Genomic DNA, 72,089 nt, shown 5'->3' with positions numbered 1-72,089 from the left:
AATGAAGCCTCTCTGAAAATTTTAACAAATACCTATTAATCATATTTGATTTAACTACATCTTTTGTACATGTAAAATTTGAAGTTATTCTATATACTTCCTAATTGAGTCACTCTGTCATTTTATGAATAGGCCCTCATAGGCCACAGCTCATTATGCCTTATTTTTTTTATTTCTCTATGATAAAATTTTATAGAGAATAATTCATCCATATTTATTGCTGAGTATTTTTTTTACTAGCTCTATAATTTCTGCTGAATTCCAAATAAATAAATTTATGGACTTTCATTTATTATTCTTCTAAAAGCATTTTCATGAATATGCAAACTATTTCTAAGCATGAAATAAAAATGATTTTAAATTTTTGTGTTTCTGAAACCTGTAAAGTGGATTGTTAAATATATTTTCAACCATGGTGTTAAGTAAATAACTAAGATTCTTTTCAGATCATGTTCAATTTCAAGAGGTAACTGCATCTCCCACATTTCCAAAATGTTTGGTCATCCTATATGCTTATCTAAAAAGTATTGCAGAACCACACCTGACACTGTTAACAGAGCCAGAGACTTAGGGGGTAATCGAATACAATTATTCTGCTAAACAGACAGTGTTAAATCTCTTCCTAATGACTTATTGCAACACCATAGAGCAGCACTTTTCTCAACCCCCATTAAGGAAGTGTCTTTTTGCGGTAGATGGAAATTAACATAGCAGAGAGACTCAACTAGTCAGTTTGCAAAGAATAAGACATTGTGGAATGTTCAACCCTAGTTGGGGCATCTATATCACACACCTCTTCCCAAGACTTCAGTGAAAAGAGTAGGAAGTCTGTAAGAACTAGAGGTGATAGAAGACTACAAGTGAACAGTGTCTTCTGTCTGGACACAGCAGAGCAGTTGCACATATGAACTACAGAAGGCAGAAAGCACAAGGCCTACACAAGATCAAACCAGACAAAAACCCAGCAGGAAAGGAAGGAAGTGGGGATGAAATTCCAGCACTAGCTCAAGATCTATTGGTGTTTGATAGATGCTAGGAGAGAGAGTTCCATTTTGGTGTTTTGTTTGTTTACTTGCTTGCTTTGTTTGTTTTTAATGGTGTGACCACTGGTATGTCAACCACATTCAAGGGACACAGACTCAAAGCTAAACACACTCTCAAGAGTGGTTGGGTCACACAAAATGGACTTAAAGAATTTGAGGGAAAAAAAGAAAGAAGGAAGAAAACTCAAAATGGATGGGTATGGAGGAAAAATGCATAAATCAGGTACAAATAATACAAACACCAGCAAACCAGGTACAAGTACTATATGCAAATATCAGCATAGGTGGATGATCAGAAAGCTAGATATTGATCTAATGCTTCTCTGTGGTAGCACATTTGGTTATGCACTTACGGTGAGCTGACAAGACTGTGGGTATTACCACAACTAGAAACAAGTAAGTCTGACGACTGTCAACTTAGATAATTTCCTGTATATGCCATCTCCATGTGAGCAAATGATTTACTTCAAAAGTACCAAACAATACTACTTATCTTTCTGATGATCCTATGTAGTTTGGTAGTTGTCAGCCCAGATCAGTAACTGCTGAATAGCAATGAATGCAGTTTGAATGTATTCCTTCAATTTTACTGTTACTGAAACTTTAAATCAAAGTCAAATAATTAAACTGTTGCAGTGATTGACAGTCCAGATGTTAACCTTTTCCATCTGTAAGCAAAGAATCCTTACAAGATGTAGTATACAGATTTTGTACAAAATGAATGAAAAATAACTAAATTAATTTAACATTGAGGAAATCAAATTAATGTATGAATAACACGTAATTGAAAAACTTGCCTGAAATACAGTTAATGCTCATTCAATATCAATATTACTGAAAAATTTCTCTCCTGAACTTCCTTCTCATTTATTTTCCCATTTTTATCATTGAATGGAAACTGGCATGCCTTTCATGCATATAACTATGTTCACACTTTATTATTATACTGCTACCAGTAAATATTTATAACCTATCAATCACAATAAATAATATTTAATGGGAATGATAAAGCAAGTAACTTCTCTTTAATAATATCTAATATTAGAAAAAATTTCTCAAACATACACAGTAATCTTTGTTATAATTTAAAGGTGTTTATCCCCAATTCAAATCATCATTGTGTTCAATAAACTTACAATTCTTCAAAATGTTTGGATTACATCACTAACTAAATTCTTCCCTAAACACATGTGCTACAGATTTATAGATTTTCTTCTAAACAATTGTTTGTAATTTGTTAATCAAGTCTAAAAATAAAAACAATGGTGAAGTTATAAGTAGCATAACACCATTAATTCCATCCTTTATGTAGTAATGAGTGACTGGAATGTACACACTTCTAAGCTGTGCAACATGACTGAGTACATCATCTCTTTCAAGGTCATATTTACATATTTACAAGTAAGAATATAAGTTAAATGCAAAATCGGTAACTGAGAGTCACTGACTGTTCTACTCTCAATAAATCCTGGACAAGAAGCATTTAGTTTCCCAAGAATTGGTTCAGTTTCCAAGAACTGGTTCAGTGTAAACATGATTCTTTTTATACATCTTAGGAAGTAACTCTAGTTAGACTACTTGAACAGGTGTCTTGAACCTTCAGACATGTGTTCTTTTCTCTTCATGACCCTGGGAAATGTTTGATCTTCAGTCACGTAAAGGCATGCCAACTTAATTGCCATCTTCCTTAAGAGAACTAGACCATGTTCATACTCCCAATGAGATGGCATAAGGGCACCAATGAACTGTAAACCAGGGTAAATCAAGGCTTCTACCTCAATTTTATTTTTGAATTATGGATCATTCTGCAGCTGAAAATATATAATAAGTATCAATAATGTGGAATATTTCAAACAAGGTAATTAAAAATTTTATTTTAATAACCTGAGGTAAATTATAAAATCGAAACAATAGTAATTATTCTCATAATACTTATACATGGTTTTATAGAGGCATGAGAATGTTTCATTCCTCTTTTATCAGTGAAGAAATGATGTACACTTTGGTGCCCACACATTTATTTGTATATAACAACCAAACAACTGATATGATCAGGAGAGGGATAGTGAATGTCAAGATATCTATGTTTTGGAAAATCTTTAGTTTAATTCCTTTTTAATGTTTTGTGAGAGAATACTATTAGCTATAACAGGTTTTTCTGAAACATGTTATCCTCTTATATAAACTTCAAAAATGCTTGGATTGCAGGCATTAGCCAATCTGCCCATCCTGTATCAATTCATTTTTAAAATCTGTTAATCAAAATATGAAGAAACAATGAAAATAATAAAATGTCAATGACAAAATTTACATATCATATGGATACCTACGATTATAGAAGCTTTCTAAAATGTTTGCATACACAAATGTGAAAAGAGTTTAAATGGAGTTACCATATAACAGAGTGGCAATGCCCCTATTAAGATAACACTGACTAACAAATAAAAAAATCCCAATCCAAGGAATGTGTTACCTCTTTTGGAGTTGTTGACCAGATATGTCCCATAGATGTCCAAACATTAAAGCCTACTGCCAATGCTCTTGGTTTCCCTCCAGAACTAACAGTGGTACTATATTGTTATAGACACCACATACCTGGGTCACAGAACATGGAGAAAACAAGCTGGTACTGACCTAGAACCTTTATAACCCTACTGGCCAGCTTTCATCATCCAGGAACGTGCCCTGCACTCTACTGGAGGAGAAAAGTAATCCATCTTACAAGCTGTGAACCACAAAGTCTACAATAATGACTGGCCATGAAAGACCTTCATACTGGTGCAACAGTCACTCAAATGTCATGAGGAACAATTTTCTGATTGGATTAAAAGCCTGTTCTACAAGATGGAACCCCTACCTTATAACATTATCAGGGCCAAGAACCTGCTTCTAGACTGGTCATAGGCCCACGAGGAGAACTTACTATTATTCTACTAAACAGACATAGTATTAAACTGATTTCTAAAGACTTATTACTAAACCTATAGAGTAGTATATCTGTCAACCCTCATCAAAGAATCACCTCCTTTTGATAGATGATAATAACACAGATAACTTCAACTAGTCTTCAAGCAGAGAATGAATGAGACTGAGGAACATTCAGCTCTAAATGGGCCATCTACATACATTCCCAAGACTCAGAGATCTTCATGGTAGAGGGGACAGAAAGACAGAAAGAGCAGAAATGATGAATGGCAACAAGGAAACAGTGTCATAAAGACTGGACAGCTGAACATATGAACTCACAGTAGTGTGACAACATGCATAAAACCAATACCAACTCACAACAGACAAAATCCCAGCATGGAGAGTGGAAGTGGGCATTAAATCCCACCACTGAGAAAACTATTGGCAACCAATATGTACTTGGAGATGAATAGTCAGTCTTCATTAATGGTTTGGCCCCTGATAGGTCCTTCACACCCATGTGGAAAAGACCCACACATCTGGGGGTATATGGACAATAGAAATTGGGCTTGATGAGTTAAAAAATGAAAATCACAAGGGTACAAAGTTGATGGGTAGAAAAGGGGAGTGGATATATGGAAAGTTGGGGAAGGATATGACCAAAATATATACTATGAAATACTCAAGGAACTAATAAAAATTTGTATATTAAGTAAATTAAATGAAAATTAACATTTAAAAAAAATATTACTCATACACATTCAGCCTGTAAATCTTAGTAATGTAGTGTGATGGAAAATATTCAGAATAATTTATGAAGGTGAAAAGGGCATAAAAAGATTTGGAATGTTTAGTATGCAGCTTTTGTTTCTTACCAGAAATAAGAAGAGTCTTGAGTTTACAAGTGTAATAGACTTCTCTTTCCTTTTCTTTTCTGGTCCCATAAGCTACAGGAGAGACTCTGGAGGGACACTCTAAAACATAATTATTTAAGCAACACCAGCATCTACAGCAGTACCATCTGCATCAATGACTGTAGCTGATGCCACTCTTCAGGAAATTGCAAAATATGCAAGTGTTTTCAAGGTCATGCTCTCATTAAAGCAAAGGAATTACACAAAATAAAAGAATTCCTTGAAATCTAACTAGCATATCACAAGGGTCACTGTCTGGCTAACTCCAAATTGCAAGACAATAGATGAGGGATAATCCAAGTTCAGGAAGAAAATGAAGAAACAATAATTGCCTCAAGAGAATCTATTCAGGGCCCTTGATCCTTCCCATTAACTTTGGAATTGAATTTTTCTTTTTTGTATTTATTTTTTTCATTTTACATACCAACCACAGATCCCACTCTCATCCCTCTTCCTGCTCCCCCTCAACCTCCTTCCACCTGCCATGACACACACCTCATTCCCACCTCCAAAAGGGCAAGGGTTCCCATGGGGAGTCAGCAAAAGCTGATACATTCAGTGGAGACAGAACCAAGCCCCTCCCCACTGCATCAAGGATGAGCAAGGTGTCTGATCATAGGTAATGGGCTCCAGAAAGCCAGTCCATGTACCAGGAATAGATCCTGATCATACTCTCAGGGCCCCTCAAACAGACCAAGCTACACAACTGTCTCCCACAAGAAGAGGGCCTAGTCTGGTTACATGCAGGCTCCACATCTGTTAACCCAAAGTTCATGAGTTCCTACGAGCTTAGTCCAGTTGTCTCTATAGATTTCTTTATCATGTTCTTAACCTCCCTCCCCCTACTTGCTCATTTAATCCTGTAGCTGGAGAATTTCTCTCCAGCTCCCGCCAAGTCTCGCCAGTCCCGGAGTCCACTTATAAAATAAACACAGACTCTTACATTATTTAAACTGCTTGGTCATTATTAGCTCAGGCCTATCATTGTCTAGCTCTTACTCATATTTAGCCCATTTTTATAAATCTATCCTTTGCCACGTGGTTCGTGGCTTACTGGTACCTTACATTTTTCTTGTCCTGGCGGCGGCTCCAGGCAGTCTCTCCTTCCCATTCCTGTTCCCTCAATTCTCCTCTCTGTTAGTCCTGCCTATACTTCCTGTCTGGCTACTGGCCAATCAGTATTTATTTACACAGAGCAATATCCACAGCATAATCCCTCTTCCTTCTCTTCGACTGGACTGGCAGAGCTCAGCCTGGTGCTTGGGGATTTCTGCATCTGCTTCCATCAATTACTGGATGAAGGCTCTATGATGACAAGATATTCACCAATCTGATTACTGGGGTAGGCTAATTTAGACACCCTTTCCACTATTGCTAGTAGTTTAATCTGGGCTTATCTTTGTGGATTCCTAGGAATTTCCCTAGCACCAGGTTTCTCCCTTATGGGGTAAGAGAATTGAAATTTTCTTTTTTTTTTTAATTTAATTTTTTTATTTTATAATTTAATTTAATTTTACATATCTCCTGTCCTCTCCCCTCTCCTCCCTCCCGCCTTCTCCCTAAATATAATGCAGTGTCTCAGAAGGATGGGGAGGAAATCACAGCATCCACAGTACCAAATCAAAGACAGTAAGAACACAGCTTCTTCTAGTGAGAGCAAGACTGATTCTGAGTTGAGTTAGCACATGCTGCTAGTGCTTTGAGGCACAAGGATATTCTGCTTCAGTTTCACCTTTTTATTTTACATTGAAATATAGAGGAAACTTAAAAACTGTGTGAAATCTGATGTTGAGACCATGCTCAGTAGATTACTTTCCAGAAGAAATGAAGACTTGAGTACAGATGTTCAGCACTAAAGTACAGCTAAACTTAAAGACTGATGCCTCTAGGCCAAGATTAAGGAGTAGGGTGGAGAAAAGTCGATCACTTGAGCTCACTGGCCAGTCTGTGGAGCAGAATCAATATGTGCCAGGCTCAAGAGGCCATCTTGAGGCAGTAAGGCTGAAGGCAGAAGAAACAGCATATGTTTGGGTCTTTTTCTGCACCTTAATACAAGGAATTCAGTAAGTCTTGGGTTCATTTCAAACAATATATTACACAAATTTGGAACTGCAATCTATGTATTTTTTATAATAATATCTACTTGCTTTGTTCATTCCCTAATAAAAATAAATCCTTCTACTGTTCTGGGATCCTCTATTTGAGCAGTGATATCATCATCAACAGAATATTAGGTTAGTAATTTCAAAAAGCTTTTGAGTATTTTTATCAGCTAAGAGTAGTTGGTTTCTTAAGATTCAATGTTACTGGTTTCCTCAGAATCTTAGAATAGTTTAATAATTAAAAAGGACAAACTAATCTGGATCAATGAAATATATTATTGATAGAATTGCTTTACAAACCTAAAAATATTCTAGAAAATTCAACAAAAATATACTAACTTTTGAGTTTACATATATTTTATACTGAAAATGGCATCATCTCCTTACAAAAATACTTTCTCAATGGCAGTGGTTTTAGGGGTATGAGTTATGTATTGGATTGCATTTGTCTTTCAAAACACTATCTATTATTCAACTACACACAAGAAGGGTAATAGGAGGTCACACTTCTTATTTATCATATTAATTTTTCTATACAAGCTTGAAATGTGACCTGAATATTGTTTATGATACTCAACTAAGTTGGGAATATCATTTGGTTAATCTTCATTGCCATCTTGATAGAATCTAAATCACCTAGGAGATTGGGGCACAACACTATGTTTCTGTGAAGGCATTTCAAAGATGGTTAATTATGGAGTAAGACTCCACTTTGAGCATGAGTGGCAACTTCCCAGGGACTAGACACCTTAGTAGAACATGAAGGAGAAAAGAAGACAGGGTGCTGAGGTCCAGAGATCATTACTCTTTAATTTTAGTTTTGGAAGATATGAACAAGCAGCCTTTTCCTCATGCTCCAGTTTTAAGTTGATCTGGCTTCCATCCTTTCCCTAACATGGTAGACTCTGCCTTGTCAAACCATGAGCAAAAACAACTGCTTCATCCCTTATACTGCTTCCTTTCAAATATTGATTCACTTTTCTTAGCAAATAACATACATAAATTGAAGTGACATTTCATTCTTGGTGGATGTCTTAGTTAGAATTTTATTGCTGTGAAGAGACACTATGACCATGGCAACTCTTATAAATGAAAGCATTTAATTGAGGCTGGCTTACAGTTTCAGAGGTTCAGTCCATTATTGTCATGGTGGGAAGCATAGTGGCATGCAGGCAGACATAGTGCTGGAGAAGGAGCTGAGAGTTCCACATCTAGATTCTCAGAAATCAGGAAGAGAGAAAAAACTATCAGGCCTGGATTGAACTTCAGAAGCCTCAAAGCCCACCTCCTGTGGCACACTCCCTCCAATAAGGTGATAACTACTCCAACAAGGCCACACTTCAAATAATGCCACAAGTATGAGTCTAGGGGTCCATTTTCATTCAAAACACCATAGTGGATTTTGCAATTTGTCTATGAAGAACAATAGAAAAATTCTATCATATTTAATAGCAGTTTATAGATTGCAGGCAGTTTTCCTGTCCCAGCTGTGCTCCCAAATAAATACACAGAGGCTTAATATTAATTATAAATGTTTGGCCAATAGCTCAGGCTTATTAATAGCTAGCTCTTACAACTTATATGTAAAATATCTGCAGAATTCTTAAGATGGGTACAAAATATTATGTCAGTTAAAAGCTTATTTTAAATTACAATGTGTTAAACTTGGTTTAAATAATACCTGGAAAGGAAGAATGTCCTTACAAAAGTAAATTAGAAACATCTCAAAAATACATAATTCTTCTGCTAACACTGCAGGTGAAGTTATAGGGAGGACTGCATTAAGTCCTCTGACTTGTTCTGATTTGACCCATAGTTCTCTCAGCCAAGAAATTCTGGACAGTGTTTTTGTTCTCAATCTAAAATATTGGAAGTTCATTTATACACCATGGGATTGGTAGAACACAAAACAAGTTTCTGCATCCCCATTCTGGGGTTTTTAAAACTACAGGTACACTGAACAAATCAAAAAATGATAGGCCTATAAGTACTCATTTTTCTGGTATTTTGTTGGAAATTTGAGCAAAAGATTTGTTAGAGAGTTCATGTTGTGCATCTATGACCTACTATAGATCTATGGGTATGACCTATTCAGTAAATGCATTTATTGATCTGAAATTCAGGATCAGTGTTATAGATGAAAATATAGATCCTGTATCAACAGATAGGCATGGGAGGTAGTGTGGAAGGGTAGAGACCAAAATAGAAGAATCTTGAAAGTCAGCAACTGAAAATGTATATGAAATTCTGTGGAATAGAAACATTTGGAAAGCATATGCATTATTTTACTTTAGTACAGCTTTTTGATTTTCATAACTGTAGATGCAATGAAGGGAGAATAAGAAAAAGGAAGTGAGAGGGAAAAAAAGGAAGTACAAAATAGCTATGTACTAACAGTGTATAAAAAAGCAATGACCAAATTTTCAAATTAGACCACTTGAAGAATGAGAGAGAAATAAATAAAAAAAAAAACAGAGACACTCTTGAATGTGGAAATGAATCTGAGAAAAGGAAACATTATAAGGTAATAACTAGCAAAGTAACTGAGGTCAAGGGAGCTCAAGGTAGGAAAGAGAGCACGTGTTTAGTAGTCACCAAACAGCACATTTTTAGGTAGAAGAGTGAAGAAAACATAACAGAAAATATGGCATAGCAGAAAATATGCTCCAAAGTAAATTGGAGAGATGCAGCCTTTCTTCATGAAAAGGAAAACATACCTTTTCCCAGGATATAAGCAGAGAGACAAGGATAAGAGAATAACAAGGTGCTAGTAAGTTTAAGACAACATGAGATGGGTAAAGAAAGCCGTGTACAGGGGGATGGATGCTGAATGTATCAACCTAAGGCCTGAGAGGAGGTGGTAGGCTTGGGAATGGGGAAATTTTAGAAATGATTCTGAGGTAACAAAGAACATTAGGGAGACAGCATCTTTCAGTAACACTGAGAACACAGAAGTCAAGCTGGTGCCCAAATGGAGCCTTCACCGCTATATTCTAGTCTCTTTGGCACAGGAAGGTACTCTGGAGGCTATAGAAAGAAGAACCTGGACACCTTTCTAGCCACAAAACCCTTGACCTACAATCTATCCTTCCTGCAAATGTGCTGGGGCAGTGGTAGCGCAGAACTTGTGGGAGTGGCCAACAAATGTCTGGTTTAAATTGAGGCCCGTGCCACAAGAGAGAGCCCATGCCCTCCACTGTCTGGATGGCAGGACCCAGAAGCTGAACATCACAGAGACCTAGAGTAAAACCAACATAACTGACAAAAAGTAAAAAAAAAAAATCAGTGAACTGATTCCAGAAGATATTCTGCTATACTCATAGATCAGTGCCTTGTCCAGTCATCATCAGAGAGGCTTCTTCTTGCAGAAGACATAAGCAGGTGCAAAGACCCACAGCCAGACATTATGCAGACAGTATAGACTGGAGGTCCCCATAGGGGGTGATCCTTCCCCTTGCAAATTTGAGAACCCCACAAAAGAAGGGCATGGAAGATGTGAGAGTCAGAGGGTATGGAGAGCACCAGGAGAACACTTCCCATTGAATCAACTAAGCAAGACTCACATGGGCTCACAGACTACAGCAGCAAGCACAGATTCTAAAAGGGTTTTCATCACGTACTCTATTCTAGCTGTCAGCTTGGTGTTTTTGTAGAACTCCTAAAAGTGGGAATAGATGTGTCTCTAACTCTTGCCTGCTCTTGGGACACTTTCCCTCCTATCGGGTTGCTTTGTCCAGCCTCAGTATGGGGAGGCTTTCGCCTTGTCTTAGTGTATCTTGTTTTGTTGTGTTTGGTTGTTGTCTCTCGAGGACGTGCTCTTTTTTGAAGGGAAATAATAGAGGTAGAAATTGGGAGCAGATGGGGAGTTGGGGGAGATGAGATAAGGGGAGATGGGAGGAGTGGAAGAAGGGGAAAGTATTGTCAGGATGTCTTGTATGAGAGAAGAATCTATCTTAAATAAATAAATATAGAAGAGAGAGATACTGTTCATGAGGAGTGTGAACCTTAAAGCCCTGGGTCATTGCTGAAAGGCCTAGGGAGGGCTGTTGCTTCCATCTCTTTCCAATAATGAGACCCTGAGAGCATTCCTTACCATTGTTTCCTCGCCACTACAACTGTGATGTCTATGCCCATCTGAAAGTGGGCTCGCCCAGAAGAACAAAATTTGCCTGCCCAGCCAAACACAATGTCCTTTTTCTTATTTTGAAATATTCACAGATCATGTAGCAAAGTCATGGATATGTTAAGAAGCTACCGATTTTTTTTAAGAAGAAGGAGTTATAGCTTCTTTCTTACATATTTTAAATGCACAATACAATTTCCCTTGTACTTTGCTGTGTAGTGAATCGATGAAGTTCAATAGTAGTGCAAAAATATATGTGTATGCATTTGTATATATGTGTGTGTACATATGTACGTGTGTGTGTGTGTGTGTGTGTGTGTGTGTGTGTTTATGGGTGTGTGTCTATCTGTCTGTCAGTAACAAAGAGTACCCAAGGGGGAGATGCATAAATCTCTCTGGGAAGGGGAAATAGAAGAGATCTCCTGGGTGCACTGGGATGGGTGGGGATGGTCTTAAAAAGTAATGTGATAAAATGATTCCTAATGATATTCTGCTATATTCAGACCAGTGCCTTATTCAACCACCATCAGAGAGGTTTCCTCGCACAGTAGATGTGAAAAAATCCAGAGCCCTGTGGCCAGACATTTGAGAAAGACAGAGAGAAACTTTGGAACACACAGCACAAAATGGGATGTCTCCATCAAATACCTCCCCACAGAGCTCAGGGAACTTCAAGGAAGGAAAGGCAGAAGTGTGAGAGCCAGAAAGGATGGAGGACACCAAGAGAACAAACCCTTCTAAGTCAGCTGAGCAAAGTTCATATGAACTCACAGAGCCTGAAGCAGCAAGCTCAGGACCTGTGTGAGTCTACTACAGTTCCTCTTCATATATATCATTGCTTTTAGTTTAGTATTTTTATGGGACTCCTGAGTGTGTGAATGAATGAGGGGTCTCTGATTCTTTTGCCTTCTCTTGGGCTTTTTTCTTTCTGTTGGGTTCCCCTGCCCAACTTTGATGTGATGGTTATGTTTTATTTTGTTCTATTTTTTGTTGTTTTGTTATCTCTTAGAAGCCTGCTCTTTTCTAATGAGAGACAGAAAGAGAGTGGATCTGGATGTGAAGAGAGGTGGGGAGGACCCCGGAAGACTGGAGGGAGGGGCAACCATAATTAGGATATAATGTATGAGAAAAGAATCTATTTTTAATAAAGGAGAAAATAAAATACAATTACAGTCTAAAACTCAATTGAGTTTCATTTCTACCCACCAACTAAAAACTATGCTTTATTTTACTTATTTATATAATAGTTATAATAACAGTGACTCCCTCAAAGTGAAGTACTTTATGAAATACAACATGACAAAGCACAATAGTGATCTGATAAACTTTTCATTGCTGAATGACACCATAAAGATCCTTTCATTTAAGTAATTATCTCATTATAAGGTTAAATTTTATAAATACAGCTTTGCATCGTCATCTTCTTCTGATCCTATCAAATAATTAGTGATAACTCTATATATGTTAATTTAAATTCAGTTATCATTCCAGATTTTACTGAATTATATTTTACATCACACACTCTTCACTTTTCATAGTAAAGTACTGTCTTATTAATTTCAGTACCATAATGTACTGCTTTGTTTTAATTTCAAAGTTAAAGCAAATGAGTCTCAAGAGAAATTAAGTAAATGAAGATCTAACTGGCTTTAAAGCTGTGTGCTTCAAACTTTGTGTTATTTATAGTTTGAGTGCATTGTGGCTGAGTACTAAACTTTCCCTCACCATGATGTCGGCTCTGTGAATTTGGTTCTATGACATTACTTTAAAATTTATTTCTCTCAGGAACCATCTGATGGGTTTTAATTCTGTTTTGACGATAGCAAAATACTTATCCTGTAAAATTCAAGTAGAATTTAATTAATCACTAACATGATACTTTTTATGATACCTATGCCTATACTATATATATATTACAGGCATCATAATATAATTCTGTTTTGCATTTGAAGAAGAAAAAGTCAAATTCAACTATTACCACTAGGTTTTTATAATACACCCACATTCTCGAGGAGATGAAATCTGAGGATATATGATCTAATCAAAGAAGCTAAATGAAGCAGTTTCTGGTAAATGAAGTAGTTTTCTGGTGTGGGACATACTCATCCACATTTTCCTCTTTTATTCAGTGCACAGAGTAAGATATTGGAAATTAGTGAGTCAAGATAGCTCAGCAAACTTTGGACTCTGAGAAGAAAATGCATCATGAGAACTCTGCTGTCACTTCTGTACCACAGAACTCTGAATCTTCCTGATCTATTAGACTTGATTGTGTCTTCGCTGATCATACATTGTCTGTTCCTGTCTCTCTGAACATACCTGTTGTCACGGTCATCAATAAAACTTCCAAACAGAAGCATAGTAAAAATGAAACAAAGAATATTTTTGCTGTACACTTGAGTTCAAAATCTTGTACTGAAATTAAAAAAAAAAAAATACAAAATCCACCAACTTAAACCTGAAGATAAATAACAGCAGAACAAATGTCAAGTGTGGCCTGACAGCCCCTTCGGGTCTTTGAAACATGTCACGGAGTGTGCATCAACAGCACACTTCTTTAAAGCAAACCCTGCTCTGCTTGTGAATTATAGTACGGCTTTCCAGAAGGCTGTGGATGGTATATTTTAACAGACTAATATAAGATTAGATAGAAGAGTCTATAAAGAAATACAGAATATAATCTGAGAAAATGGGGAAAAATACCAATATCATAACATTTTCCTATTTTTATAAGATATGTTTTATTTTAGATAAAATAGATCACATATTAACTTGCAATAGAATCAATATCATTGGGTTAAATGTTAACAACTAATATTGATAAAACTGATAAATTTCACCCACATTCCAAAGCTCATTAGAGTTCTCAATAACAGTAAGAATGTACAGTTTCTGAGAATAGAAATTTTGAGAATGACCCGAAAGGTAGAAGTCATTAAAACAGTAAAAGAACTAAATATACATTAAAATTTGAAATGTAATTGATATATTCATGTAAGTTTTAAGAGATTCGAGGCTAGGTTTTCACAGACATGCCAAATATATGCAAACTACTTAACAATTCCTAGAGTTTTCCTTTTAGACAGTACTATTTCTATTATTCTGATGATAATACACAGTCATTATTTTCATATTTACATGCTTAGTAAGAATTATATCTCCCTCTGTTTTGTATATATTCAGTAATTATATTAGTGATTAGCTGAATGAACATTAATTTAATCAATTGCCTGTAGCTAGGGGTGGGGACTTGTGAGATTTCCTCCATCCTTGATAGCATCTCAACTCATGTTTTCATTGTGCAAATCTTCTTTAGGTGACCTTATTGTTAAGATTTCAAGATTGCAGCTTCCCTGTCATACATAGAAGATAATATCATTTCATTAGTGGTCCTGGCCTCTGACTCCTATGGTCTTTCTACTTCCTGTTCTGTGATGTTCCATAAGCCATAGGTGTAATGCTCCTTGTGGTAGGTATATCATTTGGGGATAGGCGTTCTACAGTTCAGTTGTATTTTGACCATCTGTAGATTTCTATAGCTTTCTCCATCTGCTGAAAGAAGAACCTTCTTTGATGATGGATAAGAACTTCACTTATCTGCAGATATAAAAACAGCTATTTAGAATATAATTAGGAATTATAGTGGTTTAAGAAAGTGGCAATAGTAGGGTCTACTTTAGGGTCTGTGACCTCAGCAGCCATGGGTATGTGGCTGGGTTTACAGCACCAGATCTGAATCCCCTTCTATTGAACATCTCTTAAGTCCTCAAGAGTTTTTTTATTAAAGAAAATTAAAATCTACACTATCAGTTGAGCTTTAGATAAGAAAAGAAACTGAGTCCTTATCCAAATTGCAGAATAAAGCCAACAAATCCACAAATGCAATTAAGGTTAGTTAAACTTAAAATTTGCAAATCCATGTAATTATATAATCAGGAGAAATGTCTGTATTCCTTGAAGCAAATATTTGTTGTATCCTTGTGTATCCTGTGTCCAGGCTTCTATCCATCCATGGGCTATATCACGAAGGGAAGAGATAAAGCTTAGCTGAAAAAAGTAGGTCATTGGAAGCACATCTGTGGAGGGGAGAGCTTGTGTCGCCCCTGTGCTTCCTAGACATCATCAGGTGAGCAGCTTTACCTAACCATGGATTCTCTGTGGCACCATAATCCAAAAACACCAAAGCCAACTATCCATGGCCTAAAACTTCTAGAATTATGAGCCAAAATAAGCTTCTCTTCCTTAAAATTGATATCTGTGAGTACTTTGTCATAACAGCAGAAAGCTCAATGCCACAAACAATATTACATAGTAAATTTTATTTAAAGATGTGTGTGTTACATTCTTATGATAGCAACTCTGAATTCCAACAGAAAAGTACAGTGTTGAAAATTCTTTCTCCAAGGAGGGAATATGGGGAGAGACCACTAAAATTAAGGACCAAATGAGGGGTAGTATGGAAACCTAATATACTAGAAGCTTCCTAGATTTTACAAATATATAGGAAGATAATCTAAATGAAATCACAAAATAATGGGGGCTGCAGAGCCTCAACAGGCCATCTCTTGTCACCAAATGAAGCTCCCAGTCCCAGGATTATGTTACATTTAACTGAGTCATTAGCCAAGAGGGTCCCATGGGAACCACCAAACAACACAGGCTGTTGCCAAGACTATAGGTTGCTCTTTGCTCTTCATGAACTGAAAGCAAAGCCCTAATGCATAATACAGTACCTAGACAACTAATTGAACATGAAGAAGTTGAGTTGGTAGCTACATAGAGCCTTCTTCCTACATTCTAGTGGTTTTGGTACAGAAAAGTATTGTGCCCTCTAGCAAAAGAAAAACATAAACACCAACCCAGCCACAAAACCTTTGATCTCCAATTGTTTCTTGCCTGGAAGATACACTAGGGCAATGGTGGCACAAAGCTTGTGGGAATAACCAACCAATATTTGATTTTACTTAAGGCTCACACTATGAGATGGAACCCATAAATGGCACTGCTTAGGTAACCAAGAACCTGCTCCTAGATAACCCAGGGACCCAGGGTAAAACAAAAAACTACTGCTCTAAAATAATGATGATGATAATGATGATGATGATGATGATGATGATGATGATGATGATGATGATAAATAGTAATAAAATGACTCCTAATGACCTTCTTTTACATTACTAGATCAGTGCTTTCTTTGCTCAGCCACAGTCAGAGAAGCATGCAGCAGATGGAATCAAATACAGAGAGACCCACAGCCAAATATTTTGCAGAGAGTAAGAGACCTTTGAATACTCAGCCCTAAATGGGAAGTCTCCTTCAAATCCTTCCTCTTAGAGCTCAGGAAACCCTGCAGAAGAGAAAGAAGATGTAAAGAGTACAAGAGGCACAGAGCATGGAGAACACTAAGAAAAGAAGGCCCCCTAAATCAACAAGATAGATGTACATTTGAATTCACAGAGATTGAGGCAGCACGCACAGGGTCTGCATAGGTCCTAGAGGTCAAAAGAGAAGTGGGCATATGGCCCCAAACATAACTCAGAAGCAATCTACAATTGATAACTACTTTCAAATGAAAATTTAGTTTTTTTCAAGGGACCTTTACTGGGGAAATGAACAACTCTTAAAGGTAGGCTGCATGCCCAGCAGTAGATGGCCAACAGAAAATGAACCCAATGAAATTTTTGGAAGTTCCTTGACTCATAATGTTGTCAGAACATTTTAAACACCTTTATCTTATTTTTAATTTACCTTTTTAAAACATCTTATAAATTATGTCTTCCAGTTTAGTGTTTGTATGGGATTGCAGAGTGTGGGAACGAGTGAGTCTTTGTATCTATATCTGTTTCCAGTGCCTTTTCTTGGGCTCTTTTCTTTGTGTTTCTTTGTTTTGTCATATTCTGTTGTGTTAGTTTTTTGTTTGTCTTACTATGTTGTCTTTTATTTTATTATTATCTCTTGGAAGCATGTTTGTTCTCCAAGGAGAGAAAAAGAAGTTGAATCTGGATGAAAGGGGAGGTGAGCAGGAGCTGAGAGGAGAAGTGAGAGGGGAAACTTTAATCAGGATATATTACGTGAGAAAAAAATTCTCTCTCTTGAGTACTCATATAACCATTGGAACACAACACTGTTACCCAGGGAACTACAGGGTTAAAAAGAGTATTTTTCCCTAATCTTAAGACCTGTGCCTCTACAGCAAAACCATAACTAGTGTGTATGTGTTTTAGTTAGGACTTCTATTGATGTGAAGAGACACCATGACCAATGGCAACTTTTTTAAAGTAAAGCATTTAACTGCGGTGTCAGCTTACAGTTTCAGAGGTTTTGTCCATTATCATTATGGCAGGGAGCATGATAGCATGCAAGTAGACACGGTGCTGGGGGAGGAGTTGAGAGTTCTATATGTAGATGAAATTCTAAATAGTCTTAGTTAATAAGAAACACAGAGCCAAATACAGAGGTAAATAGCCAAAGAGAAGAGAGAGTCACGACTACCTTATTACTTCCCCAGAGGAGAGTTTCTTTTGCCTGACTTGTCTTTTTATTGCCTTTCTGTTCTGCCTTCTCATTGGCTCTAAACCCAACCACATGACTTCATCATCACTGCCTGTCTATACCTCCAGGTCTCTATGGTTGGTACTGGAATTAAAGGCTCGGGTCACCACACTTGGCTGTGTCCTTGACCACACAGATACTCTGCCTGCCATATGATCAGATTAAGGGCATGGACCACCACCGCCTGACTGCTGTTCCTGGCTTGCTATGACCTCTGATCTTCAGGCAAACTTTATTTATTAACATACAAATAAAATCACATTTCAGCACAAATAAAAAAATCACCATATCTATATCCTGCTCAGGTAACAGAAAGTGATCTGAACACTGGGCTTGAGCATATATGAGACCTCAAAGCTTGTCTGCACAGTGACACACTCCCTCCAACAAAGCCTCACCTCCTGTTACTACTACTCCCTTTGGGGGCCCTTTTCTTTCAAACCACCATAGTATGAAACTGAAGAAAATTGGGTAATCAATCTGAGTAAAGCATTTCTAGCTGAGTGCAGAAGGAACAACTCAAACCTAATGTCTTTTCCCTCTAACACCAACATCAATCAGTGTACAGAGTTAAAGTTAGATACCTAGAAGATCCCATTTTCTGATTGTGTCTACACCTGGAGCTAGTTTAGCATAGATAGGCCCATCTTCCTTGATTTCAGAATATGTTTCAGGATATGTTCAATGGAAGTGGAAATTATTAAGAAGCTGTTAAAAGGAATAACTTACTTGCACTGTTTAAAGCAGGTACATGCAGCCTGACACAGGGGAAGGTCTTGGGTGTCTATACCCATTGTTAGGAGAAGAGTGCATGCATATAACATGCAGATAAAGGTTATAAGTTTTCAAGAGCACTGTTAGGGGAGTAATATGTATATAGCCTAAGCCCAATGATGTCCTAAATTGATAAGCTATTTCATGTGGTTTTCTGCCTCAATGGCTTTACAAACATGAAAGAAGGTCATGCATGATGATAACTACCTCTGATCCCAACACTTGGGAGGGCACAGCAAGGGTATCATCATGAGTTCTTTCCAAACCTAGGATATATAGTGAGTTTCATGCCTGCCTGAGCTACACAGCAAGACCTTGCCTCAGAATAAAATAATAAGTAAAATGAAAAATGAAAAAAAATACATATGGAAGGCTAGCCACATTAAATTGTAATAGGATTTATAATATATTTATAATAAGTATTTATAATGAAATTATAAATTATGAATTAGTAAATGAATAAATTATGAATTAGTAAAACATATTCTATATGTCACATGGCAACCAAAGCTTTTACTAACATAATTCATGGGTAACAGAAATGTGGCTGTGGTATATAATGCACTAAGAGGTTTTAATTTGATTGAGGTGATGTAATTTATTATTTTAAGCAAATCCTCAATAAAGTTGGCATTCCTAATCTACAGTTATAGCTAACTGCTAAACACTTCATATAAAATTGGGAAATTATACTCTAAATATCACAGATGTTTCAGTATAATCATAAGTGCTCCTGAGAGATGACAAAGACAGAAACACCACTGTCACATAAGAATGATGTCACTCTGTGCCAGCAAGATGTCTCAGCTCACACAACACTTCTTATAGCCTGGCAACTTGAGTTCAATCCCAGGAACCCATATAAAGGTGGAATGGGAGAAGCAACTTCACAAGCTTGTCCTCTGTCTCCATGCATGTGTCATGGCACACTCATGTTCACATATATACATCAGGCACATACAACAAAAGTAAGTAGATACATTTTTAAATCAATAAAAAAGGAAGTCCCCCAAAAAAAACATTCTGATCTTTCAAGAGGAAGAGAGACCATAAGTAATTCAAAAAACCTCTAAAATCTGGAAAAATAGGAAGCAACCATCAATAATCAATTCTCCACTACATACCCTAGAAAGCAGGGGAGTCTTGTAAGCACTTTGTTTTAGCCTAGAAAGATGTCTTTCAGACCTCTTATCTAAGCAACTGTAAGATAATAAATTTGTGTTGTTTCACGTCACTGGTTGTAGTCATTTTTTCTAGCAATGACAAGGAACCACTATGTCCAACATATGACCCAAGAGTCATTAACAATTGAATAGCCTCTCATTCCCAACCTCAGGAAGTTAGATAAAAACCAAATACTTGTGTTTTAGAAAGATAGCAAAATATAAATAATACTATGACTGAACTAAATAAGTCATATCGTTGGCATTTGGCACATAAACAGCACTTAGGGACTGTTGTATGTTTATCATTAGTACATATATTAACATTCATTTATAAATTTGACAATAAGGGAGATAATTTGGTAGCCTGGGTCCCTTGATGAGGTTTCCTGATTACACCTACTATCAGTGGAGGTCTTTAACACTCAAGAGAGTAGTCTAAGGTCACAAGAATTTAGGGTGAAGGCCAAGAGAAGATAAACAAAGGGCCTTGTCCTAGTTTGCAGCTGGAAACTGGTGCGAGTCTCCTGAGATTTTCTCTTATTCTGGCAATGACACATGACCCTCAATTCAAAAATAAAGTTTAGCTGGGAGAGCTCATCAGCTGCTCTTGTGAAACAAGAAAACAATGTATCTGACCCCTTCTTTTCCCAGGATGTTTCCCATGGGCTGCTAGCTGCCTTGCACTTGGATTTAAACCTTTTTTCTTTCTACTCAAAAACAAGAGAAGAGCAGGATATGCAGAAACCAGTGCTTTACTGTTCCTACTTTTTTCTTTTACTGTATGGCTATTTTGATGACTTTGCTGTTTCCTATTTGGAGGGGGGGGGGCATTTATCAAGGTCCGCCATCATTTCCAAATTAATTTGTCTCCATCACTTTTAGAACCTTTACCAAATTCTTGAATATTTTTAGGTTTAAAGAAAAATATGTTTACACAGTACAAAGAGATCCCATGTACTGTGCCCAGTAATTCCTTTTACTAACAATTACTATGATATATTTGTTTAACATTAATGATTTGGCTAACTGCCATTTAATGGTTTAAGGTCTTAAGACAATCATCATGTTTTATCAGTTTCTGCCTCCCGACATAGATGTTAAATTCATTGATGAAAGTATGAATGTTTTTCCCTTCTAACTTATAAATTTGTGATATTTCATGTATATTACTAAAAATTAATTCTGACTTGAGGTCCACACATCATTTTTCTTACTTTTTATTTAATGTCCCCAAATACTACACAAGAAATAACATTATCCCACTATATCTACTATATAGATCTCTTTAGTTATCTCTTACTAGAGACATTTTCTCTAACTTTTAAAGAAGTCAGTACTTTTAGTTTTCATATTTAAAAGTTTACATTTTCCAGTCATAAAATGAAGACATCATATGCAAATTAGATGTAGAATATAGCTACATCTCAATAAAATATAAAATATGTTGGTGAATGTGTGTGTGTGCAAATGTTCACACATCTACCTACCTGCATCCTCTAGAGTAAAAACATAGATATCAGCAAATCATACTGAATAAACATTGTTGCTAAAATATTCTGTTAAATGAATATAACCTTCAGAACTTACGTATTTACTTTTCAATATAACTGTGAATTTCATATCTTTTATATAAATCTTTGTATTAGTGCACATATATTTCCATTTGGTGAATTTGCATAACAAAATAAAAAACCAGATTTTATTTTCTACAGTGAGGAAAATGAGTTTTGATGAAGACATGGGAGGGCAACGGGGCACAAGAAGCAGGGAAGATGGCTGTGATGACAAGGGGAAGGGCACAGGTAGGATCAGGGGAATGGGAAAAAGAGGCAGTGCATCAACAAAACAATTTCTGTTGGAAACTGACAAAATGAAATGTCGTACTGTATAGGCAAATTACATTTTAAAATATAATCATGTCTGGGGATTAACTATAAAAATTAAAATAAGAGATTCAAACTTGATTTTTTTTAAAAAAATGGCTAAGAATATTAAAGTGTACAGCAAATATTGGTTGTTATTCATAAAAAATGAATGCTTTGTTAGTTTCTATAAAGTTTCTGTTGGTCATTGTAGTAAACATTCCAATGACCTCATGAATTGTGAGGAGTACTCTTTCAGGATTGCCAAGAATACCCCTCATCTGGGGGTATTTTGGGTGTTTTCCAGAGAAACAATCTAAGAGTACCAGCGTTTGGGGAACTAGATAGAGAGATGCCCAATGCACTGTTCTGTAGACCCAACCATAGGATCTAAAAGATAATTAGTTCTGGCAATGGCACATGCCCTTCTAATGCCCAAGTGAAATGATCATTTCCATGGCCTGGAATGTACAAAGATAATTCTATCTCCTACACGAGAAGGTGAGTATCTTCCCAGACTCATACAGGAGCCACCAGCATCACTGGTCTTTAGCTAGTCAAACCTCTAACTTATTTTCCTCATGGAAATGAGAAAAAGTAAGGGGGTTTCCGCAATGACAAGTTTATTTTGTATTTTTGTTTACATATTTTTGTTTTGTAACTTCATGCAATAGTATGAAAATTGCTTGGGGCAGAGGTAATTGTTGCAGCCTTTCCTGGAGTTTCATCACTCAGAATCAATGCCAAGGAAATGTCTTTGGAGGTTTGGGCACTGTTCCAGGCTGAGCCATAGGTTTCTGAAAAAATCTGCCACAGAAATGTTTATTATAGTGAAAAATATTTTCACCACAATAAGTAAAATTTCAAATAAAGGCTTTAGCCAAGTCCTTAGTGAGTCCCACTCTGTAAGATAGTTCAGACCAAATTCTGACCTTCTCTCCAACAGGACCTCCCAAGATCTCTGCAGCTCTTACTGCATCTCTGTTAAAACAAGTTCTCTCGTGTTCTCACTTTTCTCACCCCTTCTGGAACTTTGCAGTCATGCCTCATTCTCTGGCATGTGCAAGAAATGCCAGGCTCCTTAGATTTCTATCCAAAGTCTTTTTTATTATAAATGAGTCATCTCTGTTTTCTGTTGGGTGCAATTCTGGAATTTCTCTCTTTTAAACAATACCCAGTCATGTGCCAAAATTTTTCTTATACATTTTTAAATCACATACAAATGTCTAAACCCACTTCTTATAACAACCTATGTGGATCCTCATCTATTTATTAATAGAATTTAATTGAGGTGTTTTTTTTTAACTCAACTCCTCAAGTGCATACAGATAATAGCCGTTTTCCCCAAGTGTCTGACAAGACTACAAAAAAGCAGAAATAATTTAAGACTGAAGGTGATATTCTTTTTGTCTTGGCTTTTGGTTTGGCACATACCTCAATTACATTAATCCAATTATAGGGATTCAGTCTTTCAGTGATGCTGTTAGAGGGGCCAAGTTTGTTCAGAAAGGACTCTCCTCCTCAACTGGATATTGTTGCTAAAAAATCTGGTTAAGCCAACAATGGGTACCCACAGAAGTAGTGGGCAAAGGATGGGGCAGGAAGTTAAAGGTGTGTTCTCAACCGAAGTCAAACCATGACTGCCAGATACAGAGCACCTGCATCCCATCCCCTGTAGTGGGAACAGTGACTTGCCAATCTCCTTTATTCCAAAGATGCAATTCCAAAGGCTGGAAACATAATACCTTCCTTAGTCTCTCTCCATATGTGGCTACTACTGATAACCTAACATCTGCCATCCCAGACCTTGTACTGTTAAAGGCCACAGAGAGTCTCCCATCTAGCCAGTGGTAAAGTATACAAGCCTTCCAAATACCTGAACCTGGCTTATGAAGGTACATCTGCCATTTACCACATGGGAGGAAGATGGAGGTGTGTGGGTTTAACTTAAATTGTGTTTAACTAACAGATTTCTAAAACCAAAGTGTTTGCACCTAACTGAACCATATTTGAAGGACCAAGTTCTTTTGACTTCATAAACAAGGAGAAACAAGGTTTCAGCAAAGTAAGGACTAGATCAATGGAATATCTCCTGTGAGAATCACAAGAACACTGTTATATGGGAAATAGTATAACTATGCTATTAATAAAAATTGAATGATTAAAACCAAATCCCTCATAAGTAAGCTTGAACAATAAAATAGGAAGCAGTACTGAGTGGGCCTAAATCCTTGTCTGTGAAAGATCCACACTGTGGAAGATATTCTAGGCACATAAACAGAGGTCTGATGAGTCTAGATTTATCCCATTTAAACAGATCTTTGGAACTATTTGTTCCTCGGGACCCAGTCCCTCAGTCTGTCCCTAGCACTGCAACAGAACACCAGCTGCAGCCCTCTGTCTCCTCTGCCCATACCTCCCATGGTTCTCCCAGACCATCCCCTCCTAAGCTCCCTCCCCCCAGTCATAGCTGTATCCCAGCCCCAAACTCCAGAAGGCATGCCCTGCTAACCTCCAGACCACAACTGCCAGAAACCAGATAGGCTGCTCTCAGAACTTCTGTCTTACTCCGTGCTCCCCCAGACCCAATCCCACAGTCCCATCACTAGTGCTGCAACAGAAAACCAGATGCACCCTTATCTCCCCCTGCCCACATCTCCTGGGGATCCCACTGACCATCCTCTCCTAAATTCTGTCCCAACCACTGGTCACTGTATCCTGGACCCCAACAAGTAGGCTGAAGGCAGGCCCACACCTCTCCCACTGCTCTTGAGATCCAATCCCCCAGTCTCATTCCTAGCTCTGTAGCAGGAAACCTGCTGTGGTCTCCTTTACCTCTCTGACCACACCCCCAATCAATCACAAAGACATTCCCTCCAACTTTCCTTCCCCCAACTCATCTCAGTTACTCAGATTCCAAAACCAGCAGGCATTCCCTTTGAAAACATCATTTGAACAAGCCAGGAAAAGAGGCAACTGTTAGGTTTTTGTCTGCGTTGTGTTCTTACCCTTTGCAAGGAAACGTCACGAAACACGAAACACGACAGAAGCCGCTTATAGAGTTTATTAGAAAACGAAGGACAGAAAGTGTGCAGGCCTGTGGGAGAGACACGTGCGTGGAGAAGAGAAATGGGGAATATCGCGCCGGACTTTTAAAACCGGCTGGGGGCGTGGCCAGGTCACGTCACTACATGGTCATGTTGCACGCTTACATCACCATGCAATGCCACGGGACTCTGATCACGCGAGACCCCTTGGCCCGGAACTTGCTAGGCGGAGATATCCGGGCTCACCGGGTATCCTAGCTACGAAAGACGCTTTTTTGATGCAGAAATGGCTAGGCGGAAGTGTCCGCCCAGTAAATGTGGCCGCGTTGTGAACCCTTCATTCCCGACTCTTTTACTTTTTTAAAAAAAAAGAAAAATTGTGGTTGACTGGGTACGGGGGCGACGTTTCTCTCAAAGACTGCTTCTAGCTGAATAGTGGGCGTCGGCTGGCTCTTGGGGGGGGGTGAGGGGTATCTTGTGAAGTCCAGGAGTAATGGTGGAAGTCCTGGAACGACGTTCTGCCTTCTCCTGGTTCCGCGGCTGTCCATCCGTGCTGGTGCTGGGGACCTCCTGTGTCGTGGCTGGGGGCCTCCCATTTAACAAGATACTGTTGACATAGAGAGAGCTTAGAGAGAAAGAATCATTATTATTTTGTTTTGGAGTTGGCATTTGTCTGAGGTAGATTTGGCCTGCCCAGATAGAGGCATGTGACATTTACCTGAGGTAGATCTGGTCTTAGTATTCTGCTTAATTCCTATCTGAGACAAACCTCATTAGAGGTAATTCACTTAAGGCACCTGCTTTGGTAGTTTATTTAAGACATCTGTTCTCCTTATTAGGTTAACACTTGGGAAACACAGGTGATCAGTTGCTGAGTATTGAACAATGATAAATTATTGTATTACATTATTCCTTACCGCCTGGATATTTTTGATGGTCCTTTTTGCCTCCGGCTCTGTGTGGCCCTGGTTGGAAAAGGAAGGGGTGGTACCTTATTCCTCTGGAATTGGCGGCAAAGCAGGGGATCCTGATGTCCTCTGGAGCTTGAGAGTGAGAGGCCCTGTTTGTTTCACTGTATATGAAGAGAGATTCTTCTGGGATGGAGGTGAGATAAAAGGTTTTAGGTGAGACAGGTGGACCCAGTGAGGAAAGCCCTCGAGTTTAGCAGCTGTAGGGGTTACAAGAATTACTTTGAAGGGTCCCTGCCACTTAGGGGAAAGGGGTGAAGGACGCTGACCCGGAGGGGAAAGAAGAACCTGATCCCCAATGTGTATTGGAGATGGGCAAGGATTGTCACATGGCTGAGGCAGTGAACAGTCCGCATAGCTCCATAGAATAGACCTTAGATGACATAAAAGAGGGGTTAACAGACTGTCTGGAACAGCTGGAGGCTTGGAAAAAAGACCTGGTGTTAGAACTGGTCTGAGGAGATATTTAACTTTTCCTGCTGCATGGTCATTATATGGCCTGAGACACGGATCCTCCTTTTGCTGTGAGAAGTCCATGCTCCCTCCAAATAGCAGCGTGGGACAGGAGGATATGAAAAGCATATTTGGAGTCTGTAGAGTTAGTGGCTAGGAGGAGGAGGAGGGGAGCCGCTGGCACGTCTGGGATGAGGCACATGTGTGGGGCAAAAGAAATGGACGCCCCTACATTAGCTAGGAGATCCCTCCCCATTAAAGGTACAGGGCAGCTTGGCACCACTAAAAATGTGTGTGTGAGAGGGATGCCTCTGAAAATACAATTAAGTGGCGGTGTCTGCTGAGGCAGATAAGGCTGTCCCCCAACCCCGACAATGGGGAGACGAGAAGGAGAGGTGGGCCCCCAAAACTCTCTCAGGACAGAGTAGGTAGCTCCGGTGTCCAAAAGGAACGAGATGGGGTGCCCATTAACTTTGATCACTACCCTTGGTTCCCTGTGTGAGATGGGAGTGGCCAGGGCGGAAACCGGGCAGCGTCAGTCCTCGCTGTAGGCCACGCCTACAAAGTCAGCCGGAGGGTCGTTGTCACATTCATCCTCATCTGGCGTTCCTGTGTCGCTTGGGACATCAGGACAGTCAGCTGACCAGTGACCCCTCTTGTGGCATTTCGGACAAGGCTTTGCGGGTGCCTTTCGTGTGCCGGTGGTGCATGCCCATGCCCAGTGGCCTTCTCTCCCGCACTTGTAACAGGAACCAGACGGCTTTCGGGGAGCTGGTCGGACAGTGCTTGCCAGCATCTGGCAGCTCCTTCTATGGGCTTTTTCATCTCTACCATGGTACACCTTAAAAGCTATCGCCAGCATGTCTGCTTGTGGAGTCAGTGGGCCATTCTCCAAATGTTCAAGTTTGTCTCTAATGTCGGGGAAGCTCTGAGAGACAAAGTGGGTCATTAACAGCTGCCTGCCCTCAGGGTTCTCCGGGTCTAAGCTGGTGAACTGAAGTAGAGCCTTGGTGGGCCGCTCTGAATTTCGTCTGCGTGGGTCTTAGCCTGCTCCCATACCCGCCTGCGCTCCTCCGGGAGTAAATTATTAGAAAGTATCATGTATATATCATGAAAGGTGAGACTATAAGATTGAGTTATATATTGAAATTGTTTAATGAAGGAAGCAGAATTAGACGTATAAGAACCCAGCTTACTTTTTATCTGAGAGAGTGGATGGAACATGAATTTTAATTATTGGTTCCTTAGCAAGATCTAGAGTCAGAAATTCCGGAGTCTGAGAATCCTCTGGTTTACGTATAGCTAGGAGCGTATGAGCAGGAGAGAAGGAAACGAGAAGAGACTGTTTAGCGTTGAGAGAGAAGAAAGCAACTCCATCCATTTGCCTGAACGCTAACAGTAATTGGATAGCTCCCGCAAAACATCGGGATCCAAGGAGCCGCTTAGCGGCCCTTTTTTATTTTTTTAAAGCATACTTTGGCCATCTCATTTTTTTTTTTCAACATAAACGAGTTAGCTTAGAAATCTTTATGTGAGGCATTAAACTGAGAGGTTTTAAAGCTTCAACAAGACAGCCCAACGGAGAGGAAGGAGTAACAGAGTTGGAAGCCTTGTTTCCCATGTCTGCAGCAGAGGCAGAAAAATAAAAAAAAAATAAAAATAAAAATAAAAATAAAAATAAACGTAATCCAGAGCCAAGACCTCAGGCGTCCCCAGAGTCTAGGACGGATTTCAGGCACAGGTTGCTTCTAGGCTCGTCAGCCAAAGAAGCAGGGGCCCCCTCCACGGTGGGGGGTGGAATCTCCGAGAATCCGGACAGCGCTTGTCCTCCCGTCGGAGAAATGAGTGCGTCGACCCACGTGGATTCACAGGGGCGCACCCGACGGTGGCCCCCAACGCGAAAAATATCTCAGGCTGCAGGCGTGGGAGATGGCTAGAAAAGTTGGGCCAGTTGGCCAGCGATAGGGGCCGACCGTAGCCAATGAAGACCGTGGTCGGGGGTTCCTCCGGTCTCAAGAACACGTGTGAGGCGCCAGACACACAGGTGCAGGAAACTGTTTACGCTGGCCGAAAGCGGGGGCACTCACCAATCCGGTCGGTGTTGGATGGAACTTGGATGCGATTCAGGCTAATGGAGAGCGGTCTGTCGCGTAAGGAGCAGATTCCCCGTCCGCGGGCTGCTGGCGGAAAGCGCCTGGGAGTAAATGTGGCCGCGTTGTGAAACCTTCAGCAACAAAGAGCCATCACACTCTCTGAAAATCCAGAGAGGAAACATAAACAAGGAACAAAATACCAGCTCAACAAAGACAAACTCAGAAATCAGCACCTAGACCTATAATCATCCCAAACCCAGATGCCTAGATGCCAGTGTCAAAACACAATCAACAATAGCCAGGACAGTATGTACCCACTAGAGCCCAGCTGTCCTACCAGAGCCTAGCTATATGCCAACAGAGTGGAAGTACAAGAAAAAGACCATGAAAAAAAATCTTTATATATGATTGAATATATATATAGAATATAGTATAGAATAAATCCATTAAAAAATCAAGAAAAACACAAACAATGTAAGGAAATAAATAGAACTATTCAAAACCTGATATTAGAAATACAGTCAATAAAGAAAACACAATCTGAGGGAATTCTGAGAAAGAAAACTTTCAGAAAGGAAGCACAGAGGCATGATTCACCAAAAAAATACAGCAGATTAAAGAGAGAATTTCAGGCATTGAAGAAATGAAAGAAAAAAATGTACACATCTAACACACACACACACACACACACACACAAAACAACAATAAACTTTTCACACAAAACACATTCAGGAAATCTGAAACACTATAAAAAGATAATACCAAGAAAAAATAAGAATGCAAGAAGAATAAGAAACCCAACTCAAAGGCCCAGAAATGGTTTTCAATAAAATCATAAAAGAAACTTTTCCTAACCTAAAGAAGGACATGCCTATAAAGATACAAGAAGTATACAGGCCGGGCGGTGGTGGCGCACGCCTTTAATCCCAGCACTCGGAAGGCAGAGCCAGGTGGATCTCTGTGAGTTCGAGGCCAGCCTGGGCTACCAAGTGAGTCCCAGGAAAGGCACAAAGCTACACAGAGAAACCCTGTCTCGAAAAACCAAAAAAAAAAAAGAAAGAAAGAAAAAGAAAGAAGTATACAGGCCACCAAACAGGTTGGATCAGAGTGAAAACTCCCCTCGGCACATAACAATCAAAGCACTAAACACAGAGTAAAAAGAAAGAATATTAAAAGCTGCAATGGGAAAAGAGCAAGTAACATCTAAAGGAAGACCTACCAAAATTACATCTGACTTCCCAGTGAAGATTCTAAAAGCTAGAAGGACCTGGAGAGATGTGCTGCAGCCTCTACGAGATCACAGATGCCAGCCAAGACTATTATATCCACAAAATTTTCAATCACTGTAGATGGAGAAAAGATATTCCATGAAAAAATGAAATGTAAACAATAACTATCTACCTACCAATCCAGACCTGCAGAGGTGCTAAAAGGAAAACTCAAACCTAAGGAGGTTAACTACAAACATGAAATCACAGGAACAAAATAATCTCACACAAGCAAAATCAAAAGAAGAAAAGCACACACCCCCATCATCACCACCACCACCAATTACAACAACAAATAGAAGGAATTAACATACATTGTTCATTGATATCTCTCAATATCAATGGTCTCAGTTCTCTAATAAAAAGACACAGACTAACAGAATGTATTAAAAAAACAGCATCCATTCTTCTGCTGCATCCAAACCTCAACATCAAGAGTAGCTATCACCTCAGGATAAAGGGTTAAAACAGATATTCCAAGCAAATGAACCTAAGAGGCAAGGTGGTGTAGAAACTTTAATATCTAACAAAATAGACTTCAAACGAAAACGAATCTAAAGAGATAGGGAAGAACACTACATATTCATTAAAGGAAAATCAATCAACATAACATTTCCATTTTTAACATCTATGCCTCAAACACAAGGGCACCAAAGTTTTTAAAAGAGATCCTACTACAGCTTAAGTCACACAGTGATAGAGGGAGACATTGATACCCTACTCTCACCAATAGACAGATCATCAAGACCATGCCTAAACAGAGGAATACTGGACCTAAGAGTGACTAGATAGAGGATTAACTAAAAAAATCAGTAGCTTTCCTATACATATTTATCACCCTGGGAATAGTCTTAAACACATTGGCATTAGAAAAAATTTCCTGAATAGAACACCAATAGCTCAGGAATTGAGACCAAAAATTAATAAATGTGACCACATGAAACTAAAAAGCTTCTGTAAGCAAAGAACACTGTAAATTGGACAAAATGGAAGCCTACAGAATGGAAAAATATTTTTTGTCAACTCCACATTTATTAGAAGGCTAATATCCAAAATATATAAAGAACTCAAGAAACTAGACATCAACAAATAAAAAAAATCCAATTTAAAATGGGGATATAGTTCTAAACAAAATTCTCAATAGAGGAGTCTCAAATGTTGAGAAACAATTAGAGAAATGTTCAACATCCTTTGCCATCAGGGAAATGCAAATGAGTACTTTGAGATTCCATCCTACATCTGTCAGAATGGCTAAGATCACAAGTGTCAGCTCATGCCGGCAAAGATATAGAGCAAGAACAACACTCCTCCTCCATTGCTGGTAGAAGTGCAAACTTGTACAGCCACTATGAAAATCAATATGGTGATGCCTCAGAAAAATGGGAATTGACCAACCTCAAGACCCTGCTATATCATTCTTGGGCATATACACAAAGGATTCTGAGAATTCCTAGTAATGGGTGATACAGAGTCTCAGCTGGCTATCTATTGTAGACAAAAGAGGCTTCCAGTGGCAGGACTAGGTCACATTCAACTGAGTTGCTGACCAAGAGTTGCCATGGAAATCCCCAATCACCCAGGTATATGCTAAGACAAAAGGTAACTCTGCAAATTGACAGCAGGGGCTAAGGACCATTGCTGAGGACAACACCCATACAACTCATTGCCCATGGAGAAATCAAGCTGGTGCCTTCATGGAGTCTTCATCTGCCTCTTCTCCCATGATCCCTGAGACTTAGCATTTTGGACATAGCAGCCAGAGAACATGAACTGGATCTGCCCTGAAAGTCTCCTTCCTGGGGACAAGTTTTCATGGTATATAAAGGTACTACGCAAACTCTGAAGGGAGAGAACTATAATACCTACAAACCAAAAATCAACCAGCATGGTACAATAATCCTAAGGGTTTAATAGTGGCACAAATACTTTCATGGAAACTAACAGCTCATTAATTCAACATAAGACCTCCTCAACAAGAGGGAAAACATGCCTGGAACCTAGCCAACTACTGGGGCTAGTGAAGTCACTGATCTTGGAAGTGAAACTACAATTGCCACTTCACTAGGCTAGCATAATTCCCAACTACATTCTAAATATTTATCCTGTACTCACAGGTAAGTATAGTTCTCACCTCTAATCAAACAAATTCCTCTTTGTAACAGAGACCTTTAGAGAAAACCACAGCTGATCAAGAGAACAAGAGATCATGTGGTACTCAGCTCCAACTGAAGCATTCACAACAAATTTTTGGCACTTAAAGTTATGTACCTGAAAAGTTTTAAAGAAATTGAAAATGTTCCTTAAACACTATACTAATTTCTGTAGCTTTATATCATAGTATATTTATGTTTAGAATAAAATTTCTCAGTCCCATATTTTTGAAGCCTCTGATTTTTGTAAATATTAATATTTTTACTGGCACAGCATGGCACAAATATAAAAAAGAAAAAATGAAGGAGAAGCTTTATTTTGGTTTATATCCAATTGGTACTTAAATTATACTTTTTTTACCTTTGAAAATGAGCATGGTTTGTATCTGGCAATTAGGTTTGCAATACAAGTCACTGACCAAGGAAAAATGTTTCAGAAAACAATAAGGGAAAGTCTAAACACAAACCAAGGTAATCAAAATACCTGCTCAAGTTTATTAATTCACTTTCTGAGAGGTATGCAACAAATTAGAGGGAATCAGCTCTGATTCATTTCCAGGACTCTGTGATATATGATAAAATCATTGTGAACTAACTGTTTTCAGCTACAGAACTTATCATCTTCCTATATTGTCATTTATTAGTATCATTTCAAAAGAGAAAATAAGGTCATATATGCTACAAATCTTCAAATGTAGGCACTTTATTTAATTATGACCACACAGGAGGACTCTATGGATTTCTAACTTTCATAGCATAATCTTTTCATTTACATTCAGGAACATAGTTACATGAACAGACTGGATAGCAGTTTATGAATAAATCCTGTGCACCAGCATCAGATTGTCGTGAGGTATTCACCAGAGAAGACTGCTAATACATGGTTTTAAAACTGTAGAAAGTCTTTACTAGCCAGCTGGTGAGTACACTGGATGTTCAGGACCTCAGTGTAGCACTGATCCTTTCTCAGGATAAGCTTTCAAGCACAAAAACCATGTTCTGGGTTGACATAGTCCAGTTAATAAGAACAGTTAGCCAGAAGCAGAACTCCAGAAGCTACAAAGCAAAGTTACTACATTTTGACCGTTCGCAGAACTATATGGACTTTGGTGGTTAGGTGTTTGTTTTAGTTTTGGCAGGTGGTGCTGTCTATGTGCTGAGTTTTACAGCCTGAGTGGCACTTCCATCATGGAGTCAGTTGTGCTAAGGTCTCAATGCCTACTAATGTCTGGGGCTCTGTTACACAGATCATTTAGTAGGTTGCAATCTAAAATAATTTTATTGAAGTTATTATGTCTTTGAGTATAAGGGAAAGACTTATGGAATAAGAGTAAGCCAAAGATGGTTTGAATAAAAGTTATAATATTATTGTTTTCCTTGGGAAAGTAATTTATTTTTTTCTAATCTTCTAACATTTGATCATAAAATAAAGATAGTTATGCCTATGCTGTTATCTCTGTTATGATATTTAGGGATAATGTAGACAAATGTAGGAATAAAGTGGTCATATTTTCCAGAAAAGACAGAGATTCTAATGAATGAAATGGAGTAAGGTTAATATGTGAAAATTATAATAGTATTTACATGTGGAGGTAGATTATTTGTCTAGTAAACTTTTATGTTAGCTTGGGGTCATAAGAATTGTTAAATATAATCACATTGGGGTCAATAGTATTCTTTTCATGAGTTTCAATATAAGCAAGATAAGAGTTCAAGAGCACCTCTTAGCTTTTATTATTCAAAGCACATTTTCACAGCTGATAACTTTTATAATTATACATTTTTCACCCTAGTTAAGTATTTCAGAGTAACTGTGTGAATATATGAATATTCTCCATGGATGGTCACACAGACTCTCAAGAATCTTGTGTAGCCACGGGCATATGACTGTCGATATTGTTTGTTGTATTGTGTGGAAGTTATAGAATGTGATAGTGGTCAAGAAGTGGAATTGCTCATTGAATGAAATTACAATATCATCTTAAATATAGTTAGTATTCTATACATGGGATTTTTTTTAAATTTAAGGGCTGGTGGGCTTAAACACCGTGTTAACAGTTTTAGATAATCTCTTTATCTCTCTTTATCCACCTTTCTCTCTCTGTGTCCCCCTCTGCCACCTTCCACTGAGCATATTTTAAATTAAATTTACAGTTGGAATTCTTAATTTTTGCTCTGAAGTTGTATGGTTCACTTTGCACTGATTAACAAATAAGCCTGCATACAATTTACAGAAATCTGTCTTATTACATGTGAGCATCCTTATATAGGACTGTAGCTTGGGTCCTAACAGCTCCCTTGGGGGAGGGGGTGAGAAGGCATGGCATCAATGACACACACACACACACCAGGAATCCGTTGAAGGCAAACAATGAACTCATTTATTCAGTAACAGGGAAGGCCTTATATACCCTCCTGCCAGCACCCAGTCTGTGTGGTCGTCCCTTATTGGCTGGGCACAATCAGGAACTCTGACAGCTCCTGTTGCCAGGCCCTCAGGCTAATAAGGAAGTAAGGTATGTGCATGCCTTGGCAACTGGTCTGAGCCAATTCCCTTGACCCTATGGGCCTGTCCTATTACATAGGACATATTTTAAATTCATTCTTATATTTTCTCATGTTTCAGTTTTCTAATAATGTTTATACTGTACTTTCAGCTGTTAATACACTTTGAAATATACTATACTATTTGATTTTTTTAAATTTTAAGTCTGGCTTGTGAAAGCTATTTCAGAAGGAGAAATACATTGGCCCTTCCTATGAGTTTAGCTGCATGAGTTTTTAACACCAAACACATTCATATAATCTTCATAAAAAATATAAACATAAAAATTTTTATAGTAAACAATATACTGCACTTATCTGGGAAATCCAGCCACTGGAAATCCAGTTTACATATTATAATGCCTAATATATATGCAACACAATGTTATCAAACCTTTTTTTAATTTTATTTTTTATTGAAAATAACATTTTTTCACACAATATATTCTGATTACTGTTCCCTTTTCCAAACTGTTCCCAGAACCTCCCCACCTCTCACCCACCAATCCAACTTCATCCTTTTTTCTCTCTCTTTAGAATACAAGCATTCAAACAACAAAGCAAACATTCAGAATTTTTAAAATTATATAAGGAAAAATAACAAAGAGAAAGCACAAAAACATACATACACACAAACACATACACAAAAACATAAAATCAGAAACTATAATATACAATCAGAAAGCCAGTAATACTCCCAAAAATGCCCAAACAAAGCAATATAAAATAAAATGTTATCAAATGTTTATCAAAAATTAAAACGGTACATCATGGTAAAGCTATGAAAGGCTGAAAGAACTAGTTATTTTTTTTCTCAAGGAGAAGGCTTCAATTCTCAACAATCAGCCTTAAACAAATGCAAATGAATCAGGATCATGATGGGGAAACCTGCAGAGAAGAGGAAACCAAACTAGTGAAACTAGTGGGAACTCATAAAAATTGGATCAATGACTGTGGAGCCTACATGGCTGTGGAGCCTAAATGGGACTGAACTAGGCTCTCTGCATGGCGAGATAATTGTGTAGCTTGATCTGCTTAGGTGGGCCCCTGGCAGTAGGATCAGAATCCATCCCTGGTGCATGAGAGGGCTTTTTGGAGCCCACTACCTATGATGAGAGTCGGGGAAGGGCTTGGACTTGCCTCTACTGGATGTGCCTCCTCATGGGAGGCCTTGCCTTCTTGTGGGGCAGAGTGAGAGGTAGGTTGGGAGGGAGAGGCTGGGGGAGGGGCAGGAGGAGGAAAGAAGGGGATCTTGATTGGTGTGTAAAATAATTGAAAATTTTTTCTTAATAAAAAATGTGAATGATGGCAACACTGATTGAAATATATAAATATATATTACTGAGTATATGACAATAATTATAGGATGAAGAGATCAGAATTCCAGGAGAGGTGAGTGAACAGAGGAGGAGTTGTGGAGGTAAGAAAAGGAAGATGGAAAGACTTAAGCAGGAGCAGAAGCAGGAGCCCAGGAAGAGAGCTGCTTACTGGTTTGCATTCCATGACTTGCTCAGTATGTCTTCTTATACATCCCAGAACCACCTGTTCAGGCCCAGCACTGATTACATCAATCATTAATCAAGAAAAATGCCTCCACAGACTTGCCCACAGGATAATGGAAGGGAAACAACACCTTAACTGAGCTTCCCACTTCCTAGATTACTTCAGTGTCAAACTGACAACTATCTACCGCATATTCAATAATGCTTACTTAAGGGAATGGTATGATAGTGAATTTTTAATTAGCCCTTTAACAATTTAATAATTACATTGTTTTCTTTTTTTTTTAAAAGATTTATTTATTTATTTCATATACAGTATTCTGCCTGCATGTGTCCCTTCAGGCCAGAAGAGGGCACTAGATCTCATTACAAATGGTTGTGAGCTACCATGTGGTTGCTGGGAATTGAACACAGGACCTCTGGAAGAACAGCCAGTGCTCTTAACCGCTGAGCTATCTCTCCAGCCTGACATTGTTTTCTATTTCCTAAATTAAAAAAAAAAAAAAAAAAAGTCATTTCAAGTAGGGGTTTTTCTGGACTGAGTTTGCCCAGTTTTTATTTCTCCAAGTGACCTTGCAATATCCACTCTGTCCAGAATTATTCATTGTGCTAAAGATAAGATAAATCATACCTAAACATAATAAAGGCAATTTACAGCAAGCCAACAGACAACATCAAATTAAATGGAGAGAAACTCAAAGCCATTCCACTAAAATCAGGAACGAGGCAAGGCTGTCTGCTCTCCCCATACTTATTCAATATAGTACTTGAAGTTCTAGCCAGAGCAATAAGACAACATAAGGAGATTAAGGGGATACAAATTGGAAAGGAAGAAGTCAAGCTTTCCCTATTTGCAGATGACATGATAGTATACTTGAGTGACCCCAAAGATTCCACCAAGGAACTGATACAGCTTATAAACACCTTCAGAAACATAGTAGGATGCAAGATCAACTCAAAAAAATCAGTAGCCCTCCTATATACAATTAACAAACAGGCTGAGAAGGAAATCATCGATAAATCACCCTTTACAATAGCCACAAATCATATAAAATACCTTGGGGTAACACTAACCAAGCAAGTGAAGGACCTATATGACAAGAACTTTAAGTCCCTGAAAAAAGAAATTGAAGAAGATGTCAGAAAATGGAAAGATCTCCCATGCTCATGGATAGGCAGAATTAACATAGTAAAAATGGCAATCTTACCAAAAGCAATCTACAGATTCAATGCAATGCCCATCAAAATACCAAAACAATTCTTCACAGACCTGGAAAGAATAATACTCAACTTCATATGGAAAAACAAAAAGCCCAGGATAGCCAAAGAATCCTGTGCAATAAAACAACCTCTGGAGGCATCACAATCCCTGACCTCAAGCTCTACTATAGAGCTACAGTAATAAAAACATCTTGGTACTGGCATAAAAACCAACATATGGACCAATGGAATCGAATTGAAGACCCTGATATTAATCTGCACACCTATGAACATATAATTTTTGACAAAGAAGCCAAAACTGTACAATGGAAAAAAGAAAGCATCTTCAACAAATGGTGCTGGCATAACTGGATATCAATGTGTAGAAGGCTGCAAATAGATCCATATCTATCACTGTGCACAAAACTTAAGTCCAAGTGGATCAAAGACCTCAACATAAATCCAGTTACTCTGAACCTGCTAGAAGAGAAAGTAGGAAGTAGTCTTGAACGCATTGGCATAGGAGATCACTTCCTAAATATAACACCAGTAGCACAGACATTGAGAAAAACAATCAATCAATGGGACCTCTTGAAACTGAGAAGCTTTTGTAGAGCAAAGGATACGGTCAACAAGGCAAAGCGACAGCCTACAGAATGGGAAAAGGTCTTCACCGACCCCATTTCTAACAGAGGGCTGATATCCAGAATATATAAGAACTCAAGAAGTAAGACATCAAAATGCCCAACAGCCCAATTAAGAAATGGACTATAGAACTAAACAGAGAATTCTCAACAAAGGAAGCTCAGATGGATGAAAGACATTTAAGGAATTGTTCAACATCCCTAATCATCAGGGAAATGCAAATCAAAATGACTCAGATACCACCTTACACCTGTCAGAATGGCTAAGATCAAAAACGCTGAAGACAGCATATGCTGGAGAGGATGTGGAGTTAGGGGAACTCTCCTCCACTGCTGGTGGGAATGCAAGCTTATACAGCCACTTTGGAAATCAATATGGTGCTTTCTTAGAAAATTGGGAATCAATCTCCCCCAAGACCCAGCTATACCACCCTTGGACATATACCCAAGGAATGCTCAATCATACTACAAGGGCACTTGCTCAGCAATGTTCATATCAGCATTGTTTGTAATAGCCAGAACCTGGAAACAACTTAGATGTCCTTCAACTGAAGAATGGATAAATAAAATGTGGTACATATACACAATGGAATACTACTCAGCAGAGAAAAACAATGACATCATGAGGTTTGCAGGCAAATGGATGGATCTAGAAAAAAATCATCTTGAGTGAGGTAACCCAGACTCAGAAAGACAAACATGGTATGTACTCACTCATAGGAGGATACTAGATGTAAAACAAAGATGACTAGACTGCTACTCACAACTCCAGGGAGGCTACCTAGAAAACAGGACCCCAAGAAAGACACAGGGATTGCCCAATGACAGAGAAATAGATGAGATCTACATGAGCAACCTGGACATGAGTGGGGGAAATGAGGGGCAAAGGTCGAGGGAAAGAGAGCTTAGGGGAGCAGGAGCTCCCAGATGGATCAAGAACAGAGAGGGAGAATAAGGAATAAGAGATCATGATAAATGAAGACCACATGAGAATAGGAAGAAGCAAAGTGCTAGAGAGGTCCACAGAAATCCACAAAGATACCTCCACAACAGACTACTGGCAATGATCGAGAGACAGCCCGAACTGACCTACTCTGGTGATAGGATAGCCAAACACCCTAATTGTCGTGCTAGAAACCTCATCTAATGACTGAAGGAACCAGATGCAGAGATCCACGGCCAGGCCCCAAGTGGAGCTCCAGGAGTCCAACTGGAGAGAAAGAGGAGGGTTTGTATGAGTGAGAATTGTTGAGACCAAGACTGGAAAAAGCACAGGGACAAATAGCCAAACGAATGGAAACACATGAACTATGAACCAATATCTGAGGAGCCCCCAACTGGATCAGGCCCTCTGGATAAGTGAGATAGTTGATTAGTTTGATCTGTTTGGATGGCATCCAGGCAGTGGGACCAGGACCTGTCCTGAGTGCATGAGCTGGCTGTTTGGAACCTGGGGCTTATACAGGGACACTTGGCTCAGTCTGGGAGGAGGGGACTGGATCTGCCTGGACTGAATCTACCAGGTTGAACTCAATCCCCAGGGGAGTCTTTGCCCTGGAGGAGATGGAAATGGGGAGTGGGCTGGGGGGAAGGAAGGGGAAGCACGGGAGGAGGGAGAACAAATGAATCTGTGGCTGACATGTAAAATTAAATTAAATTATAAAATAAAATAAAAAAGATAAGATAAATCAGAGATGTAAGAGTTGCCAATGTGAGGGAAGATGGCCAGTAGGGAGAAATGGCATTCTTTTACATAGGCACAAATGTGAAAGAAACAGACTTATCTGATGAGTGTCTCTAAGAAAAGATGAGAGGCCTGAAAAGGCCATGTATGCTCATGGTAATTAACAGACATAAGAAACTAGGTAAAATGGGAAAATAATAAACATGAGATTTATAAGGGAAACAATAGACTCAAACTCAAACTCCGAGCACCAACAGCAAAAAAGAAGGGAAGAATTCTCCATCTACTCTTGATGTGTTTCTGGCCATGTCAGGACCTCAGACATTGAAACCTGTACTTGAAATCCAGTCTAGCCAATACATGGTGAAAACAGTGGAGATTAGTGCTGGGAGGAAGGAGATATCCTGGAGAAGCAATGTACACAATAGCTAGGAAATTTTTGAGGGAAGACCCCTGATGATGCCCAGGCAGAAAACGACCCAACAAGCAGTCTGTTGGAATAAGAAGACACTGCCTGCTCACAAACTGGTCTAACAAGTTTGAACCAATCTCAATGGGACAAGAACCACCTTATGTCAAATTATAATGAGAACACCACATATACAGAACAAACAATAGAATAAACAGGACAAAAGTAACAACTTATGTGTAAAATGAAACCCAACAGAAGAGCAGACTTCTCATCAGAAAATAAGCTTCAAGGGAGGCTGGAATGAGATATTTCATCTGAAAGATAGTAACTGCCAACTCTGATGACTGACTCTAACAGAGCTTCCCTTCGCAACTGGAAGAGAAAGAAAAACTTTCCATGTTAAACATAACTAAAGAAATTCATGACAACTCAGCCAGTTCTATTGAAGTAGGTCTATGACTGGAAAGGGACTCAAACTGTCCTTATGTCTGAGAGTCCAAACACTCCCCCTAACAGGAGTGATGTAGGTTTGTTTCTAAGTGAATACTTTATAGAAAACTTCACTCCTTGGATGTCCCCAGACTTGGTCCCTCCTCTGCTAATTTGGGTAAATGGGAAACTATGCAAGTAAAATGGGCTCCACCGAGCAAGAGAAAATTGTTCATCTGAGGTCTATAATCTATTTCTTTATATCTGAAAAGCAGTTTTGGACATAAAACTGTATTCTGTTTTTTTAACTGGATTATTTGACTTGATGTTATTTTTAGTTCTTTATATATTTTGGATATTAACACTCTGTAAGAAGTGTAATTGTCAAAGATCTTTTTCTATTCGTTAGCCTGTCACTTTATCCAAGTGATGCTGTCCTTTGTCATAGAAAAGTTTTTCAGTTTCATGAAGTCCCATTTTTAATTTTCAGTCTTAAATGCCTGTGCTATTGGTGAACTGTTTAGACAATCTCTTCCTGTGTTAATGAGATCAAGAATATTCTCTACTTTCTCTTCTATCAGATTCAGACTATCTGGATATTGCATGATATTTTGTTTGTGTTCAGACAAATAAAACTAGTCACTAGGTAACCATAGAGGCCAGACTGTGGTGTCACACTCCTTTAATTCCAGCACTTGAGAGAAGAAAGCAGGAATATCAAGAGTTCACGGTCATCCTGAGCTACACAAGATTGATCCAGTCTAAAAGGGAAACAGAGCCTGGCAATAGTGGTGCATGCCTTTAATCCCAGAACTAGGGAGGTGGAGACAGGAATATAAGGAGGGTGGAGACAGGATCTTGGGCCATTCAGTCTGAGGATTTCTACAGACAGGACTCTCGTCCACCCCCCATTTCAGTCTCAAATTTCTTAGAGGTAAAAAGTCTCTAATGGCTTCTTGGATTTTTCAGCTTTCACTCCAATATCTAACTCCAGGTTTTTATTTAATAAGGCAAATTAGGGTCATGCTTCGTCTGGAGGCCACTACATTAAAAGGCAGTGGGGAGTGATATATGGGAAGTTTTGCTGGTAGGAGAAATGTTTTAATTAACTTATAATCTCAAAAAAAAATGTTTTTAAAACTCAGGAAAATATTTATTCATATAATAAAATGATATTAAAAACAAAACTTAAAAATCTTATGGAAAACAACAAAGATATTTATAAATAGTGTTAATTGCATACATTAAGAAACTAGATATACCTCAAATAAATAATTCAATGATGAGCTTTAGAAACCTGAATTGAGAAGTGAAAGTAAGATAAGTTTTATTCGCATGCCTTTCATGGCTTCATGTTTATGTTTTACATTGAACAAATTCTTAACTTTGTGGTTTCTTTTTATTATTTTCTATTAGGAAAAAAATGGCATTTCAGAAGCCAAACCATTAAAACCTTTTTCTTTTTCTTTTTTTATTGATTATAAATTCTGTTTTTGAAAATTTGAGGGTAAACGGTGGTTACCTGACTGGATGGAGGGAGGATAAGGTCCATCAAATTCTCTGTGAGTTCTGTGCAGTTCAGAGGAGAGAGGGAAGGAGAAAGTGCAAAAGGAAGCTAATATTGTAGATAGTGGGCTGATGCTTCCAGGATGCAAAGTGGGGTCGTTCCCTTCAGCTTGTTCGCAGCTTCCTTAGCCCTCTTCCACCCACGATCTATGCAGTTCTAGTTCCCAAAATTGGAGAGTGATTTTTTTTTTACCGATATTCTCTTATTAAGATAGTTACCAAAACAGGGTTGGGTTACGATTGAGACATGAAACAATTAAGAGTGCCAGGAGCAGCTTTTACCCACCAGTTATATAGGAAGGTGGGAGGGCCCTCTTCTAGGGAAAGTATTCTATGGCAGAACTCGTAGAATATAGGTAAGTGAAGAATTTTCACAAAGGAACTGACAAATGCCAGATTATAGTCAATTGTTAAAACCTTTTGTTTAATCTGAAGATATGGAATACCACATGCAATAAGTTTAATCAATGTAGTTTTCCCACGGTTATATGAGAAACTATATAAATCTACCAATCTTAATAGATGACAAGCCACATAGAAAATTCAGCATTAGATGGATTTATTCATAATTTGGAAAAGAATAGGAATTTTATTTCTAATTGCCTCTAAAGATCACTGTCTGAGTAGATTTGAATTTTCTTTTTTCACCTAATTAATTCAATTTTTCATTTATTTTTAATACTGATCAGTTTCCCATGCTTCCCCTCTACCCTCATCACCTCCACACACTTCTCCTTATATTCAGAAAGGGGAAGGCCTCCCATGGGCATCAAAAAGCAAGGCACTTCAAGTTGAGGCAGGACCAAGCTTCTCCCCCTGCATTAAGACTGGTCAAAGCAACCCAGCATGGGAAACAGATTCCCAAAAAGCACCAGAGACAGGCCCTAATCCAACTGCTAGGAGCCCCACAAAGAGACCAAGCTACACAACTGCCACACACATGCAGAGGACCTAGCACAGTTCCACACATGCTCCCTAGCTGTTGGTCCACTGTTCTTGAGCTCCCAAGAGCTCAGCTGAGTTGTGCCTGTGGGTTCTCCCATCATGACCTTGAACACCCTAGCTCATGCAATCTCTGCTCCCTCTTTCCAACAGGACTCCCTCCCAGAGATTTGTCCAAGCTTGGCTGTGGATCTCTGCATCTGATTCCATCAGTTACTGGATGAAGGCTCTCTGAGAAAGTAGTCACCAATATAATTAGAGGAGCTGACCAGTTCAGGCACCCTCTCTACTATTGCTAGGAGTCTCATCTAGGGTCCTCCTTATGGATTCTTGTGAGTTTCCCTGGCACAAGGTTTCTCCCAAACCCCAAAATGCTCCCCCATCAAGACATCTCTTTCATTACTCCCTGGCCCCCGTCCTGACCCCTACCTGCCAAACTTAATCCATCATGTTCCCATCCCCCATCCCTTCCCCAGCCCCTACCCCCATGCCCAGTTTACCCAGATCTCTTCTGTTTACCTGTCCTTCAAACCTTCTTTGTTACCTAGCCTCTCTGGAGTTTGGATTGTAGCCTGGTTATCCTTTACTTTACACCTAATACCCACTTATGAGTAAGTACACAGCATATTTTTTGTTCTGGGTCTGGATTACCTCACTCAGGATGATTTTTTCTACTTCCATCAGCTTGCAAATTTCATGACGCCCACTGTTTTTTTCAGCTGAGTAATAATACTCCATTGTGTAAATGTACCACATTTTCTTTATCCATTCTTTGATTGAGGGACATCTAGGTTGTTTCCTGGTTCTGGCTATTACAAATAACATTGCGTTGAACATAGTTGAGTAAGTGTCCTTGTGGTATGATTGAGCATCTCTTGGGTATATGTCCAAAACTGGTATAGCTAGGAACTGATAACCTGTGCTGTAGGTGTTAGCCTCAAGGTTGATTAAACATTACCTAACATTTTACCTTGTTTTTAAACTGTTATAATTGTTCTTTGAAAAATAGCTAGAAAACAAAGCAACCATTTGGTCCTTTTTTTAGGATGCTCTAATCAGGGTCCTAATTGCTTCTGCTCTTCTGGTGATAAGGGATGAAAGAGGAGCTCACTGATCTAACAAGTTTATGCCATTGCTGCACACTTTATTAGATATTCTGTTGTAAATTCTATTTCACAAAGCTGTACAGTTGTGTAACCAGTTTCAACTGTGGCTTGATCTCAGTAGTGAATGTCAAGTCACTATTGCTAAAATTATCATTTTATCTCAAACAGTTCACCTACCTTTGTCTTACTGCTCCGTAGTCTATATGAGATGCTGTTGACTGTCACCACACACAAGTTTGGTAAAGATTTATCATGGGGTACAAAACTCTGTGCTTTGGATTCTCTTGTATTCTATTTGCTTATTATGTTTATTTACCTCTTCCAGAAAATATTGAAGAACCCTGGAAAGTGAGATTCATGGATGCTCTTATAAAAGTAACTTCACTTGTGGTAATATATTTTTTACTGGGGAATTGGGGTGACATGCTATAAGTATATTTGAAACTTCTTTTACTTCAAAGTATTTGGAAGAGATTTTAGTTCTCTTTCTTTTTTGTTATGGTTGTTTGGTTGGTTTGTTCTTGGTTTTAGAGTTCAAGACAGGGTTTCTCTGTGTAATTCTGTTTATCCTGGAACTTGCTTTGTAGATAATGGTCACCTTGTATTCAGAGATCTGTTTCCCTCTGCCTCCTGAGTGCTGGGAGGAAAGACATTCACCACCACCTGACTTACTTTATGATATGTAAACCAGATAATATTGTTGTATATTTAATCACTAATATGCTTAACTGATTGTCTACAAACAGGAAGACAGACAGTGTTTGCTAAACCACTATACATAGTAACCATATGTCAACATCAGAAAAAAAGAAATAGTATTATCTGAAAAGAATATTTGGGAATTGCCAGAAAGTTTGGAAATGATTAATGATTTCAATAACACCAAGGATCCTACAGTCTCTGAAAACTCACTCTTTTATGTCCACTAAGTTTAAAATTTTGTTGTATTTAATCATTTATCATTCTAGTGATTTTCTTTTTCAAGGTAGTTCTCAAGATTTCTGTTCACTGAAACTTTGTGTATTCTTTGTGTTATTGAGGCCTCTAAATAAATTGTGATTTGGGTACATTTGTCAATATTAAGTATGTGAGCAGTTTTCCCTATGATGGTAATGAAGCTGTTATTATAAGTTAGTACAACGAGTATATTTACAATTAGATGAAATGTGTTTTAACTGCATCTAGAAGTGATAGAGGCATTTATTCTATTTTCTCAGATCTCTTGACTACAATTTCACTTTGAAAAAGTCACTGTTATTTATATTTTAAACATGAATATGAAGAGGCCGCATAGAGGGGCTGAAGAGATGGCTCAGTGGTTAAGAGCACTGACTGCTCTTCCAGAGCACTTGTGTTCACTTCACAGCACCCACATGGCAGCTCACAACTATCTGTAACTCCAGTTCCAGGGGACACACACCAATGACAAAGCACCAATGCACATAAAATAAAAATAAATACGTTTTAAAAATACAATTAAAAATTTAGCATATAAAATTAATGCATAATTTGAGATCAGTCTAGTTTTAAAGTGTTTTATATTTGTATATAGTGGAACACAGTCATATTTTTTAACAAAAATTCATACATTATATTCTGATCATGATTTCCCCTCTCCCATCCAAGACACTCCTCACCTCCTCACCCATCCAATTCTACCCCTTCTTTCTCTCCTTCTTTAGAAAATGAACAAACAAAAGCACAACACACACATACAATTATAAAAACACAGAATTGGAAGCCATAAATTACAAGGAAAAGACCAGTAATATAAAAAATGGTCCAAAAATGCAATATTAGACAAAACAATATAGAGTTCATTTTGTGCTGGCCATGGGCTTGCCCTCAAGTGTGGTTTATATAGATAGTGAGATACTGCTGGAGAACACTAATTTTTGCATTCCAAGCAGGGAATGGTTGGAGATAGCTTCTTGGTTAGTGATATGAGAGGAGGCCCTCTCCACTTCCCCGTATCAGTACTGGGACCACATCTGGTTTGAACCTGTGTAGGCCCTGTGCACGCTTCCACAGTCTCTGAGTTCCCATGTGTCAGTTCTGTTGTGTGTGGAAGACACTGGTTCCTTGGTGTCATCTATTTCCTCTGCCTCTTACAATCTTTAACCTCCTCTTCCACATAGCTCCCTGAGCCTTGAGAGAAAGGGTTTGATGAAGACATCACATTCAAGAATGAATATAGCAAAGTCTCTCACTTTCTGCACATTGTCCAGTTGTGGGTATCTGTATTTCTTCCCATTTACCACAGGAAGAAGCTTCTCTGATGATGGCTGAGCAAGACACTGATCTATGTCATAACAGAATTTCATTAGGAGTCATTTATTATCCTTTAGCAAGTCAATAGTACTTGGTTTTCCCCTAGGTCCGTGATCTATTCAGTCTCAGGGTATTACCCACCTGAGCAGAGTCAAGCATGGGTTCCATCTCATAGAGTGGGCTTTAAATCCAGAGGGTGGTTGGTTACTTTTACAATATTGTACAGCTATTGCACAAGGATATCATGCAGGCAGATGCTGTGGATATCGATCTGTATGCTATGAATGTGTTGCTATGATTGGTTAATAAATAAAATTCTGATTGGCCAGTAGCCAGGCAGGAAGTATATTATAAGTGGGATAAGCAGGGAAGAAAATTCTGGGAACAGGAAGGCTGAGTAAGAAGTCACCAGCCTGACACAGAGGAAGCAAGATGTAAAAGTACCAGTAAACCACAAGCCACATGGCAACTTATAGATTAATAGAAATGGGTTAATTTAAGATATAAGAACTAGATAGCAAGAAGCCTGCCACGGCCATACAGTTTATAAGTAATATAAGTCTCTGTGTGTTTACTTGTGTCTGAGTGGCTGCAGGCCACAGCAGGACTGGAGAAAACTCCAGCTACAGGCAGGTCACCACTGAAAAATCACAGGTTTTGTAGCTGGTTTGGTCTTTACCTCTTTCACCTGGTAGTATGCAGAGTTCCTTCCAGTGCCATGAACAATAGTCAGTAGGGGAGAGGGCTCTAGTGAGGCAACAGCTCGACTTCTTTGTGTTGACCAAGATATGTAGGTGATATCTTTTTAACATCAGTTTGTGGAGAGCAACCATTAGTCTTGGCAATGGCTTGAATTATTGCGAGCTTTTCTTGGTGCCCATTTGGCAAATTAATCAATTAAATGAACCCATTTCTGACACTGAACTTCTCAGTTGGTGGTAAAGGATGCCTAGTTTTCTAGATTTCTTTCATGTATGTATACATTTCAAGGATCTTCTACAACAGTGGCTTTCTAATGACACCTCAAATTTTAGTTGTTCCTCCCAGTATTCCCCCCTTAACTCACTTTTCCCTCGTCCTTGTCATTTATTTCCCCTGTCCCAGTCTCTCCATTGTCACTCCATAACAATTTAATGTATTTCCCTGTCCCATGTGATATCCTCAACTTCCCCTTACTCCAATATAACCTTTATAGTCAAACAGAAGCCTCAGAGATATTCAAGAAGATTGGTATATAAGAATAGATAATAAAAATAATTCACTTTCTGATGTGATTTGTGGTAATAATTCACTTCCAAATTTCTTTGTTTTTGTTTAAAGGCTTAAGATAAACTTTCCAAGTAGGTTTCAATAAAGATAATTTGTGATTAACTCTGACTTTTTAACAAAGAAATGTCTATCACTTTGAGCAGCTGATTCATCAAATACTTGAAAGGAGAGATAGTAGCTCACTAAAGTAACCTAAAGCATTGTTTCCAAGCAGAGATATTAATATCTACTAAGCTTATAAAGACAATACGTGTCTACAACATTTTCTTCCAAGACACAAATATATAAATAGTTTGAGGACTAGAGAGGAATGGCTGTTTTATTAATTCTTTTTCTTTTTAATTTATTCTTCTCTCATACAAAACTTTCCAGCCCAACTGTACTGTCTCCTCCACTCACTCTTCCCAGTCTTCCCTACCTCCCCTCTTTCCCAGATCCACTCTTCCTCTGTTTCCTTTTAGAAAAGAGCCTGCCTCCCAGGGATATCAACAGAACATAGCATAACAAGATGCCATAAGACAAATCCTCATATCAAGGCTGGACAAGGTAAGCTAGGAGGAAATAATCCCAAGAGCAGGAAAAAGGATTCAAAGATACCCCATCTCTTACTGTTATGAGTCTCACAAAAAACTCTAAGCTAAATAACCAAAGCATGGAGAACCTAGTGCAGGCCAATGCCAGCACTGTGATTCCTGCTTCAATCTCTGTGGGCCCCTATGAGTCCTGCTTGGTTGATTCTGTAGGCTGTTTTCTCCTGGTATCCTCAACCCCTCTAACTCCTGCAATCATTCCTCCCCTTCTTCTGAAGGGTTCTATAAGCTTCATACCTGTTTTGCTGGGGTTTTCTGCTCTGCTCCCATCAGCTGTCAGAGGAAGCCTCTCTGATGATGACTGGGCTAGGCACCAATCTATGAGCAAAGCAGAATATCATTAGGAATCATTTCATTAATTTTTTTGTTAGTTGTGTTTGATTCTACCCTATTTCTTTGAGCTATCAAGTTCCTGGCCATCTCGGCAGTTTTGAGCCTGGGCTTCCTCTAGTGGCTTGGATCTAAAGTTAGACCAGTCATTGTTTGGCAGCTCCCACAAACTAAGAACCACCATTGCCCCAGCACTCTTTCAGGCAGGACAGGTTTTAGGTTGAGAGTTCTGTGGCTTGGTTGGTTTCCCAGTCCCACCACTGGAAGCCTGTCTGGTTATAGAAAACAGATAGCTCAGAGAAAGAGGGTATAACCAAATACAACTGACAAAAAAAAAATAAGAAAAAAGAAAAAGAAATGATTCCTAATGATACTCTGCTTTACTCATAGGTGTTTATCAGCTGTAGGAGTTCCCTCGTAGAATTTTGGGGATTGTTTATGTATACTATCATATCATCTGCAAATAATGATACTTTGATCTTTTCCTTTCCAATTTATATCCCCTAGATTTCCTTCAGCTGTCTGATGATTTGGTTAGAATTTCAAATACTATGTTGAATAGATATGGAGAGAGTGGACAGCCATGTCTTGTTTCTGATTTTTTGTGGAATTACTTTGAGTTTCTCTCCATTTAATTTGATGTTGACTATAGACTTGCTGTAAATTACCTTTATTATGTTGGCTTATGTCCCTTTTATCCCTATTCTTTTCTAGAATTTTACCATACTGCAGTGCTAGATTTTGTCCAAAGCTTTTTCAGCGTCTAATGAGATGATCATGCTTCTTTGTTTTTCATTCAGTTTGTGTATGTGGTGGATTACATTGACTGATTTCCTTATGTTGAACCATCCCTGCATCTCTGGGATGAAGCCTACTTGATCATGGTGGATGATCTTTTTGATGTGATCTTGGATTGTGTTTTTGAGTATTTTGTTGAGTATTTCCGTCTATATTCATAAGGGAAACTGGTCTGTAATTCTCATTCTTTGTTGTATCTTTGTGTGGTTTACCTATCAGAGTAACTATAGCCTCATAAACTAAATTTGGCAATATTCCTTCTGTTTCTATTTTGTGTAATAATTTGAGGAACATTGGCTTTAACTTTTCTTTGAAAGTCTGGTAGAATTCTGCCCTGAAACCATCTGGCCCTGGACACTTTTCTTAGTAGATGTTCTTATTGCGTGTTTCTATATATGCATATTGATTTTTAAGTTTAGAGCTTTATAGTATTAAAAAAAGTCTTGAATGTGACAAAACCACAGTGTTGATTCCATCAACAGCACCTATCATTCCTCAAAGAAAATTGTTTATACAACTGCCATTTTGATCTTCCACTTGTTACATTCTTCTAGAATTTAGCATTTTTCTTACTTTTATTTTTTAGATCTATAATGTGTCAGCTAATTATACAAAGAAGATCATATGTACCACTGACCTAGATACATAGCACTTCACCTTGTTCTTCCAGTTAGTATCTGTGTATCAATGGTTAGCTACAGGAGCTCCTGGAGTCATTATTCTCACCATTAATGTAGATGGGTATAATATCTGTATTGATTTATAACCTTACTATCATGAGGCAGAAACAGTAGTATATACTCTGGAATATTCTAGTCACATAAAAATATAACAATGATTTAACTGAAATTGGTCAGTAATGTCTTAAATGATTTATCAAAAATACTAAAGAGAGCCTGTCTTCAATGATATAAATTAAAAAGTGGCTTCTTTTTCCTTCAAGTCATCTTTAAAAAAAGAAAAGATACTATTTTATATCTGAAAAGGGAAAACATGAATTATGATATATATAGGAAATGAATGACATTTTAAAATATTAGACTAAACTAGGGATGATGGAGACAGCACAGTGGGTTAAACACTTGCTGAGCAAGGGTTCGGGTCTTCTCTCGGGTCTCCAGAACCCACAGTTTGCTGGATATGGTAATGCACATCTTCTACAGTGAGAGGGGAGGTGAGGACTGGAGAATCAAGGAAGCCGCTGGGTCAGAAAGATTGGCATATACAGCTGGAGCGACTGAACCTGTCTTTAACAAGTTCAAAATATAAGGACCAACACCCAAGTTTATCCCTGACTTTTACAAACACACATGGCCATCATGTTTACACACACACACACACACACACACACACACACACACACACAAATCATTTTATAACACTAAATTGAATGACCAACAAAATAAAATAAAATATTGGAACATACCTGAAATTCCACTTTTCAGATAATTTTATTTTCAATGAAATTACAGATCAGAATAAATTATTTCAGATGATGGTGATGCATGCCATTAATCCCAGTACTCAGGAGGCAGAGGCAGGTGGATATCTTTGAGTTTGAGGCCAGCCTGGTCTGCAGAGTGAGTTCCAGGATAGCCAGGGCTACACAGAGAAACACTGTCTGAAACCAAAACCAAAACCAAAACCAAGAGTGCTATTACTTCCAAACACAGCATGTTTTGTTATATATATATATATATATAATTTATTTGTACTCCATGTTTTTCCTGTTTCATAGTTCTTTGAGAATTTTAGACAATGATGTTTGACCATATTTAGAAGTCAATTTAACAGAGTGGCAGTAGTAGGTTCTCTCATGTGGCCTATGACCTGTCTATCCACAGGTTCTTGACCGAACAATTAATGTGAGAAATCCATGGATGTCTGGGAAGAAGACTTATTTATTAAGGAATAAAATGAGGATCACACTCACGAATGCAGAACAAGTAAACACCATTGCTGATCTAGCTGTTATTCTACCTAAAGGCAATGGGGACCAACCACAAGACACTCTCCACTGCTTGATCCAGCTCCAACCACTCAAGAGAGCTCAACACCTCTCCTCCTCAGCTCTTATGCAGTCACTTACACAGACAAGACCACGCCCAGGGCTTGTAACTCCCAAGCCATTGGCTGAATGGATTGATTTCCCACAGTACTTCCCCTTTTTGTCTAAATAAGAAGGTTCTAATCCTAATACAAAACTATATACAACAGGAACAATTATCAAGTATTGTTCAGAAGAAACAAAAGATAATAACATAAACAAAAATGGAAATACAACGTACAAGAAAAACATCAAGCAAGAACACAGTCTAAATGTCTAGACCATAGATAATTGACAAATTACAGCGATTGCTCCAAAAGCTGTCCTATCCTGAGTCTAAGTCTTGGACCTAATATGCCCTTAGCTAAGATATGAGAGGATTATAACTGTAACTATCTAGTCTTCAACCTCATCTAAGACCTGAGGAGGAAAATTATATTACCTGAGTAAGCATTAGTGCAAGCGAGAAACTTCCAAAAAAACTGCAAGAAATGACAGAAACAGCTGGCTGCCTGGACAGTCACCCAATGTTTCTCTGCAACGTAGGGGCATTCAACTTTGGCTATAGGCCTAGAATATCTGACAGACCATTTTCAGAAGCAGGAAAATTTGAAAGCCTGTTCTACCCTAGTTTGGTAAGGTTTAATAATAGATTTTCCTTGTGTTCTGCTTGTCTGGATTGGAAAGCATGCTTACTGTCAGCAGCCAAGGCAAGGACAGTTCTTTGCCCAACAGGCCAGTTTTGTCAAGATGAACACAAACTCCATATGGAGTGTCTTTGATGCCCATCATCTTTTTGGAAGTAGATGAGTGCTGCCAGGAGCAGTTGTATTTCACGTTAACAGAATTCTAAGTTATTAAAACATTTAAATATCATATCCCCTAGGTCTTTGAAGTATTTTAAGATTACCTATTTTTGTGGGATATATCTTTGCACACCTAGGAAATCTAATTAACAGGACTATAAGTTTGACAGACATGGGTGAATATAAACCTGTAATTCTTATCAACCTATAGAGCTTAAAGCTAAAGCTTCACAGTATAAAAATAAACAATATTTAAAAAGATGTACAGCATAAGGACAATGACCTTGAAATTGTGACAATATACAAAAATATCTTAATCATAAGTAGAAATGTATAGTGCAATATGACAAATATATCTTTAATTTGCATCAATATACAAAAATATTTTAAACAGAAGTAGGAACATATATACAATATGACAAATATAATTTTGAATTAGTATCAATACACAAATTATCTTAGATAGGAATAGAAAAATAATTTTAGATTTATATCAATATACAAGAATCCATACTAATACAAATTATCTAAAGCTTATAGTTGCTAAATTAGTTTACAAGTAGATATTATAATCTACCTTATCCTGTCCTATCTATCCCCTTTTTTTCTATTCCAAATGAGATTCTTGAGTCTAACTTTATTGTTCCTCTCCCAACAACTTATAACCAATCCCTCACAGATGACAATTATGCATAACCTTGAGTACAATAAAAAACTGTTGGGAGAGGGGGTATCTTAGAATTGATTCCTGATGTCAATGGGGTAATGGTATCTTTATGAGATACTGTAGAAAACTAAAACAATGGTTAAATCTCTTGAGGGCTAACTGTAACATTTGTAGCCCATCTCAGAGCAATGGGTAATGCTTATCTGAACTTCTGTCTAGATCGGTGTAAGAAGGTAAATCATCTCAGCTAGCCACCTTGGAATTGTCTTGAGTAGTTAGTAGTCCAAAGCCAATCTTTGAGTGGTGTTTATAGGCTCGATGGCATTATTATGAACCAGGTATGGTTGTTGTGGGGCCCCATCATCTTTTTGGAGACTTCAGAGATCACTGTTGGGAAAATGTATTATTCGTGGTGGAAAACTTAAACATTATTAATATCAAATCAGAAAGTTTAAATTGTAAGACAGGATTATATCTAAAGAAAGGTTTTTAAAGAGTCAAAAATAAGTACGAGGTGAAGGAGATTGTGACAATAAGGGTGTAACTAGAGTCTTCCTGCCTTGCCCACAGTCAGGACAAATCTTTGTTACCCGCCAGTCCCACAGCCGCTCAGACCCAACCAAGTAAACACAGAGACTTATATTGCTTACAAACTGTATGGCTATGGCAGGCTTCTTGCTAACTGTTCTTGTATCTTAAATTAATTCATTTCCATGAATCTATACCTTGCCATGTGGCTTGTGGCTTACTGACATCTTCATATGCTACTTGTCCTGGTGGCAGCTGGCAGTGACTCCTTCCGCCTTCCTGTTCTTTCTTTTCTCCTGTTAGTCTCACCTATACTTCCTGCCTAGCCACTGGCCAATCAGTGTTTTATTTATTGACCAATCAGAGCAATTTGACATACAGACCATCCTACAGCACAAGGGTCCTTAGATTTTGGTTTTCTTTTGTCCCACAACAGATTCTGTTATTAGACAGAAACTCTGAATTTTTCTTTTAACAGCATGCTTGGATATAGAGAAGTAGAAAGTCACACTCCAACTTCAAAGCCAGCTTTAATTTTTAATGGAGTCAGGACTACAAATTTTTAGAGAAGTAAAGCAATTTTAATTTTTCAGGTCTTGTAAAGGTAGGAGAGAATATTGCTACCATTAGGTCAAATTTTTCTTTGCTTGGTAATATTTTTTGGAAAGTTTTCCCTTCTTCTTTAGATGTCTAGATGTCCAAGGTCTTTTGACTTCTTGAAAAATGGGTATTTCTATTTTCCTGTAAAGACGAAAACAAAACCCTGCATCAATGCTTATTTGGTGAGTTTTTCTTTTGACTTGTAGAATTTTCACATCAATGGATGAACTATCACTTTTACTTATTAACAGGTCTCTCCTGTACAAATCAAATCTTTATTAATTTTGATGGTATCCATAGCTTTTTCTTCTCCTATGGAAACAAAAGTGAACTCCCTTCCCCAATGTAATCCATACCCTGGTTTCCAGTCTGAGGTCAACACTTCTTTAAAGTACACAGGCTAATATAGTTTTTGTAGGTTTTTTTCTATTGTCCAAAGTCTCTCCACAGCTGTCCTTCCTCATTAGCATTTAGAAAATTTAAAGTTAATAAGGCATTATCCAATCTATCTCTTGGGGCATTTATCACCCTTTTCTGTTTATTAAGCATATCTTTTAGAGTTCAATTAGATCTTTCTACAACCACTTGTCCTGTACTATAATATGCAAAAAAACTATTTCATTTTACTAGAGACAAGCTGGAGCATGTCAGTCTTAATTTGTACAGTTATTCTCATGATGGTCATGACTTCTAAAAGGTGTGTAATTACAGAATCAGCCTTTTCATAACTCATTGCAGATGCCATTGAAATCCTGAAAACATATCTATTGTATGGTGTACATATTTTAATTTTCCAAATTCTGAAAAATGAGATGTATTCATTGGCCAAATTTCATTTCTTTTTATACCTTTAGGGTTATTTCCTGCAGGTGATGGAATTTGATTATACAAGGAACAAGTAGAACTTTTTTTTACAATTTCCCTGACTTGTGACTTCCATTGATATCTCTTAACAGACTGAGAATTATTATAAATAAGCACCATGAAGGCAAAATTTTTCCATATCTTTTCTTGTAGAGGTATAATGAAAAAAACAGTCTTTTAAGTCAATAACTATAATAGGCCATCCTTTGGGTAACAGAGACGGCAAGGGCATTCCAGGCTGTAGAGAGCCTATTGGCTGAATTACTTTATTTATGACTCTCAGATCTGTCAGAATTCTCCATTTTCCAGATTGCTTTTTAATAACAAATACAGAAGAATTCCAAAGGCTGGTGGATTCTTCAAAATGTTGAACATTTAGCTGTTCCTGAACTAGCCATTCTAATAATGCCTGTAGTTTCTGTGATGTAGGCCATTGCCCAACCCAGACAGGTTTGTCAGTTAACTATTTTAAAGGTAGAGTTATTGGTACCTCTGAGAGATAAATAGCTGTTGTGCCCTGATTTTGTACAGCCTAAATGGTCAGTGATTGATTTTTATAATGTCTTATAATATTACTCCCAGAAATATGTTTGTTTATGGTCCATTTCTGAGATGAGAGGAACATTAGTCTAGGTATTCCATTGCTGTAATAAATCATGACCCCATAGATTCACTGCTACATTAGCTACATATTACCTCAGTTTTCTTGTTTGTCTTCTGGCCCTATACATTCAACCCACCTTGTGCTTTGTTTTACCTGAGAGAGGGTTCTAATCCTCAAGAACTAAACATCTACCTCCTTAAGAGGTCAGTTTGGATGCCACATCTTTCCCTGTGTCCAATAGACCTTCAATTACAATGTCATTCATACATACCCTAAGCTTTGTTTGGTCTTTGATCACTTATAGATGTCTGCAAAAATATTAATTTTATCATTTCTCCTGGAATTTTTGATTCATCTTCCAAAGCTGTTCTATCATCCAGAGCAGTATGGTATTTTACAATAGGCATTGAGAAGTTTCCTTCACAGTGACTGGGGATGACTGGACCATGTCTGACATGTGGTCCTACAAGAGTCTCCCAAGGTGTGTCAGGATGATTAAAAAGTTGCCTTCTTTGTCTCTTATTTATCTGCATTCACTGGTCCAATATTGGCCTTTGCCACATCTTCCACATAATTTAGAAGGTTGGGGCCTTCTATTTAGGTCATCCCTAGAAAAACATTGTTTATAGGAATGTCCTGTCTGCAGTTTCTTCTTAGATGGCCTGATTTACCACAGTTAAAACATTTGACTTTTTGATGTTTGAAAAATCACCTCTCCTATCCAGGATTCATCACTATACTTATGAGACTCAATATTGACTATGTGTTGGATTCATTCTTCTATGGGTGCTGATCTGACTTTTCAAGACCCAAATATCTTTTTGCATTCTAAATTAGTGTTTTCAAAAGCCAAAGATTCAACTAGTACTCATCTAACTTCTGAATCTGATATGATTCTATTTACAGCTGTAGTCAATCTTTGCAAAAAGTCAGTGAAGAGTTCTCTTGAGGCTTGTATAATTTTAATGAGTGGGTCAGTTCTTTTTCCTGACTCTTAAATCCTATCCCAAACATTTAAGGCTGCAGTACAGCAGAGGGACAAGGTGTGTTCACCAAATGTAGCCTGATTATTTACATCAGCTTAACGGCCTTCACCAAGTATTTAATCTTGGGAAATCTCAAAACTTCTAATCTTACCTTGCTATTTAAGGGCTTTAGCTTCTTCTCTCAAACAGCTTTTCCATTGTAACTGAGGACCATATTCTAATACTTCTGAGACTGATTAATTCCAGTCATTTGGGGTGATTCTGTTCCAAGAGGATCACATATTCAACATCTGCCTCACATGTGCTGAATGTATACCATAGGAAACTACTGCTTCCTTAATTTTTAAATATTTTTAAATCTTTCATATGTATAGATTCCCATTTGCAGCCAGCATATTATTTGGGATAATTGTTATTTGCTTATCTTACAAACAGTAACAGGATAAGTCATGGCAGGTGTGCTAACTCGCTAGGCAGCTCATTTCTAACTATATAAGATAAAAGTGAGGTTGACTCCCCTCTAACTTCTTTCATTTATGTCTGAAAGCTCTTTTTAATCAGTTTTAATAAGTTCTTCTAAGGCTTGGAATCTATTAGTAGTTGCCTTTTGTAGGGTCTGAACCTCCTGAACAGCAAGTGCTTCCAAAACCTTCATTAAATCAATCAGTTTCTTGTTCTTGTCATTTATATATAATTCTAAAGCTTCTATCTTATCTACCAAGGTTGTGTTGTCTTCCTTAGTGACTATCTGTATGGCTTGCAAATTACTTTCCAAAGCTTGTGTTCTTCCTGACAATTTCTCATAACCATTCTCCGTGGTCTGTGTAAATACCTCTAAAGTTTCTTCTTATCTGTCAAGGCTATCTTGTCTTCCTTAGTGACTATCTATATGTCTTGCAAATTACTTTCCAAAGTTAGTGTACTTTCTGCCAATTTCTCATAACCATTTTGTAAAGAATGTTTAATTTTAGTCAATTTCTCATCTTTGACACTGTTATCAAACCATTTCTTAAGGATAAAACATTAATTGCCAGACTAATAGAAATTATATCAAAAAATGTATACATCCCACCCAGGTAGGCTGCTTATCTCTTGTAACATCCCATCTACACTAGAAATTAGCAGGTACCTAATTGCTTTTTGGTGAAATTTCCCACCATTGGCATGGAAAGGGTTTACAAATTGTAAACTGTTTGTTTGTTTGTTTATGTATCAGTCTAAAATGTAAAGTTATCAAGTAATTTACCTGAGTTAAAATCCTCAGGTAATTAATTGTATTAGGGGTAAAAAATCTTGATTGACCTGCAGACAGATGCAATATTAGGATGACTGACACATGCAAAGATTTGGGGATGTAATAAAGATGTTTGGCCAGCAGGTATCACAGGTGTGGCACCAAAGAAGGTCGACTCAGGCTGACTTAGGCTCCCGGAGTTGACTGTGAATGAAAGTCCCACCCAGGCCAGCAACCTGGTAGCAGATTATTTACACTGAACAAATTTGGTTAGAGAGAGCAGCTGAGAATCATCAGGCGCAGGCCCTGCCCCAGTGCTGGAGCAGAGCAGAACCTGTATGGGGAAGGGGGCAGGCCAAACAAAAATGGCTGGCACAGAGCAGACTGCTGGACCACTGGACAGCTGGCCTGCTGGTGGAGCCCTGGTATAAGTAGGGCTGGCAGTGTGTGCAGAGCAGACTGCTGGCCTGGGTGAGCTGACCTCAGAGCACTGGCACATGCCGCTGGGAATGGGAACATGGATGCCACAGGCTGCTAGGAGCGGGGCAGGGTTGCTCTGTTCCAAGTCAGGAGTGGGTGTTTTAAAAACCTGAATTTGGACACTGTTAAGCTGCATAGAGTTAGGCAGCCCCAAGCAATGAAACACAGGCTTGGGGCGGGAGGATGCATGCAGCCGTGGGCATCTCTGGCAGAGTGGGAATTCCAAAAGGTAGAGTTTGGGCATGCTGGTTTGCTAGGGCCCAGTCACTGAGTAGACCAGCTATGTGCGGGCTGGGGGGTGGGGAGGCTTAGAGGCTACACAGGTTAGACCACATGGATAACAGATAATTTGAGAAATCCATGGGTATCTGGGAAGAAGACTTATTTATTAAGGAATACAATGGGGATGATGATCATGAATATAGATTAAGTAAAGATTGCTGCTGATCCAGCTGCTGCTCTGCCTAAGGGCAATGGGGACCAACTGCAAGCCACTTTCTGCCACTTGATGTGGCTCTAACCACCCAAGAAAGCTCATGACGCCGACTCCTCCTCCTCAGTTCTGAAGTAGTTACATATGCAGACAAGATCACACCCTAGGACTTGTTACCAGCAAGCCATTGGCAGAATGGATGGAATTCCCACACAAACAATGGTATTAGATATAAGTTTCATCATATGTAATGTGACTAAAATCCAGAAAGAATGTGATTGGTTACCACATAATGTTCAAACCATGTTGAAAGAGTAGGTAAGTCTTGCTAGTCCAGTGGTTATTGTAGTTCATGGGGTTCACAGTTGGGTAAAATTAATAATTACTTTCCTTCTCTGGTGTATACATCGCACCTTTAAGCTCTATAAAGCCTAGCAAGTAAGGATGAAACTTCCAGGTCAATAGCAGCTTAATATCTTCAAACATTTATTTATTATTGTTGGACAGATTTATGCATTTACCTGATGAATCCCCTGTTTTCATCCCTCTCTGTGTCTACTGGTATCCATTTTCTCAACAAGTTCCCCTCCTACTTTCATATCTTCATTCTTCTGTGTGATCCAATGAGTTTAATAGAGTTTCTTCTTGAACATTGGGAGGAGATTATTTACTATAGCAAGGGTAACTCATTAACAGCTATGGAGGAAAATGACTCCTTTTTCTTATTAAGCTATAACTACCAATTATTTTCTAAAGGGATGGGATTTTATTGACCCATCTGCCATCCATAATGAATTGTTAGTGAACTCAGTTTTGTGCTGGTCTGGAGCAGATAAACATATTTAGAATTTCATGCTACCAAAATACTGTTAGGAAATAAAATTAGTCTTCTAGAGTATTATCACACTCTTTATTTTTATCATTTCATGTGTGGTGCATTTGTTATTATTAAAAAATGTTTAAGCTTTAAAATTTTGTCTTGTTTTTATAGGCCACATTATTTGAAAATGTAGGTCTTATGAAATATGAAGAACTATTTTCAACTTTAGCAACAGTTCACTTTACAAAACCAGTTTCAGATGAAAACGTTACAGTGATTGACACAAACTTTAATGACATTCCTGTTCGTTTGTACTTGCCAAAAAGGAAATCTGAAAGACAGAGACCAGCTGTAATTTTCATTCATGGTGGTGCCTTCGTCACAGGAAGCTGCAGTAAGTGTATTTCTGATGTGTGTGTTGTTCATGTATTCATATGCAAATAAGTGATGTGAATTGACAAAGTACTTACCAATATAATGATGACTTGAGTAATATGTGCTTCTTAAGTTAGATACATTGGAATTTATGGGCCATGGCTCACACGTATTTCATATTGGTAAGTAAAGCATTATGTGGAAATATGATTGTTCTATTAGAAAAACTTTACTTTTCAATAAACACATAGAGAGCCTAGACTTGAATATGTAAACAATAAACTCTGAATTCAGACTAAAATAATCTAATCAAATAAATTATATAAAACACTGATGTGAGCCAGGTCCTTTAATTGTTGGATCTGAAATAATATAATCACTGCCATACTGCAGTTAACATATGTTCAAGTTGTAGATTATGATACAACAATAATATAAACACGTAGCAACCAGAGAATAACTTTGTATTAAAGTGATAAAATGAAATAATGCTGTTAATCAGTTCCTGACTTGAACCTCTGTATTCCCCTCTGCAGGTGAGTGTAGTAGCTAAGACAGACAGACAGACACACACACACACACACACACAGAGAGAGAGAGAGAGAGAGAGAGAGAGAGAGAGAGAGAGAGAGAGAGAGAGAGAGAGAGAGAGACCATTTTAGACTTTCGATGAGTTATGGATTCACTACGGAGCAAAGTGTTGAGATATTGTACTGTGTACTTAACAGACATAAGAAACAAGTGATAACACTCTTTTCTTCAATGACCCTGTAACTTAATTATTATATCCAGTATTTTGTTTTCATGAACTGTGGGCATTTTGAGATAAGCAAAAATTAAGGGATGTGCCTAGTCTTATTATGACTTGAGGTACCATGTTTAGTTGATATCCCTGGGAGGCCTGCTGTTTTCTGAAGGGAAAGGAGTAGGATTGCATCTGGAGGGGAGGGGAGGGAGAGGGGACTGGAAGGAAAGGAGGGGAAACTGTGATCAGGGTATAATAAATGAGAGAAGAATAAATGAAAAGTAAAAATAAAATAAATACCAATGCTACTGTGTTCAGCTGGGCTGCCAACTGAGTGAGCATTTCTCAGTTATCACCAGTGTTGTAGGCGTGAAGAAACAAATGGATTAAAGAATGCTTTCAAAGCCCTACAGTTAGAAAGGGGAGGAAATAACAGTTTTATTAGCAGAAACCAGGGGATTCAGTCTCATGCTCCTGCTGAGCAGACCATCCATGCTCTCACTGTTGCTGGAAAATGCCCCCTCTCAAAAGCAGTTAGTCCCTCTGTTTTACTCCAATGCTACTTCTAAATTTCCATCCTGTTTCCAACCTTACCTGCTCCTTCCAGCACCTAAGTCTGTATGTTTAGCATCTCCAAATCCACTTCTCTCCTTACCCATCTCACACTTACTGGCATCTTACTGATCTCTTCTTCACTATTCTCTACTTACATTCTGGGAAAAGACATGTTTATATCTTTTGCTTTCCTCGGGATAGATCCTTCCAAATCATCATCTGATTTGTGTTTCTTCTATCTGCAACTGTACCCCCTTCATTGACTCCTAATGTACTGTCTTTCTTGCCTTCGCTTCTGTTGACCCTGTTGCTCTCTCCAGTTATTACCTAGTTGTGCTTTATTTTCAGAGACATATTTCCATGTCTGTCTCTTTCTCTCCTTTTGATTCTGTCTTTGAGCTGTGTAATCTGAAAGTAATGCCCTTTGCTACACTAATGTTTTTTACCGTTATCTTGTATGAAATAAATTTCTTTTTCCTTCCTTACTTTCCTCCTTCATTTGCATCTACAACTTTAAAACAAAAGAAAAGCTGAAACCATGGTAAAATAAGTTATTGTTTAGACTTTATAAATATTTAATATTCCCACACTTCAATATTTCATTCTTTAGCTGTTCATTCCAGGATTTTCTCTTCTTTATTGTTTACTTGTTTCCACCTTAGCCCCCATGCCCATCCTGTTTTCTATCTCTAATGTTGTTGCTGAACTGAAGTTCAATAAAATCAACTGTGGAATAGGCTGCATAACTGGCCATTAGGGTATCATGTGAATTCTTTAACAGCTACATCATATTCTGTTCTTTAAGAGTAAACAGGAAAATAAATAAGACCCCAACAACACAAGACAGGCCAATGTCCCTCAGTAATGACAGCATGCTCTGTTTTACACTGTCATTTAGATCCTACACTTTCTGACATGTCCTGACCACAAAAATGTGAGCATCTTCTTGTTCCTGTCCACACTATGTAGATTATCGTTTAGATTACTTCCTGTTCTTTCATTCCTAGTTGCTCACCACTGTTTCTTCATTTCTCTTTCCTTCTTTCTCTGTCTTTCATAGTATAAAAATATGGCCACATGAATTATTGATAAACATTTCCGATATGTTGACCACTTACTGATAAATCTTTTGTCAAACATTGAAGTATAGATCCTCCATTCCTATTTTGTTATTTTGCCCACTTTCTGCCTCTGTTCAAACTTTATATTCCAACTATATATTGGTTACATATATTTCCCTGAACTTTGCAAAGTTTTATAAACTTTTTTTACTATAATTTGTAATTTTTCTCTAGTTTATTTGCTGGTGGTTATTATGTTTTTATATTTAACATGATGGATGCCAATTTATTCATTTTGGTGGAATTAATACATATTGCTAATTGAAAGAATCTTGACATTGCTATCTATTAAAAGCTTAGTAAAACATTTTCCTTTTTCCCCTTTTTATAATTCTTATAAGTTGACTATAACTCTATTTCATCCATAGTTAACTTTTGTAAGGAATTACAAATGTAAGAACATGCTGTTACTTGATTTTAATAAAAATGAAATTGTCTCTTCTATTCAGAATGGTAATATGAAGTTTACTTATAAGTTCATTAAATATGCATGACTTTACATAGATATGTATGCCTTTAGCAAAGGAAAAACTCATTTGTTTTAATTATACTAAAAGTGCATCTTGCTTTAAGTACATTGATGTACCTTCATTGAAAAGTTCCCTAAAAAAAAATAACTATAGTAAATCTCTGAGTTTCTGAAAATTATAGTACTGGCTACAATGTTCTTTTCAACTTAATTCCAGATTTCCCAATTCTTCTACCAAGATTTTTATGAAATAAGGTGATAATGAGTTGTAGACAATCTTATTTTCCTGAACTCTCACAGAGTATTGCTTTATATGACAACAAAAGTGGAGATTGCATGGTTTCTGTCAATTAATCACAGTCTACATTTCTATCCCATTCATAGGTATTGGTGGGTTTCCATTGTTTTTCACTTACAGTGCACCAATTATATTTAATTCTATTGTTTCAGAGATGTCAGCCTATGACGACCTGAACAGACGGACAGCAAACAAGCTTGATGCTGTTGTTGTGGGAGTAGAGTAAGAGAACAATAATACTTCTTACCACACACCTTGCATTCTCAACATAGACTTGGCTTTCTCAGGACTAGACACCCACCTCGGCTTCACAAGTAGTTTATTTTATCTGCAAGTAACATACACAGAAAGTATACTCATTATATGTTTGAGATGTTGGGTTTCATTTGACCTGGTTAAAGAGTATGAAGTTGGTGTTATTCTTGGTTCTAGTATTGTTTGTGTGAAAATGTTGAAAAATTTCAATATTTTAAGACATTATCCAAATAATGTCTTATTATCTCATTACTTTTACGAACATTTTGAATAACATGCAAAAACATGAATAAGTACTTAATTACTTTATGAACTATTGTGTACTCTGAGCTACTGAGAATCCATCCCATCAGGAGGATGAAAAGATTGCTGCAAATCTAGACAATTCAATAGTGAAATAGTGTAGAAATAGACTTACAGGATTGCACACCTCACACAAAATCACTGTAAAGAGTTCCGTATTTGAGAGTATATTGGGGCAGGTAGGACATACTACAGAGATTAGCTCTGTCCTGCTCATAATTACTTGTTAATAGAACCAGACAAATTGCTTAAGTTTTAAGAAGTATCTAAATTATAATAGTAAGAATAGTGTGCATTTCCTGCAATAATTTTAGTCAAATTTAACCCATGATCATTTTTAATAAGCTTTTTAAATGATGTGATATAGTGTACAATGTTTAAGAATTATACATGATTTTTGGTACATGCTGTTCTTTACCTTGCAGAGTAATGATATTTGTATGTCATTTGCTCATATTATGCTAATTTTCAAATATTTAAGACACAGATTGAAAAACAAATATCTGCAAGAAACATGTCATGGTTATTGTTTACTATAAGCATGGGAATAATCCACTAATTCTAACAGGTATTAAGGCGATAGAGTTAAAAAATGTGATACCCCAATTGAGGTGTCCTCCAAAGACAGAATACACACACACACACACACACACACACACACACACACACACAAAGTAAAAATGCAAAAATGAAAAGACATAATAGTACTTAGTCTTATAAAACAATTCAAAAAATGAGTAAAATCCATTGGTACACGTGGAATGTTCATAATTCATAATGACTATGGTGATTTAAATTCTGATATTCAATTTGTAATATGAAATTCTACAATTTTACAAATAATGGACCTACATGCATTTATAATTGAAGTCATCTGTCAATAATTTACTCTGATATTTTCTGTGGTAAAATTTCTGGGGTAATCTTATCAGTGATTCTGAATTGCTTTTGAGTCACCAAGCACACTGAGGGCCACTGAAGCATACAGGCTTCACAGGGTGAACACACCTGTCTCACTTGTTCATCCTTAGAACCAATACCTGGAACCCTGAACCTGAATCTATACCTGACTTTAAGATAGAAGCTACCAATGAGCTTGGGGGTTATTGGTGAGATTTATGATTCAAAGTAAGGTCAAAATATCAGTGTATCTGTTGGTAAGAGATATTTAGTTGTATTTTAACAAAGGATTTTATTGTGGTTTTGTTTGATTTTCCTCTAAAGCTACAGACTTGCTCCTCAGTATCCATTCCCAGCTGCCCTGGAAGACTGTATTTTTGTGATCAAGTTCTTTCTCCAGGATAAAGTGCTTGCAGAATATGAAGTGGATGCCACTCGAATCTGCATTACAGGAGAAAGTTCTGGGGGAACCTTAGCAGCAACAGTGGTTCAACTGGTACGTAGTAAGAACCTGGTATTAGAAAACTGTCATACTGACCATTACTCAACCTGGCTTACCTTGCCAATGTAAGGAAAAGGTTCAACATCATCTATGAACCACTCTTTTTTACAATAAAGGATTATGTGTTAATAACTTACTGATTTTCTATAGATAAACTTTTAAAGTTTTCAGTATTTTTGTATCACTGTCATTGATGAGTGTTTGGTTACTTTTTTTTCTCTGAGACTAAATATCTGACAAGAAGCAATTTAAGGGAAGAGAGGATATAACAGCTCCTGGTTTGGAACATTCAGTGCCTCATGGCCTTGAAGGCATGACAGTGGGAGTTGCCTTTGGCTGTGGTGGTGGAAGTGTAAAGCTGTTTGCTCTCATTTCTCAAGTCTAGAAATCAGAAAAAGATGCTTGCTGGTACTAAGCTTCATTTCTGAATTACCAATCCTCTTCTTTTCTGAAAACTTCAACTTGTAAGATGATGCCTTCATGTTCAGGGTGAATCTTTACTCCTTAGTTAATTCTCTCTAAAATTCTCTCATAGACACTCCTAGAGGTGTGCTTCATTCTCTTACATGATTCTAAATTCAGGAGAGTTGATATTGAGTAGTAACCATGGCAATGTGGCAAGCATACAGATTGTCATAGATAACATTGGACAATAAATCACGCTTGTATAGAAGAATTCCTACTGTAATAAAACTAAATTACCTCATATTAAAACTCTTGCTGAGATGAGCTAAATAATCACTGCCCAATTGGTGATATTTTGAAAAGCAATTCCAGTCCAACACATGACTCATATTCCCCCAAATGCTTTTGTAGAACAAAATGAATATGTTATATCATTTATAGTGCATAAATTGGCTTCCCCTTATAAAGTAGATGTAGTCTCGAAGTTTGTATTTATTGAATTTTACTGGATACTTCTATTTTATTTAAAATTTACTTCAATCAATAATATGTTTCCTTTTTCAAGACTAGTTAGTTTGTTTTAAAACAACTATCCCTTTGATTATTCAAGCATTTTGAAATGCCATCTCGTATAAGCCCATAAATTACTCAAATTTTTTCTTGAATCACTTGGATGTTCTGTTGGTGAGGTAATCAGTACATGAACAGGCTCTTAGAATAACAGAATTTTTAAAAGAAACTTCTAAAACAGGTCATATTTTTTCTAGTAGAAAAACAAAATATAGGTGGACTAGAGTACAAAATATTTGTGTTCTCATGTTTTAAAGAAACACAGCAGCCTGATGATATGGCTCAACAGGTAAAGGCACCTGCTGCCAAGCTGGAGGGCCTGAATGTGACTTCCAGGACCCATATGGTGGGAAAAAATTAACCAAATCTAAAAAGTTGTCATCTTCAGGTGGTGGTATATTATTCTCTAATATACCATCAGAAAAACAAAACAAAACAAAACAAAGACCTGACACTATTCTAAACTGTGTGGCCCAAAACTAACATAAAGAGTTAGAGATTAAAAATGTGTCACTTCAGCAGGGAGCAGCACTGTGATGTCTTCATATGAATCCCAAAGTTCACAAGGTTCCACTAAATCATTTAGAAAGATGAAAGGATGATGAATGGATTAGTTCGATAAAGACATATGGATAAATAGGCAGATTTGTGATGGCTCAGAAATTGTCAGAAGTGAAGAAATTTTAAAAAACTAAAGTGAGGTAACCCAGACTCAGAAAGAAAACATGGTATGTACTCACTCATAGGCGGATACTAGATGTAAAACAAAGATGACTAGACTGCTACTCACTACTTCAGGGAGGCTACCTAGAAAACAGGACCCCAAGAAAGACACAGGGATTGCCCAATGATAGAAATGGATGAGATCTACATAAACAGCATGGACGTGAGTGGGGGAAATGAAGGGCAAGGGTCGAGGGAAAGAGAGCTTAGGGGAGCGGGAGATCCCAGCTGGATCAAGAACAGAGAGGGAGAACAAGGAATAAAAGACCATGATAAATGAAGACCACATGAGAATAGGAAGAAGCAAAGTGCTAGAGAGGCCCACAGAAATCCACAAAGATACCCCCATAATAGACTACTGGCAATGTTGAAGAGACAGCCCAAACTGATCTACTCTGGTGATAGGATGGCCAAACACCCTAATTGGTCGTGCTAGGAACCCCATCCAATGACTGAGGGAACCGGATACAGAGATCCATGGCCAGGCCCCAGGTGGAGCTCCAAGAGTCCAATTGGTGAGAAAGAAGAGGGTTTGTGTGAGCGAGAATTGTTGAGACCAAGGTTGGATAAAGCACAGCGACAAATAGCCAAATGAATGGAAACACATGAACTATGAACCAATAGCTGAGGAGGCCCCATGGAACTGGATCAGGCCCTCTGGATAAGTGAGACAGTTGATTAGCTTGATATGTTTGGGAGGCATCTAGGCAGTGGGACCGGGTCCTGTACTCAGTGCATGAGTTGGCTGTTTGAAACCTGGGGCTTATACAGGGACACTTGGCTCAGCCTGGGAGAAGGGGACTGGACCTGCCTGGACTGAATCTACCAGGTTGAACTCAATCCTCCAGGGAATCTTTGCCCTGGAGGAGATGGGAATGGGGGGTGGGCTGAGGGGAAGTTGGGGGTGGGGTGGGGGGGAGGAGGGAGAACAAGGGAATCCATGGCTGATATGTAAAATTAAATTAAATCATAAAATTAAAAAAAATTTAAAAAAGACAAAAAAACTAAAGTGATGAATAAAGACAGACCACCTTCTCCCCAACTGAATAAGCTTTTAGGCATAAATAATACAGTGTTTAACATAAGGTGGGAAATGATTGTTGAAATCAAGGCAAATTGCTCTGTGGAGAAATTAGGAAATGATTCTCTTGCTTAGATGTTAGTATGTGCAAACACAATTGTGCATGATTATGGTGAAAGTAATTAATACATACTCAAATAAATGGAAAAGTTGATGCTAGACTGTTAGCCTGTGGTTCTGGCTAGTACAGACAGAATCATTAACTTGGTACACTTTAATCCTTCAGTTCATTTTTGAAAATTAAGTTTGGCTTATAACCTGAAATAAGATAGACAAGAGCACTACATGCTAGATAAGCAAACATCACATGGGAACATTAGGATTGAAATACCTGTGACAAAATGAGTTATCAATCACTGAAAAGCTGACTCACTGTGTCAAGATGCTGGCCACCAACCCTGACCATCTGAGTTCCATCATGGGGTCCAACATGTTGGAGGGAGAGAGTAGCTCCTGCAAGATGTCACCTGACCACCACGTGCACAAAGACATACTCCCCCACTGTCTCTTCCTGTCTGTCTGCTTGCCTGCCTCCCTTCCCTTCCCTTCCTACACCCCCCCCCCCACGTCTCTGTCTCTCTTGCAAAAACTAAGGTTATAAAATTGACACATCAGCAAAGGTGATTAGGGGATTAGGAGCATGTGCTGAAAGGCTGAAAAAAGAAACCACTACATGGAGTTACCTTGGTGATTATTTTCTGTTGTCCTGGGATGCTAGGGCCCACACTGCTCCTACTGCCCTCATGCCCTCCTGCTGCACCCTGTACCCATGGTTCACCAGCCACATTGGGAGCCAAACTTAACCGTAACCATTGTTTTACTGCTACGTGTTGGTGATATTTTGTTTGTGTTCTGACAAATAAAGCTTGCCTGCAGATCAAAGGGTGGAACTAGCCACTAGTTAACCATAGAGGCCAGGCGGTGGTGGCTCATGCTTTTAATCCCAGCAATCTGGAGCTGGAGAGAGGAAGTGATAAGGTGGGACAGAGACAGGATCTTGGCCCTTTTGGTTGGAGGATCCAGAAAGGTAAAAAGTCACTGGTGGCTGCTCTGCTGCTTCACTGATCTTTCAGGTTATTACAATATCTGACTCCTGGTTTTTATGGATAAGACTAATTAGGTTCATGTTTCACCTACCCAAACTGCCTTTGCATTTCATTGGATTGACTACTGAAATTCTGTTAGAATGTATGCAAGAGAAATCTAGAACTAAGTCAAGCAATTTAAGACACCGTATTTATTACAGCCCTCTTTACAAAATCACACACACACACACACACACACACACACACACACACACACACACACACACATATATATATATATATATATATATAGACAGCAGTCAGCTTTATGGCCATAAGGTTTTTCCTTCCAAGGTTGGTGGCATCAGGGAAATTGGAAGAAGGTCTCAATCTTTGTACAGTGTTAGACCATTTTTTTGATTCTATTGTAAGAGTGACAATATTCCCACAGTGTCCAGGTGTGGTGTCACAAAAGGCTGTCAGATGTGGAAAGATTTTGAAAAGCAGGCATGTGGCCACCAACTAGCTTTTCAGTGCACTGGGGTTCAGATGCTTTGGGCCAGGTTAGACCCTGTGATCCACGTGACTTGCCAAGGTCAAGACTTCCATTGCTTTTCCTAGGATCTTCAGTGTCCTAGGTAAATTTAGACACAGCCAGTTCTTCCATGATTGTCCTCTTCAGTGAAAAGGGACATTTAATGGGTCATCAGTGTCTCTCTAGGGGATTTGGCTTATGATATTTAGAAACTGTTTTTAGTGTAATAGGATACAAATTTTGGAGTATATAATCAAAGACATTGGTATGAATCAGCATATCTGACAGTTTTTATTTGAAAGCTTTTTTTATATATATAAAAAGTTTGAAACTGAGAACTTAGAGGTAAAGGCAATATTTCCAGCATGAAATTTTACTAGTTTTAGCATAGTGAGTACTGAAGGAAGAAGGGATCTAGTGACTCACAACAGCAGAAGACTAGTGAAATTTGAATCTCAGATACCCTCCTCCATGGGCAGTGTATCATAGCATTAATTCCAGCTTCTTTTGATTTAAAGATTGTGGAGTTTTCAACTACTGCCTAGAGAAATATTATTCTCTCTTTTTCTCCACCTTAAATGCAACAGTGTTCATTTAATGCCTGTGTGTATGCATGTGTTATGGGAGTATATATGTTAAAAAATGTGTGTATTTACAAGTGCTTGTTCATGTGCATGCTCATACATGCAGAAGTCAGAGGTTGACACTGGATGTCTTCCCTGTATTTCTCTACCTTAGTTTTAAAACTGGGTCTCTTACTTGGGCCTCAGATCACAGAGTCAGTTAGATAGGCTGTCCTGTTAACTTCGGGGATCCCCTTGTGTCCACCGTATCCTCACAGTGCTGGATAACAGGCACATGCTGCTATGCCCAGCTTTCTTGGTTCTGACCATCTGTACCCAGGCCTTCAAACTTGTATCAACAAATGCTTTATTGAGAGAGCCATCTCATTTCTCATTCATTTTATTATATATTTCAATTTAAAGTTAAGACAAAACTACGTTATAACCTTGGTGCTCTTCAAATACAAATATGTGTGCTAGCTCTCTTGGGGGCCGCCCTCCTGCTACTCATGAAAGAACTATCACAATTCTGCCATAATTCTGAAGCTGTGTTCAAGGTAGAATTGTTGTCTACTCTTCTGAGAGGTTGCATTTTATCTAGAAAATTCCCATTCCAAAGCCACTGGGAAGGAACAAGGACCCAGGAAAGATTCTCTTAGGAAAATTTTTATTTCTTCATTTTCTTCCTGAACTTGTAAGAGCCCTTTTCTACTCTCCTGCAATTTGAAGTTAGTCAGATGGTTAACCTTGTGATGAGCTAATGAGATTTCATTAAATTCTTTCATTTCCTTTGCTTATGAAGTCATAGTCTTGAGAACATTTTGCATACCTTGAAATACCCAAAGAATGGCTGTGTATACATTCACTGATGCATAACTGCTCTACAGTCTGGTGCTGGTTAAGTATTCATGCTTACATGATTACTAGATTCACTGCTGTGAAGTGCACAGGAAGAATGTAACTACAGACTCAGGACTCCTCTTATTTCTGATAAGAAACAGGCTACACATGAAACATTCCACATCCTTCTCTGCTATTCTGTTTTCCATAAATTGTTTTCTATATCTTCTATCACTTCTATCATGCCGCATTACTTAGATAAATATTAGGTGTTTGCATCAGATTTTATATGTGGGTTTTGGCATTTGTATTACATTATATTTGTAGTTTGGGCTCATTATATTACTTAGGTCAAAATTTATTTTAGGGAAACTACACATAGTAATACATGCTAATTTGTAGAACACTTGAGAGACTGAGACATGGGGACAGTATGTTCTCACACAACCTAAGATGCACAACATAACCCTATCAAAAACAACAAAAGCTAAATTTTTTAAAGAAACAAACAAAAATTTCATTATAGTTGTTTTCTCATCATTACTAGGGTGCTCCTGATCTTCCTGATCATATTCCTGTTTGGTTGTCATATGTGAATAAATGTGTGAGCAACAGAATATGCATTATTTCTGCACAGATAAAAGTGGGATGACACACTCTTGTGTCTCTAAATTAGAGTAAACTTTATAGAAAAAAATCACTAATAACGTTTCAGCTTAATAAATTTATTTTACCACAGGGTATTAAGGTGAATATACCAATCATTTTGTCTGAAAGCTATTGACTCATGAGTACTTATTATATGTCTAGCTACAGAATGATCCAGAATACAAAGACAGAATTAAGGCACAAGCCTTGATTTACCCTGGCCTGCAGTCGACTGACACCCTTCTGCCATCTCATCGAGAGTATGAACATGGTCCAATTCTGTCCAGAGAGATGACAGTTAAGTTGGTGTGCCTGTATGTGACTGAAGACAAAGCTCTGTTCCAGGCCGCATTAAGAAATGAACACATGCCTGAAGGATCAAGACACCTGTTCAAGTTTGTTAACTGGAGTGACTTCCTTCCTGAGAAGTTTAAAAAGAACCATGTTTACACTGAGCCCATTCTTGGAAAACTGAATGGTTCCTATCCAGCACTTGTGGATAGTAGAGCATCCCCTTTGCTAGCCAGTGACTTCCAGTTACAGAGTTTGCCTTTGACTTACATTGTCACTTGTGAACATGACCTTATAAGAGATGATGGTCTCATGTATGTAACACGGCTTAGAAATGTTGGGGTTCCAGTTACTCATGACCACATAGAGGAAGGAATCCATGGAGCCATGTCATTTACCAGAGCTCCATTGTTTCTACAGCTAGGACTAAGAATGAGAGATAGGTATATTAGTTGGTTAGAAGAAAATTTATAAACAAATCTTACATGTAGCTAGGCAGTCCATATGATGAATGAGAATGGCTTTGGATAAAGCTGCATTTGAATTTGAATGAAGATAATTGTGTATGTTTGAGGAAATTACTTCATCTTCTCAATTTAAAAAATTTTGCTAAAATGATAATGTCCATGTCATTATTTCCATTAATTATTGTTTGTTAGGAAAGATGTACTCTGAGTATTCAAAAATGGTAGGATAATGAAAAAATGTGATGAGATTCAAGGATATGATATGAAAGGAGTCATGAGGACTGGGTGGGTTGGCATATTACTCTCCAGCATTCTAGAGGCAATAATCTGTGAGATCAAGACCAGGCTGTTCTTTGTAGCTAATTCTCCTCTACTCATTGCTATACAGAGGCATGCAGTCTCAAAAAAAAAAAAAAAAACTTCAAAAAGATTAAACAAAAGAAACCATGAATGAGGAGAAAGTCTGATAAAGAACTATTACAAGGACATTCTTATGGACTAAGCTTTATACTGTACTTCTGCCATGTTTTTTCCAGTCATGTTTTGTCCATACATTATTTTGGTCTGCTCTAGGTAAATTAAGTTAATTGTTCTTTTCACTCACTTGTCATTAAAAGTGTATGCTGCTTTTTACAAAAAT

The 72,089-nt window shown here is 38.1% G+C and overlaps 1 protein-coding gene across 2 annotated transcripts; it reads left to right on the top strand.

The window, feature by feature from the left end:
* The first annotated feature begins 43,696 nt into the window (after nt 1-43,696).
* On the top strand, nt 43,697-71,862 carry LOC102914398 (arylacetamide deacetylase-like 2). Of its 2 annotated transcripts, none has more exons than XM_006994656.3 (5): nt 43,697-43,841; nt 58,950-59,172; nt 62,494-62,563; nt 64,124-64,295; nt 70,854-71,862. In XM_006994656.3, exons 1-5 carry the CDS (start codon nt 43,704-43,706, stop codon nt 71,454-71,456), a joined length of 1,206 nt encoding a protein of 401 aa, XP_006994718.1. In that variant the 5' UTR covers nt 43,697-43,703; the 3' UTR covers nt 71,457-71,862. The 2 variants fall into 2 exon arrangements, with proteins under 2 accessions (XP_006994718.1, XP_076430259.1); XM_076574144.1 differs by having other exon boundaries at nt 43,698-43,826.
* Nucleotides 71,863-72,089: the final 227 nt, after the last annotated feature.

The sequence above is a fragment of the Peromyscus maniculatus genome, chromosome 6 (genome assembly GCF_049852395.1).
Source record: "Peromyscus maniculatus bairdii isolate BWxNUB_F1_BW_parent chromosome 6, HU_Pman_BW_mat_3.1, whole genome shotgun sequence".
Taxonomy (NCBI): domain Eukaryota; kingdom Metazoa; phylum Chordata; class Mammalia; order Rodentia; family Cricetidae; genus Peromyscus; species Peromyscus maniculatus.
This window is presented reverse-complemented; position numbering and strand designations above follow the sequence as displayed.

What these genes read in the sequence shown, in the direction of transcription:
- LOC102914398 (XM_006994656.3), top strand. Translation starts at nt 43,704, where the DNA reads ATGGGGTACAAAACTCTGTGCTTTGGATTCTCTTGTATTCTATTTGCT. An exon ending in GCTGTTGTTGTGGGAGTAGA is followed by an intron (nt 62,564 to 64,123) that starts GTAAGAGAACAA and finishes TTTCCTCTAAAG; the next exon opens with CTACAGACTTGCTCCTCAGT. An exon ending in CAGCAACAGTGGTTCAACTG is followed by an intron (nt 64,296 to 70,853) that starts GTACGTAGTAAG and finishes TTATATGTCTAG; the next exon opens with CTACAGAATGATCCAGAATA.